General features: G+C 38.3%; 1 protein-coding gene, 1 long non-coding RNA gene and 1 other non-coding gene across 4 annotated transcripts in view; 2 read left to right on the plus strand and 1 right to left on the minus strand.

Moving 5' to 3' along the window:
- Positions 1-9,237: 9,237 nt before the first annotated feature.
- On the minus strand, positions 9,238-54,614 carry LOC149068468 (uncharacterized). Of its 2 annotated transcripts, none has more exons than XM_089251943.1 (2): positions 54,480-54,614; positions 9,238-11,111 (listed from the first exon to the last, which is right to left on the minus strand). In XM_089251943.1, exons 1-2 carry the CDS (start codon positions 54,549-54,551, stop codon positions 10,959-10,961), a joined length of 225 nt encoding a protein of 74 aa, XP_089108069.1. In that variant the 5' UTR covers positions 54,552-54,614; the 3' UTR covers positions 9,238-10,958. The 2 variants fall into 2 exon arrangements, with proteins under 2 accessions (XP_089108069.1, XP_089108068.1); XM_089251942.1 differs by lacking the exon at positions 9,238-11,111 and adding an exon at positions 31,052-35,303.
- TRNAT-GGU (transfer RNA threonine (anticodon GGU)) lies at positions 24,876-24,947 on the plus strand. Its single transcript has one exon. It is a non-coding gene; the product is annotated as a tRNA-Thr (tRNA).
- A 9,378-nt stretch (positions 54,615-63,992) lies between the features above and the next one.
- LOC149068470 (uncharacterized) overlaps positions 63,993-72,089 on the plus strand; it is a 17,177-nt gene continuing 9,080 nt past the window's right edge. Inside the window, exons 1-2 of the long non-coding RNA XR_016195197.1 lie at positions 63,993-64,199; positions 66,826-66,950. This is a non-coding gene — a long non-coding RNA (uncharacterized LOC149068470). The remainder of the gene's footprint in view (positions 64,200-66,825; positions 66,951-72,089) is intronic.

Consider the following 72,089-nt stretch of genomic DNA (forward strand, 5'->3'; position numbering starts at 1 on the left):
CGACAACGATGAGGCACGACCTGACCCGAATCAATGCTCAAGAAAAGGACGAGATTTACAAGTCGAATGTGATTGTATATTATAACGCGGGTCCAAGATGGAAGCTGGAACCGGAGCAGCGTTTGTGAAGACGAGAGGAAGGGAGGGACATTCTGGAAACATAGTCTGTCATACTAAAGAACACGAACTCTGAATTTCAAGCTGAACTGTTTGCCATATACAAAGCCGTCTCTGCAGAGCCGGTGCAAAAAAAAACTTTTCGGTCTGCGGTCCCTCTAAGAAAATTTATATAAATGCTAGCTGTTACCTCGGCTTCGCTCGAGGGGATTTGGTAATCTGAAAATTACTCGGTGATGCGCTAACCCCATATAACATTTGAACACCTCATGACTCCCTTGGGAGGGGTGGGAAACGCACGTTCAGAAATCCCGTCTTGGTGGGTATCAACGAACTTTGAGTGGGAACAGAAATATTTTGGAAGTCTTGGTTATACGTACAGCATGTAACGAAAATAGTGCAAAAGCAGAATGTTGAAGGGATAATAATGTTCTGAAAAAAAAAAAAGTCATTTTATTATATTCATTTTTCATAGTCGCAATGTGTATTGGAAATATTAGAAGAGTTCAAAAATATTGGGGGGGGGGGGAGGACTCAAACCCCTATTAGCACTAAAAATATTAGGGGGGGGGGAGAGTTGAGCCCAATACAAGTTCACGTCTCGCTCATGTTTTTTTTTTTTCGTTGCTTCAGGAACACGTTGATAGGTTGGTTCGTAATCAAACACAATGCTTAATGATAAAAATATATTTTAGTATTAATTTCGAATAATTCAAGCTCGTCTGTGGACAAGCTAGAGATCGGCGTTTGGGACATGCTCAGATTCAGGCTAGTTGTCACATTTTTTCAGAGTTGTCTGGCAACTCGGAAGACTGGTCACCCATTCGGAAGTCCGTAGGCTTCGTTCATGAGTTCCCATTGGTTCTTTCGCTGTCGTTGGACATTTTTTTGTCGGCGTTACGATTCGAATTTTTCTGGACTTGTTTTTCACGCACGCTTCTGGGGACAAATGTCTCGTTGGTGTCGAATTTGTCGCGCGCTACGAGTAACTTTTTTCCCTGTAGACGTACCGTCATGGGGTTTTCGGCACTAATTATTTTGAGTTCCGCTTTGAACGCACTGCATTTTTTATACGACGCTGGGTGCGATAGGTTGCAATTAACGCACGTTGGGGGGAGGGGGGGGGTCCTTACCGTGGATGTTTGGGCACCTTTCTCCCGGATGGGAGGCAGTACATTTGATGCACCTTTCCGGGAAGTTGCACTCGGTTTTCTTATATGCGACCACCGCTGGCATCTTCTACACCTGGTTGGCATCAGCTGGACAGGGCGTCTCTTGAAAAATTCGACTGTTACAATCACATGATGCAGTGTGCGAATATCAAGCTGACAATTTTCCGAAAACCTAAGCCGCCCATCAAGGAGAATTCCCGAATCGGTGACCCTAGTTGCATCCGGAATACTGACACCATTCAACTCGTAAGAGCAACGTGGGTTGTTCGAACCAAAATGAGTGACCACGCACTTATCAACGCTAAACGCCATGCTCCATTGAATTGCCCATGCTGCTACCTATTTAAGTTGGTCTGTATTCGACTCCGTATCACTTTGATTCCCGACTATCCCATTAGCTTCATGTCATCTGCGAATTCGCTATCATTCCCATAGATAACCTGATCGAGTATGGGATCAAGGACACTTCCTTGAGGAACTTCACTTGTGACGCCTGTCCAACCACAGAATTCCCCGTTCACCATAACTCGTTGTGAGCTATCTCTCAACCACAATTCTATCCAATTCAACAAGTTGCCCCCAATCTCGTGTAAACTCTTAAATAATTTACCCCGTCGGACCCGATCGAATGTCTTCTCGAAATCAAGGTATACATCTCTATTTTTTGCCCCAACCCAAAGCCTTAGTCACGTGATCATTGATGAAAAGGAGGTTCTGGTACACACATGAAAGTCATGTGGGTACCAGAACCTCCTTTGTTAATAATTTCCAAAATTTTCGAGAGGGAACTCGTCAAACTCACTGGACTATATATTTGGGCACAGCTTTTCTACTACCCTTTTGAAAAATCGGAACAACATTAGCAAGCTTCCAATCCCTTGGGTCGATACCCTCAGCAATACTACTCCTGTAAATCTGTGCGACTGGCCCCAACAATTCATTAGCACACTTCCTGAGGACCCTGGGATAGATATCATCTGGTCCTGGTGCTTTACTAGCACATACATTTTTTAGAAGATTTAGGACCTCCACATCTTCCACTTGAATATCGTTGAGGAATTTAATTGCCCATGAAACATTCGTACACTGAATATAATTTTCTCTATTAAAAAACGACGCGAAAAGTCATTGAAAGTACTACACATGCCTACATTGCTCTCTACTCTAGACCCTCCTTTCGAGGGCGGGGGCAACTGCCCCCTTACATCCATCATTGACGTTCCTAAACAATGATTTTGGGTCAGAGCCAATGTTATCTGCCAACTTCCTTTTTTACTATCCCTTATCCCTTTCTTCTCAACGCCCTTTTTTTATCAGGTAACAATGGCAGGTCACCTCAATCCCTTTTACACCCTCTGAATGTCCTTTTTCAAGATAAAGGTTACGCACGCTATCAGTGAACCATAGGGGACGCAATGGAAAACCACGTTTTTTTCGAACAAAGGTTATTACGTCATGCAAAACAGAGGACAGCTTCGTACTAAATTCTCCTCATGCCTTACCACCCCAACTGATTCCAACCGGTCTTTGAAAACTTCCGCTAACCGTTCTTTCAAAACATCAAAGTTCTCCGAGAACAAGGAATCAGTCTTTTGTTATCAACCTTACTCGAAGAAAAGTTAGAGAAAAAAAATTAACGACACGATGATCACTGGAAAAAAACTCCTTCCCCATCGAAATATGTTCAACAAGATCCTTGGAACTATTGAGAACTTAATCCAAAATTGCAGTAACCCTAGTGGCTTCTCATACATGCTGATACAAAAAACTATCAAGTACCAACTTAAGAAAGTCTCTTTCATATTGATCTCTAGCGGAAAGGTTCTCACAATTGATACCCAGGAAATTGAAATCCCCTAATATGACAACCATCTTATGCTTACACGTGTAGGAAATTTCATCATCAAGTTTGGCGATGTAGTTTAGATCACTATTCGGTGGATTGTAACAAACTCCTACAATGAGTTTATGACACCTTTTGTTTTCAAGCTCAACCCATATACTCTTTCTAGCCTTCAAACATGATTTCACGTATATCAACACTCCACACCCCCCCCCCCTTTTCTATCCGATCTATTTCTTAAAAAAGTATTGTATCCCGAGAGTTGCAAGAAAGATTCATCCCCGTCTCGTTTGCCCAAGATTCTGTAATGGCTATAAGATGTAGGCCCTCCGCAGCTATCAGTTTCTGAAAAATATTTCTTATTACCCAAGCTTCTGGCATTTATCAGCACACATCTTAATTTGCCCGGTGATTGTCAATCGAGAAGCCATTCAAGTCGGAGGTGGGTAGTTCCCTGTCCATACTGTTAATATTAAAAACAGCTAACCCTTTCCCGTTTTCATGGTCTGGGGATATAAAACCTTACCTGAGCCTATCGTAATTCTCTCAGACCCCACTCCTATTCAGATGTATCCCATCCCAACGAAGCCACCTGTCGGTAAATCCGAGAAGCTCGAAGAACGTGACCCCAATTGAGGAGCAAAATTTCCTTTAAGCCTAAATTGAATTGGCGGATCCTACTCTTATACCCCTTACTACCTCTTGGCAGTACTGGAAACACAGCCACATCTGAACCCCCTCCCGAGCGGATAAGGTACTCTGAAGGAAGAGACTCACTAATATTCGTTCGCACCCCAGAATTACTCGCAAAGGCAACTTCTGACGATGAAAAAAGTATCGAACGTTGCTAATCTCTCCCCCCCCCCAGGAAGACAACAGCGCTCGAAACCCCGAAAATCCCTATACACTGTTCCCCCAGTTCCTTAGCCATAGAATCGCCGATGATTAAACCCCTATCAGAATTCCCCTCTACCTCATTCCCGACCACCCGTTTTGTTCGTGGAGATTGCTTCTTCATCGACAGGTGGCTCTAAAACTTTTTCTCTTAACGCCTCGACCTCGAGTTCCAACCTTGCCTAATCCAAACACCCCTCACACTTGAAACTATCAGCTACTATCCCCCTAAATCAGAGAAACCTCCCGTTGCAAGCTCTACACAACACTAGTCGAGGTCGAAGCATACTATATAACACTATTGCAAAAAACTAGATACTAACTGAATCGTTAAATGGGAAAAGGGGTCATGTCACATTTTTTAAATTTTCATGGATAGAACATGTAATAGAAACGCCAACGCATCGTTTTGTGGTAAAATGAGTCGTCTCGCCCCAAGACTCTGAAAAAAGAAAAACAAACGTTAAAAGTAAAAAGGTGTCTATAGTCCGTTTCAGGTTAACTTTGCAGTGAAGGGGAAGCTACGAGGGAACCGCATCACTCGTTGCTATGGGAACGAAAGCCTCTTAACCAATGTATCGATGCGCGGCCTCGGTAAGGTATGGCCGATTCTCGCCAATCTCACTGAGAAAAATATTTTTTACGTGTAACGTAATTGCACAGTTAAATTAGTAATAATTATAGAATTAAAAGAAAACCATTGCCGATACTTTCAGAAAATTAAAGTGAGGTTTTTGAAATCATTTGTTTTGTTTTTTGATTAGAAAGTGTTTTAAAATTCAGAAAAAATAATTATCTTCTGTCAGCGTGTCACTTACTCTTCATTGATGTGCCGTAAGTAACACTAAAAATTTCAAAAAACAGGCATATGTTTCTGCAATGTTTCCCTTCCCTCATTTTTTTACAAAAAAAAAAAATCCAAACAATATTATGAAAGCAACGTATAATTTTAAAATACTGTATATTAACCATGACTCTCAAAAACTTGGAGATTTTTAATTTTTTCTTCAATTTAAATGGAAAAAATTAATATTAAATAAAATTGAGAAGAAGCAGATTAACTCTGTTTTCACGTGTAAATGCAGGAATAGCACCAAATAATGATAATGATACGGAAAAGTTTAGAATTTTTCTACTCACTTTTCTCGCCGAAATTTCCGTCGCTTGACCTCCCCCCTTCCCCGAACGGTATACGTCGATTCCACTTGTTTACACGACAGTTTTTGTCTTTTATTACGGTTGATGTGCGGCTGCTCATGGTTATTACGAATGATTCTTATCGAGTTTTGTTTACAGCGAGTATTCAAAAACCAAAAATATAGTATTTAGGAATGGAAGAGCAGAGAACTTTAGCGTGTCTATCTGTGGTGAAAATAAAGACACAACTGTCACATAAAAGATGAAAGCCCAGACCACTGTGGACCCCCCCCCCCCTCATTTATTTTATCTGAAGAGACACTAAAGGCAAGGGGCATCGGGAGAAACAGGTGGGTGGAAGATCGCGTCCGTTCGTGTGAGTCGCGACTCTGTCAACACTCTCTGTGATCGGAAACTAAAACTATCCCATAAACATGGCAAAAAATAAATAATTAAAAAAAAAGGAAAACCTAACCAAAACTTCTGCACCCATAAACAGCCTCTCACAATAGTATCGGCACTCTCGTGGAAGAGAAACACTTCCAGTAATCTATGAGTGAATATCTGAACTCACTGAAGCCTATTATTGGGAGAAAATAAAACTGATTGAATATTGGTTTTTATGTAAGCCTATAACTGCATGTAAAACAATGAAAAATTGTATCGTTATAGAAAATTCAACCAAATAACGAATATATATATATATTACAGTATACAATTGTGTAACGGAAAAAACACGACAGTGATATTGGCGGGGAAAATTTGTAGGATATCGCGCCAGAGTGTCGTTGCCGTTGCTATGGATTTTTGATAATGGTAACCATTCTTTTTTACAATTTAAAAATTTTAAACAAGTAAACATCGGTTTAAAACGATGTTTTTTTCAGTATTTTTTCAAAATCATAGTCTTCAAAATCGAAATATTCTGTATAAAGGTTTATCTTAAACCTCCGATATATGAGACCTATATTTTGCGGCGAAGGAATACACTCTCTACCTTTCTCTTCACTGCAAAGTTAACCTGAAACAGACTATAGTCCAGGACACAAACGACCCCTTTTTACATTTAGTTCTCAAGAACGCTAACAGGTGGCAGCAGGGTTTCCTTCATAAGTCGGTTTTTTCGTTTACGTTGCTTTTGTTTTGTTGACCAAGGGTTGTTGTTATTTGACATTATTAATAAAACGTAGTTGTTAGTGAATCATGGAAGTAACATCAGACTGTTCAGACTCTTCATGTCAGGAGGGAAACGTCTCGACTAAGCAAAGGAAACGAGGAGTGAGAAATACATTATCTTACAAACAGAATTCGATTAAGGATGCCTGGCTCAAAGGGAAAGCCCATATTAACCATGCTGGAAAAGAAATTGCCAAAAAACTTGGCCCACCGTTAAGTGACAATACGTAAGTATCAAATTCTCATAACTTGTATAGGAACTATTTCACTTGCAGTAAATTAAGGTGGTTTATTCGAGTTTTGTAAATCAGTGTTATTTTTTTTAAAACTTTAAACCACTTTAAATTACTTTTTTCTAGTTGCTGTCCTGTCTCAAGCTCTTTGATGAAAGCGAATTGACAGTTTTGTTTACTCACCTCTATGCGAAAAGGGCAAAAAATGAGCAAGATGGTTTCCTACAAGGCTTGATGGAGATAGTTTCAGTGTGTAGAAAAAGACCCAGAGTGAACGTGCCAGAGGAGGAAAGAAAAGCCAAAGGTTGTACAATGCCCTATATTCATTCTCCTGAAATCTGGTCTTCGTCAAAAAGTATGTAAGCAAGCCTTCATGAAAACCTTTTCAAGTGACCAAAAAAAGAGTTCAGAGAATCAGGGACCTTTTGGGATTGGCAAAAGTTCACTCCCACATCGCATCATTTCCGATCAAGGTTGCTCGTTATACTGGGAAAGAAGTGATCTACTTGAATTCAGATCTCAATGTTAAACTATGCATAATCTGTTCAAAGAAATTCACCCTGACGAGAAGATTTCTTACCAGTTTCATTGGCAGTACTTCAAGGAAAACTTTTCTCTGAGATTTGGAAGGTCAGCAAAGGACACATGCGAAGAGTTGAACATTAAAATAAAGTCCTGTCCTTTGTGAATCATCTAAGCGAACTGCTGTGGCAGAATTATTAGTACATAAAAGGAGGAGCAAACAATTTTACGATGCAATCAAAGAAGTTGAAAAGCTTTGCCAAGAAAACAGTGATATTCTCTGTCCGTGTATTGACTATATGGCTACTGCATCCTTACCTCGGATTCCAGTGGAAGATATCTACTATTTTAGGCAGCTGAGTGTTGGTATTCATAACCTAAGAGATGGTAAAATGAAATGTTTCGTTTATGACGAAACAAATGGAGGCAAAGGGCCTAATGAAGTTACGCTCTTTTTGAAAAAATGTATCGATGCAGCTGAAGACGGGAAGATCTTGTACCTTTCTATGGACAACTGTGGAGGGCAGAATAAAAATCACACATTGATGAGGTTTTTGATGTTCTTAGTGGAGTCTGAATGTTTTGAGTAAATTAAACTTCATTTCCCGATCAGCATACTTTTTAGCATTCTTTTTTACCCCGTGATAGGGATTTCGCCCTTATAAAAAGGCTTATCACGAAGAATGAGAGATTGTACACAGTGGACCAATATGTGGATTTGATAAGTTAGAATGCAATGTTTACTGTAGTAAAACTTGAAAGTATGGACATTATCGATTTCAAGACATGGTGGCCTAATCTGTACAAGAGGAAAGTCTTAAATTTGGAAAACAGGGGAAAGAATGTCCCAAAAGAACAAAAGGTTTCTTTTTCTATTCACACTTTTCTATTTCTTTCTTTTTCTATTAATTCTTCACAAAGATTCATCCCATACAGTGATATGTACACAATACATCAATGGTATTAGCTCACAAATCTTCCCACTAAGAAAATCTGGTGTACCACTAAAAATACCCCAAAGCAAGGCTTATTCATCGACAAAACTTCCAATAACCAAAGAAAAAATGGACGACTTGAAGGAAACAAAAAAATACATCCCAATGGAGTATAACGATTTTTGGGACCAGATTTTTAATGCGCCAACCATTAACTCATTAGAAAGGCAACTGGAAGAGGAGTACTTTTGATCCCTGTCTAATAGAAAGTTTGTATAGTATAAATAGGTAAATAAAGTTTGTATATCATTGCGTACATTTGCTTATTTATGTGTTTTAATGAGACTTTTCATTGGGGAATTGGGACTCTAAAATGCTTAGTTTTAAAAGGGGTCATGTCCGTATCAGACTTGACTCTCTCGTGGCTATTCTTATGTAATAAAAATTTAAAATCCTCTCTCAGGGCTTCATTAAATGTATTTCACGGACACAATAATGAAATTTTTTACTAAAAAAAAATTATTGGGAAGATATAAGTTTTTTGCTTCTCCTGAAAACTTGAGAAAATGTGACATGACACCTTTTTACATTAAGAGATTCATCTAACACTTGAAAAAAAAAAAAATTCGAACTTGCCCACCTGCTAAGGCCTCCTCCCCCCGTAAATACACCAATTACTGATCGTGATACAAATCTCTCCATAATAATAAAACCTGATTTTCTTTTTTTAATATTAGCGCACACACACACACACACAAAGACATACTAAAACCACGGTTGTTGGCAATGACTTCTGCAAATAGAAATGTTATCTAAAAATTTTCACACAACAGTTGTTCTTGTTGCAAATTATCTTCAGATGTATTTGAATTGATCCTTTAATTTTCCCTTGCCATTCGACACAAAGATTATGGTGATCCAATGAAGAAAAGATCTTAATTTATTTATCATGGAAATATCTGTTATTAATACATTCATTAAGAGACGTTTTATATATCAATATGGAATACTTGAAAAAAAAAAACCACATCGATGTAGTTAGCAGTATACAATGACAAAGTTTTCTGATCATTCAGTTACCACGTCAAGTTAATAAAAGATTCACGGAAAACTACTTAACTTCAACGAGAGGCAAAAACCCATGAAAACCTCTCAAAGAACAAAAAAAAAAAACCTACTTTTTTCTTAAAATAAATTTTTTGGACAAGTTTTTATAGCATTTTTACATTTATTTATTCTTTCCTACTAACGCCCTCTCTATGGCTTTGAAGATGAGCAGGTTTTTCTAGTGAGATACAAGGTAACACTCTCCATGTGTTGTTAAGTCATTTGCTTGACGCTATCAATTTCATTTGATCTCCCTTTAGAATGAATCAACTTGTGCTTCTTCAGATAAGAAATGGTTGAAAACTTCCGGTAACAAAAATCACATTGGTGTGGCTTCTCTCCCGTGTGTAAAATTTTGTGTACTTTCAGACTGGTACTTTGAGAAAATGTTTTATGACAGATATCACACTTGTATGGTTTCTCTCCCGTGTGCACTCTTCTGTGAGTGTTCAAATTGTTGCTTCTAGAAAATGTTTTACTACAGATATCACACTTGTGTAAATTCCCTGTGTGCACTATTCTGTGTAGGTTTAAATTACTTACTGTAGAAAACGTTTCGCTACAGATATCACACTTGTGTGGCCTTTCTGTACTATGGATCCTGTTGTGTAATTTCAAATTGATTACTTGAGTAAATGTTTTGCCACAGATATCACATTCATGTGGCTTCTCCCCAGTGTGGACTCTTTTGTGTTTATTAAAACTGCTGGGGTCCGAAAATACTTTACTACAGATATTACATTCAAGTGGTTTTTCCCCAGTATGGACTCTTTTGTGTCGGCTAAAACTGCTGCTGCTAGTAAATGTTTTATCACAGATTTCACACTTATGTGGCTTCTCCCCAGTGTGAACTCTTTTGTGCACATTCAAATTACTGCGGCAGGAAAAGGTTTTGCTACAAATATCACACTCGTGTGGCTTGTCTCCAGTATGGACCCTACAATGTAATTTCAAATAGACCAGTCGAGAAAAAGTTTTACCACAAATTTCACACTTATGTGACTTCTCTTCCATGTGGACTTTTTCATGCATGTTTAAATCAAGTACTTAAGAGAATGTTTTATCACAGATATTGCACTCGTGACTTCTCTCTACTATATAAACCCTGTTTTATTATTTTAAATTGCTTACTCAAAAAAATACTCTATGGCAGATATATTTTTCTCAAAATACTGCTCTTCTGTGTTCACTCTTTTCCATGGGTTCAAAATGCTGCTATCAGAAATATCTTTTTACACCTCATAAGGCTTCTCTCACATGCAGGATATTTTGTGTGTATGCTTAAATTTCTACAAAAGCAATTCTTTCCACAGAATTCATACTGATGTGGTTCTTCCTCAGTGTGAATTTTTGTGCACCTATTTAAAGTGGCAATGAACAAAACATCGTTTTACAGAAGTGGCTTCTTTCCGTGTATGTTTTTTTTGCATTCAAATTGCTAATTTGAGGAAAATTGTTTTACCAAAGATATTTCACGTATATCACACTGTTTGTTTTTTACAGCGTAGAGATTTTAGTTTAATACCTTTACGGACACTAGTCGAAATCCTTCCCTTTCATCAATGTTCTTCTGAAGCACTGACACTTATATAAGTTTTCTTTACAAAGAAATCTATCAGAAGCTATAGATTTTGTCTAAGTTGAAACAAAACTGGCATTGCCTTCATCCACATTACCCTCGTTATGTGATCTTGCAGACAATTCATCCATACTCTTGAAGATGTGTTTGAATAAAGAGCAGACAGCAGATTTGTTATATACCAAGGGGAATATGTTTTATCTGGATATACACCACTGGAGGCACGGCCTTGGCTTCCTTATTTCAAGCACTGTGGCGCGAGACACTAAATAAACAATCTGCTGTAGTTTCTACAATTCTCGTGAAGCGATGTTTTTCAGAAACTTTCCTCTGCATATCCTCTTCTACAGATTCTGATGTTTTATCCTGCAGATTATGAGGGGAATCTTTGACTATCTGCAAAAGAGAACAAGTATCATTATCAAAAAGTCTAAATATATTTTAAACAACATTGGCAATGTTTTGGGCAATACAGTGAAAGTCATGGTATTTACCTCACTGCCCAAAACATCAGCCTAAAAAACCCATACACGAAAATTTAAGTAAAGACAAAGTCTATGACCAAATAAAAGAAAAAAAAAAAGACTTAATGTAAACAATTAGTACATGTGACTGATAATAATTTATTATATACAGACTTTATCAGCTTAAAATCCATCAGCTTCACATAATGGCTAACAAAATACTAAGGGTAAAATCAAATGACAGTCAGACAATGATCAGACAATTTAAGATCTTTTGCAGATTTTAGATTTAGACAGGTTTTTTTTAATCTGCCCAGCACTCTTGACTATCCGACTTCGTTTGGAAAACAATAATAAGTTAATGAATTACAATATTACCCTTTCACATTTATGTAATCATTTATATCAATGAACAGTAAAATAAGTTTAAATAAATTTTGTAAGAATTTGGCCCCTATGTTATACGTTTTGTTCATTTTGAAAGTGTGTGTATTTGTATTGTATAGCAGTGTTTCCCAACCTGTTTGATAAAAACAGTGGATCCCCTTTACTCCAGGTCAAGGCAACATGAACTCCCAGAAGAGAAAGGTCGATTTCCATGCTGCTTCCCAATGAAATAAAAAAATTGTTGCTTTTTATAATTTGCATACCACAAAAAATTGAAGTAAATTTCAATTTCATAATATGGTAAAACCCCTCTTTTGTGGACACCCACAGGACAAAAAAATTCATTTATAAAAGACTGCATCACAGGGAAATTCCCATTGAAACTGTAAAATACAGTATTAACAATAACTTAAAAAGTCAAAAAGTCTAAATCTAGTTTAATCAATGTTGGCGAAGTTTTAGGCAATATGGTGAAAGTCATGGGATTCACCTTACTGTCTTAAACATCTGCCAAATGTAAATGGTTCGTTGTTTGCAAATGAATGAAATTCTGACAATATAAGATGCGCGTGAAGTCATGCAATTACATTATTGCTCAGATACTCAATGAATGTTACAAAAAAAATATTGCACAAAGTTCATATACTGAATTTACATGTTTTGGAAAAAATGATGTTTGGTTGGGTATATTGCAGAGTATTCAAATTACTTCTCAGACATTAGTCACATGCAGTTCATTGGTCAGCTGTTGGCTACCCAGATACATAGCATTGGCTGAATATTCCTGAATAATTTTTGGCAGTTTTTTACTCCATTCTTTGTACATTTCACCGTTCACATCAGCAAATTCATCGCACAATTTCTCAAATACAATTTTGTTGCACACACGAAAACTATCCAACCAAGCATTTGCAGGGCCGTCTTAAGAGCATCATGGGCCCCCGGGCCAAGTGATTTTTCTGAGGCCCTATATGGTAAATTCTTGAAAATTTGAAGTGGTTCTCATTTTTGTGAGGCCCCCTCTTTTCTTGAGGCCCGGGTGAGCCCATGCGTTAAGACGGCACTGAGCATTTGAAGTTTTGAAGTTGATGAGTCAGAATTCTTCGACAGCTTCTCAAGCTCTTGTAGAATCTGGTCAAAAATAAGTAAATTCTCGTTTTTACTGAAATGAACCAATCCTCAGAAATAACCTACAGTAAGGCACATATACGGAAAATAAAGTAGTTTTATGGTTTTTGCATACTTGTCTTATTCTTTGGAGATTCTTGGGTATTTTTGGACAAGTTCATCTACTCTGCCAATAAACCAATCACAGACATAGTTGCGTCTAAGGCAAGCTCGTCTCTGTCTTCGGAAATTTGTTTTCCCTAGATTTTTTTATCTATTCTTCTTGCCAATGTTCCTCTTGCTTCAAAATAGAATATATATCTGTCTCTCTTCTTGTATGAATTCCCATTTCATGTTTTCCCAATGTATTCAATAACATAAATTTTTTCTCTCTTCAGAATCTCTCCTCTTATTGGTAGAGATCAACGATTAGTAGAGCTGGCCATAACAAGCAGCGTGAAATCTCATAAAATATATGGCAAAATATAAATCACAGAACGATAGTTTTCTATTTAATAATACTACATTTGTCATACAAATATATATATATATATATAACATTCAGGTAAAAGAAAAACTGTACAGATACATCAATAGGGATATGTAACCAGTACCCCCTTATTGCGTGGGCCCACCTGGGCCTTCATGAAAATGAGATCTGGTTGACATTTTTGAAAATAACATGTCTCGATGAGTGTGGGGGGGGGGGGCGCTCAGAAAAATCATTCTGCTTGGGCTCCAGAATGCTTTTAAGTGACCCTTTCTGCAACATGTCCAAAACTATCCACAGCCCCCAAGTGCTAAAACACTACATGATATACTAATGATATAAACTGGTATTTGACCTCACATGCACATCGTTCACATCCCTCTACGGAAATCCTATAATGAATTGGTACATGCATTTATACCATGCGCACAACACGTTCCTGCATGTGCCTAACATATTCCGTTTTTAGAGTTGCGCTTGTTTTGTTGGATTGGATTGGATTTTGAATTTTTTTGGCGCAAGGACCAATTTGGCCAAACTGCGCCAAAACATGACACAAAAATAAGAAAAATGTCCTTTTGTTGTGTCAAAAAACTAAAACATATAAAAAGGAAAACAAACGTAAAAAAATGACATGAATTGTAAAAATCTATAATTTGTTATAAAAACCAATGGCTTTGATGAATTTAAAAATGCGAGATGCATCGCAATGGTCAGATAAAATGTCACGAAGTGAAAGATGATTCTGACCAAAAGCGGTGGTAAAATGATGACGATGGTGCGAACAAGTAAAAGCATGGGCAATGGTAAATGGACTTTGACAATGAGGGCACTGCGGTTGACTCTCTCGTAGTAAAAGATATGATTGTGTGATGCGACTGTGTCCTATGCGTAACCGGGCAAGCAGAACTTCCTCCTTTCGGTTGGTCCTGCAGCTCGAACGCCAGTGGCCAAGTGTGGGCTTGATGGCATGAAGTTTATTATTAGTTTGATTGTTCCAATGATCCTGCCAGCGGCGATGCATCACTTCCCGGAGGATTGAGAAGTGGTCACTGGCAGGAACCAAAAGGCTATTGTCAATGTTAGTTGTTGTTCGAGCTGCGTTGTCTGCTTTTTCGTTGCCCGGTATTTCTACATGACTTGGTACCCAGTAAAATTTTACTGTGGTACCGTGATGAATGAGGTGATGCAGTTCATGAAAAATGGCATGAATGAATGGATGAGTGTGAAAAGTGAAGGAACACAGTGCTTGCAATGCGCTGAGAGAGTCGCTATAAATGATGCATCGTCGGTGGCGTTTGCGTCGTATATGACGTAGAGCCTGAAGGATTGCGTACAGTTCTGCCGAATAAATAGAGAATGTGTCGTGAAGTTTGAAAGATGTCTCCTCACAGCAGATGTAGGCACAACCGACATGCCCAGGGCTCTTGGAGCCATCGGTATATATGGGGAAGTACCTGTTGTACATACCCCTGTGCCTGAAGAATATCTGTCGATATATAACATCTGCTGTGGTGGCTCTAGAGTATAACGATAATGAAAGAGAGACATCTGGCAGAGACTGCTCCCATGGTGCCAGTTGCAAAGCAACTGGGGCCACACGACTGATGTCTATTTGTTTTTCTTCTACAAGTGCCCTCATACGAAGACCGTACGATGGAACACATGAAGGTCGAGCAGCAAAAAGTCTATGAAATGACGGATTGAAAATGACATTATGAAGTGGATGACCTGGTAAAGACTTCATCTTGATATAATATTTCAAAGAAAGTTGTTGGCGTCTTGATGTCAGTGATGGCTCGTTGCATTCGACATAGAGGCTTTCCATGGGAGAAGTTCGGAAAGCTCCAGAGCAAATGCGGAGAGCGAGATGATGAATTGGGTCGAGCACACTCAGATAACTCCGAGGTGCTGACCCGTATACAATGGAACTGTAGTCGAGCTTTGATCGTATTAGAGCTTTATATAAGTGGAGGAGCGACTTACGGTCTGCTCCCCATGATATAGAAGAGATGACCTTCAAGAGGTTCATCGTCTTCATGCAACGAGCTCTCAACTGTGAAATATGAGGTTTAAATGTAAGTTTCTTGTCAAATGTAATGCCGAGGAATTTTGTATTCTCTACAATAGGTATTTGACTATTATTTAAAAATAATTGTGGGTCATCATGAAGCTCACGACGCCGGCAAAAATGCACAGCGACGGTTTTGTCAGCGGAGAAAGAGAAGCCGTTATTATGAGCCCACTTGCTGATCTTGTTGAGTGCGGTTTGTAATTGTCTCTCGGCTGACCTCATATTCACTGATTGATATGATATCAACAGATCATCCACGTATAGTGCGCCAGTGACTGACAACGGGAGTTGGTTCAACACCCCGTTGAGTCTTAAAATAAAAAGTGTTACACTTAAAATGCTACCTTGAGGTACACCTTGTTCTTGGATTTGGGGAGCTGATAATGTACTTCCGATCCGTACCTGGAAGATGCGGCGAGCAAGAAAGTTCTTAATGAAGATGGGCAAGTTGCCCCGCAAGCCGCAATTATAGAGGTCGGAAAGAATTCCGTGCCTCCAAGTACGATCGTAGGCCTTTTCTATGTCGAAAAATATGGCTAGCATATGCTCCCTCTTTACGAATGCTTGTCTTATTGATGTCTCAAGGTGTAATAGATTGCATGTTGTGGACCTGAACCGTCTAAAGCCGCTTTGATGTTTAGATAAAATATTGTTAACCTCAAGGTAGTGCATAAGGCGATAGTTGACCATGCGTTCCATGAGCTTACATAAACAACTGGTCAAAGCAATAGGTCTGTAACTGTTCGGTTGTTGAGGATTTTTGCCAGGCTTCGGGAATGCAAGAACTATGGCTGCTCGCCAGGTGTCAGGAAATGAATTACTGACCCAGATCCGATTAAATAAAATGAGTAAATGCGACAGTGATTCTGGTGAGAGATGCCGAATCATGGAATAATGAATAGCATCGGGCCCTACAGCTGAGTCAGGACTTCGCTGCAAGGCCGTCGTCAGTTCATGAAGGGTGAACAATGAATTGTACCCCTCCAGTGTAAAAGGCCGGAAGGTGTATGATGTACGTTCGGCTGATGATTTAATGGGATGAAACGATGGGGGATAGTTCGCATCACTGGAAACAGCGGCGAAATGGGCACCGATGGTGTCCGCAATATCCCTCACATCGCTGATGATAGTGCCATTGGTATTTAAAATGGTGATGGGATGAGACTGATAATGACCACTGATTTTTCGGATCCGGTCCCAAATGATTTTGGATGAAGTTGATGAATTGATTCCCGTCGTAAACTTTTGCCAGGACTCACGTTGAGCCTGGCGCCTGGTTCTTCTTGCTATCGCCTTTGCTTTTAAAAATGCCAACTTATTATCATGGGTAGGATACCGCCGGAACCTACTCCATGCTTTCTTTTGTGTTTTAATCGTAAGACTACATTCGTGGTTCCACCAAGGTTTAGGAAGTTTCGAGGAGACTTTCGGTATTGTTTCATTGGCTGCTGAGATCATACAACTGGTCACAAGGTCGACACAATGGTCGACGTCGGGTTGCGAGACCATATCCTCCGTGATTTCTGCCTTGACCGTGAAGTCTGCCCATCGGGCGGCCACAAGCTTCCACCGAGGAGGACCCTCAGGTATGCTATGGCTTCGATCAAGGCACTTAACCACTAGAGGGAAATGATTGCTCCCGTGGAGGTCTGGATCAACCGACCAGGACCAGTTCGGCAAGAGTGAAGGTGAGCATAATGATAAATCTATTGCAGTGAAACTATTGTTTGGGGCATGGAAATGAGTGAAACTGCCATCATTCATGATGGTAAGGTCCATGTCATCTAACAATCGTTCAACCATTTCCCCACGAGGGGTGTTGCTGTTAGAACCCCATATTATGTTATGTGCATTGAAGTCTCCAAGAAGAAAAAATGGTGGTGGTAATTGATCAATCAGTTGTTCTAGATCTCTCTGTAAGAATGTGTCATTTGGTGGCAAATAAATGGAACAGATGGTAACTCTTAGGCCTGTAGAGATTTCCACCGCGATGGCTTGCAGGTTCGTGCGCAGCGTTAGAACGCGCGACGACACATGATGTGGAACCAGCAGAGCAACACCGCGGCAGGCTCTACTCCCGTCATCGTAGTCAATACGAAACAGGGAATGTCGCCTAATGTTCCATGTCTCCGAGGGCTTCGTGAAAGTTTCCTGGAGTGCCACGCAAACAGGATGATAGCGATTGATTAAATCCTTTAGATCTTCGTAATTGGATCTAAGACCACGAATGTTCCATTGAATAATGTTGGCCATAAATTTTAAATGGATGTAGACGGTTCAAGGTCCTTGAACTTATTTCGGTCTAATTTCCGGCGAGTACCACCGGATTCTGGCGGATTATCGAGATCCATGTCACCAATTGATTTGTCATCAAGCAGTGACATGTTTTGTACTGTAGGGTTCTTCTTTGCTCTCTGAATGGCTTTTCTTGAATATCCGGTCTTGAATAGTTTTATTTTAGATTTATTTCCACTATTGATTTTTGGCTTAGTAGCTGTAGTTACTTTGAATGTGTTCGCTGTTGCTTTTCCTGCTTCTTCGGAGGTGGTGGACTCCTTCCGTATTCCAGCAGAGCAACAGCAGCCACAACTATTACATGGTTGGTTAGATGATGTTTGAGTGGATGTATCAGCTATGGGTTCGGTCTGAGTTGTCACAGATGCTTTGGTGACATTGTTAGTCTTATTAGCTGTTGGTGGATTTGTTACCATATTAGAGTATGATGTACTAGCTATTGGAGTTTGGTTAGGGGTTAGACGGCGGCGTGCTTCAATATATGAGATGTTATTAAGGACCTTGATCTTCTGGATCTCTTTTTCTTCATTCCATTTCGGACACTTTCTGTCAAATGCGGGGTGGTCGCCACCGCAATTGACGCACTTGAATGGTGAATTAGTGCAGTTGTCCGAAATGTGGTCCCTCTCGCCGCACTTTGCGCAGGTGGGTTGACCACGGCACGCCATTCGTGAGTGACCGAATTTTTGGCAGTTGAAACATCTTACAGGGTTAGGTATGTATGGCCGGATATGGAGGTTATAGTAACCGATTTTGACATCTTTCGGCAATGTTGGGGATGAAAATGTCAGGATTATATTACGTGATGGAGCTAGATTGCCATCTTTGCGGCTCATGATATGTTTGGCAGATGTTACGCCTTGAGACGCTAGCTCCTGGGTTAGTTCATCTTCATCCATGTTAATTAAGTTAGGGTCTGAGATAACGCCACGTGAATAATTCAGCGTGGGGTGGATTTTGATTGTTATGGGAATGTCCCCGAGAGATGTGAGCTTTTGAATGAGTTCGGCTTGTTTGGGAGTGTTAGTTTCGACGAGAAGGTCTCCTGAACGGAGAGCCTTCACTGATTTCAGAGTTCCAACTGCGCCATAGAGAGCTTTATCAATCAAGAATGGTGATACTTTTGACAGCTGTTTATTGGTATCAGAGCTATGCAAGAAGAAGAATGAGACAGATGATAGATTTGAAGAAGCGGTTTCTGTGACAATAGTTTCACTTAAAGTAGTTCTTTGACGTTTTGGTGCATTTTTTGTTTTTCCCATATTTGAATGGGTATTGTTCCACTCCCACCCACCATGCCCACCATGGAGCCCTACGAGGGGACGCGCACACGTAACCGGTGAAGGTTAGTAGCAACGTCAGGTTAGGTGGGAGCTATACACCACCAAAGCAGGCGAGCAGACGCGTTCAAGATCCAAGATCGTCGTGAAGCAGCACCAACAAACCTCAACGACGTCCGGCAGGCCCGGCCCCTCTACCTGCCCAGTAGTGTAACCCCTTCAGTCACCGAGGCGACCACAGCCGATTGACCTGGACGGGGCTAATCCAAGCCTCCCGTTTCGGCTGAATCCGAGGCCAAAGCTAGCGCATCAGGCTAACCAGGATCCCCATCTCCAACCTTACGGGTCTCCACGCACGGCAAACACGCAGGTAGACAGCGTCCCGGATGGAGCATACGCTAGAAGCAATGCCCCATCCGGGAGGACCCCTCCCCGCCGGAGCGGGGCCCACAATGAGGGGTTGGACACAGAAGACAAACATGTACAGGACAAAACGAGACGCAAGACATGTACTGCAAGATGTGTAGAAATAAACGTGTAATTTGGGCTATTGAAGGTGAAGTATATGAGCACAAAAAGCGATGACAATGACGTGTGATAGATTTGGCGTTACCCAGAGTGCACCACGAGGAGGCCTATCACATTACACCCCCGCTTATTTTGTACCCTTGCTAGTTAAGGCCCCTTTCACATGGAGCGGATGTGGGTCCGCATACCCTTTCAAACGAGCGCTGAAGATGCGGACGAATCGCCCGCATCTTTAGTTCGAAATTCGTGCATATAAACTGTTTTTTCGCAATTTTTGTAATTATTTTTCTCCTTCACCCCTGATTCAGTAGCCATAGGCAGCCTAGAGGCATTCTTTGGTGGTTTAATCTAGAGCCACATAGAATATGGGAATAAAGATGTCTTCATTTCGATCCTCACAAGAAGTCGATGGGAGAAAATGTCTTCAAATATTTTCAAAATATTTTGAAAAAAAAAATCTGTCTTTTCGGAAAAATATGGAAGAAAAATTCCAAAAACATCCAATGTTCGAAAAATCAAATCCAAAAACATCCAAAACTTTCGATGTTCCAAAAAAAAGAAAAAAAAATCAGGAGATATCAAAGAATTTGCGAGTAGTAAAAAAGGGAAGGGGTAGAGACTTTCAAAATGCCTGTGCTTAGAAATATTCACATCACAATTCTGTCTTAGGCCGGGATTACACTATAAAAGTTTGTTTATAAAACTTGAAAAATGCAACCAATAGGCGGATCAGTTAAGTTCTCTCGAATGTAACAGATGTGTTTATTGGTTACATTTTTCAAGTTTTATAAAATAACTTTCATAAACCTTTTAGAGTGAAATCCCATCCTTAGATTAGTCTCACTTCTGAAATATAAAATTTCATTTTTTTCAGTTTATAGACTGAATATCGAGTAAAATAAACTTGTAGGTATCGGGGGAACCACCAAAAATATTCAAGTGCTAGGGTCTTCAAACGTCTTAATCCGGCCCTGAGCGAACACCGTAAGTGGATAACGTTGCTTAATAAAAGTATTTTTTTTAAGTTTAAAAAAATTAAAAGATTAAAAATTTAAAAAATTAACAAATATAAATATTTGAAATATTATTTTAAATATTTTTAAATAATTTTAAAAATTTAAAAAGAAAAAAATTAAAATTTTTAAATTAAATTTAAAAGTTATTAAAGTATGTAGTCAATTAAATATTCGTAATGAACAGAACGGCTTATAATTTTGGTCCCATCAGTGGGCGTTGTTGACAGGTTTTATTATATAAAATTGTGAAATATGGACAAAAGGCAGTTAAAGTTGCTATATCTCAATCTCAGAAGGAAACGGAGGGATAGACGTATGTAGGTACATTATATTAATGAGCAGGGACCATCATATGGTGTTTTTAAGGGTATTTATGGTAAATAATTAAAAAAATTCCGTGAAAAATCACCTTCAAAAAGTAGCCAAAGATGCGGACGAATTCGCTCCGCATCCGCATCGTGTGAATAGCTCCGAATAAACATATTGTCACAACTTCTATGTGCGGATGCGGAGCCCGCACTTAGGTTTTGACACATGCGGACGACGTCCGGACCCGCATGAACATTTCCTAGGTGCGGAGATTTTTCGGCTCGTCTGAAAGCCGCAGTATATTCCAATTGTTAAACTTCTTCCGGACCCGCATCCGCTCCGTGTGAAAGGGCCCTAATGATATAAACTACATATGATGTAGTACATAAGATAAATGATACAAGAACTTAAAAACACACACACACACATCCCCAAAACCTGTCTAAAAGTATAATTTGACATTTACCTCTTGTCTTAAGCCCCCTTAACTGATGTGATTGGGTCATTTCATACCCCTATGCATTGCTCATCTTGCCACCTCTTGAGAAAGAGATACATCTGGGTCCATCCTCTGTTATCAGTACTATTTAAGTTGGTTGTTTACACATGTTTGACAAATTTATTCATTCTTTATGACATTCGTCTACTTTTTCCAAGGCTCCCACTCAAAAAATTAGAAAAGTACGAAAAAGCAGTAAGCACTAAAAAGTAGGATGGGGGGGGGGGTATCCCTCTTAAAAAACATAACATAATAAAATTTTACTAAAAAAAATGTAATTCTTTTTTTTTTTTCATAGCACTATTTCAGTATCCTATATGATTGACTCAAGCCAAAGCGAAATGATACGACAATATACTGTATACAGTGAAACCTGTCTGAGACGAACACTGTATGAGATGGAAACCTGTGTTAAACGGCATCAAAATAGTCTGTTAAATGATTAGTGCTTTGATTTGCACCTGTATAAAACAGAAATCTGTGTAAAACGGAATATTATTTCAGTCCCTTGCCATTATGTCTCGTACAGGTTTCACTGCATTACATTCTTTTTTTTTGGAGTCTTCTAAAGTGCAGAGTCTGTCAACTCTCTTCAACAATGCACAGCAAATTATGAAGACATGTACATTTATTAAGAATAACGCCCCTCCAAGATATATATCAGGTTGTTCGGAAAGTAAGTTAGTTTTTTTAATGAAAATGAAAGACGATTTTCTTATAGTGAATAAATATTTTATTGAATTATATATTGTCCATTCTGGTCCAATACCTTTTGCCATCTTTCTGGTAGTAGCATGATTCCACGCTCATAAAAGTTTTGTTCTTTGCTGGAAAAAAACTGATCCAGGTGATTTTTGACCTCATTTGAAGTAAATGTTTTACCGTTTTGTAGAGAACGGAACAAATAATAATCAGAAGGTGCCAGATCTGGAGAATATGGTGGATGTGGAAGTACGTCCCATCCAAGCTGTAAAAGCTTTTGGCGAGTTACCACACTTGTACGAGGTCTCGTATTATCTTGGTGGAACACAACACCTTTTCTATTGATCAATTCTGGCCTTTTCTGTTTAAGTGAATCATTCAATCTGTCCAGCTGATGACAGTACACTTCAGAATTGATTGTTGTGTTATCCAGTAGAAGTTAAAAAAAAAAACACGATTCCTTTGAAATCCCACCAAACAGATTTTTTACTCCATGATCTCTTGCGTTCAACATTGTTGTAGACAACCCATTTTTCGTCCCATTTCTCGTGCGACAGCACAAATTTCTTTCTGTAAGAACATGAGGAACCCATATGTCAAGCTTTGAGATTAAACCCTAGGCATTTCAAATGATCATGAACGGTCGAATTCGATAAATTTAATCTCTCAGCGATCTCACGAGTTGTTATTCGCTGGTTTTCATCAATTAATGCCTTATACAAGGCTGATGTCGCTCTCTGCTACCATACGAAGGTTTTTTAACAACTGGCTGTTGCGAAGATATATTTTGGAAAGAGAGAAAAATCAACTGCCCCTGCAGGGAATCGAACCCATGTCCTTTCATTTTCCGGGTGAACACTTTAGACCACTAGACTACAGAGGCACTGAATCTCTCAATCTTTCTAGTGGTCTAGGGCGTTCACCCAAAAAGTGTCAGGACGTGGATTTGATTCTGCGGAGGGGCACTTGAATTTTCTCTCTTTCCAAAATATATCTTTGCAACAGCCAGTTGTTAAAAAAACCTTCATGTGGTAGCGGAGAATGACGTCATCCTTGTATAAGTCGCCATCTGGTGGCAACGTCAGCAGTTGTGAGCTTGGCCCAAGTCTGGTCCGGCCGTCCATGTACGGTCCCTTTCAGTGTACATGAGCTCCAAGGAAATATTGAGAGATTCAGTGCCTCTGTAGTCTAGTGATCTAGGGCGTTCACCCGGAAAGTGAAAAGACGTGGGTTTGATTCCCCGCAGGGGCAGTTGAATTTTCTCTTTCCAAAATATATCTTCGCAACAGCCAGTTGTTAAAAAACCTTCGTATGGTAGCAGAGAGTGACGTCATCCTTGTACATACAGAGGGTAGAAATTTTAAAATTTATACGGATCAAAAACCATTAATTTATGCTTTCAAGCAAAATCCTCATAAATGTTCCCCTCGACAATTATGTCATTTAGATTTTATTTCACAATACTCAACTGACGTCAGACATGTGCAAGGTTCCGAAAATGTAGTCGCGGATACTCTGTCTAGGATTGAAATTAATTCCATTACAAAATCTCCAATTTTGCGATTTAATAAATTTTCGGAAGCGCAGAAAAACGATCCCGAAGTACAAAAATATCTCAAAAATGATACCTCATCCATCAAGTTGGAATGGAAACCCAATCAGATCTCCGATTCCGAGATTTTACGTGACTTTTCAACAGAAATATTTCGTCCATTCGTACCAAACTCGTTTCGAAGACATATTCAATCATTTGCATAACATCTCGCATCCCGGAATAATAGCTACCACAAAGCTCATCTGTTCCAGATACATATGGTCGGACATGAGACGTCAAATCAAAGACTGGGTTCGATCACGTGAGTCGTGTCAACGATCTAAAATACAGAGGCATACTAAAGCTCCTCTAGGCGCGTTCTCCGTCCCAGATGCACATTTCTCACATATCCACATCGATATCGTGGGTCCTTTGCCACCATCGGATGGTCACATCTACATTTTGACTATCATCAACGGCTTTTCCCGATTTCCGGAAGCAATTCCCATTCCGAACGTGCGAACAGAAACCATTTGCAAAGCTATATTTAACACCGGGATCTCACGTTTTGGTTATCCTTCGGTGATAACTACGGACCAAGGGTCGCAAATGCGATCATGTATGCACAAAAAATTCACGAAAATGCTAGGAACTGACCGAATTAAAACGACAGCATACCATCCCATCTCCAATGGACTTTTTGAGCGTTTTCATCGCCATTTGAAGTCGTCTATCAAAGCCCATGAGAACAATAGATGGTCTGACGTACTCCCAATGGTTCTTCTCGGCTTCCGTACGGCTGTCAAAGAGGATTTACAAACGTCCTGTGCTGAACTTGTTTATGGCACATCCTTAAAACTACCATGTGACATGTTAGATTCAGCACTTATTCCACCTTGTGAAGGTGACTTTGTTACTCATCTTCGGAGCAAAATGCGGCACTTGAATCCTGTTTCAACATCTTCTCATTGCACCGTAAAATACTATGTCAACACTGATTTGTCGTCCTGTTCGCATATATTTTTGCGAGGGGATCGCGTGCAACCACCACTAAGCCAACCTTATAAAATTTTGCAACGAGTGAACAAAACTGTCACTATCGAAATCCATGGTCGAAAGTCAACTGTCTCAAATGATCGTGCGAAGACAGCGTATTTACTTCCGAACACTGAACAACCACAGACTGTCAGCTTAAAAATTCAGCATAACAAGCCTGCTAATGAAGATTCAACGAGAAAATGCACCGTTACCCGTTCAGGAAGACGTGTTCATTTTTGTATATCTTTTATATGACAAGAATGTCGCTCTCCACTTGTTAATACAAGATACACAGAAGACTGGATGTTGAGAAGATATTTATTATTTGAGATGTTAATTTCTTAAGGAAGGAAAAAACTCATCTCTGCCTCTACCGGGAGTCGAACCCGGGTCCCTCGATTACCGGACGAGTGCTCTAGCGAAGGAAAATCTCTATCTCCTCTGTAGCTTAGTGGTCAGAGCACTCGTCCGGTAATCGAGGGACCCGGGTTCGACTCCCGGTAGAGGCAGAGATGAGTTTTTTTCCTTCCTTAAAAAATTAACATCTCAAATAATAAATATCTTCACAACATCCAGTCTTCTGTATATCTTATATCTTTTATGTTGCCTTCCACACACACACACACGCGTTATTTTCTCCTTACAGTATTACATATACACATAGTAATTAACTCATCGAAATTTACATATTTTTCCACATGAATGAAATTTTTTATTGTGCTCAACATAATGTGTGTGTATATAATGTATGTTTTACGTATATGCCGTTCCTTCGTTTACCCTCCCTCATTGGAAGATACTCCGTGGTGAATCGCCACAGAAGACGCACCACCACGCCAGTCTCGACAAAAAGTTGCTTTGGCAACCCTAAGGAGAAAGGGAGAATCTTTTCTCTTTGCGTGGGTGGGAGTCAGAGCGAGGTGAACAACCCCACTAGAAGCATGTAAAGATGTCCTTTACGAATATGTAATTGTTGTCAATTAATTATCCCAACACTGATTTAATTATAATGAATTAAAGTGCTTGTTTACTATTGAAATGATGAATGTTCGATTGAGAAGGCAATAACCATGAAGGGGCTAATATATCACTTCGGTATACACTCCCCCTAAAATGCTTTGAACAGTCAAGAAATTCTGCAGTGATGCTGATTCCAGAACAATAGAATAATGTAGCAGTTAAGACCAATAATATTATCCTACGTAAATATTGTTCGGGATAATTTTTCACAAGACTTCGATGTTGCAAAACAAGAAGCGGTTCGACGGACAAACACAGATTTATTTACAGAACAGCGATTTACACGTATTTACAAGCTAATCAGAGAGCTAACAACTTTCTCGTGAAGTTTAAACGCAACTGACTTCAGCAATAGAGTCTGTCTATTCGAGTCTCTTTTAGCCTGTCTAGCCTCTCTCAGTCTGCCATCTTATGAGCGCCACGGTATTTATAACCCGGATAGAAACTTCGAGAAAAAGAACATTCCACAACATTCTATTTCACAGTTTCCTAGTCGGCGGCGCTACCGTATGGAGGGGCGGGACTTTCTAGATTTTTCTCTACACGCCCCGCCAGTTCTCCACCAATCGCATGTCGCTGCGCTTAGACCGAAACCGGTATCATCTGATTTCGACATTTTGAGATCCATCGAACGGATCGCGCCATCTATCGTCGATAGTTCGTAACAATATTGATGATTACGTTGCAATTTGTAGTCGTTTTAGAAATCCAGGGGTATTCCATTTGTTGATTCTAATTTTGGATAATTCAAACTTTTTTACAGTGACTTTGAACTTCGAGTTAACCAAGTTCGACTGTATGAAAACCTGTCTGCATAGGTACTGTAGTTCGCCTCTGACGACAGGAGCCAGCCCTGGTCCATCGAGCGGGATGGCACCCCAAGTCCCCATCTTCGGTTCTCTTCGTGCCCCGCCAACGAGAGGGAGAGAGTGGTTTGGTTGTACCCTCTCGTGCCAAGAGCCCTCTAGGCTCTCGTCGAGAACCCAAAGTTACTTCCCATGAAGTCTGGAGTTTGGGACACACTTCTTTCCGCAAACCCTCATCCTCTCGCAGAAGATGTCGATCCAGTCTCTGGCGATTCGATGCACGTCCTCAAGGTGCTCCTGGAATTCCTCGAGGCATTCTTCCATACGAAGAGGAGCATCTGGCGGTTGCCCACAAAGCAGGTCACTCGATAGCCGAAGATTCCGTCCCATCAGCATCTGTGATGGTGAGAATCAAGCTCTCTCTTGACGGCACTCCTGTAGGCCAGCAATAGCAACAGTAAATTCGAGTCCCAATCTTGTTGGTACTTCTACACGAACAGCGAGAGATGATTCCGGATGGTTCTGTTAAATACCTCCACCATCCCATCAGATTCCGGATGAATCGGAGTAGAACGCGTCTTTTCTATGCCCGGAAGTTTGCAAATCCCGAGCAACATCGTTGACATGAAGTTTCTTCCCTGATCGGAATAGATCAGCATGGGGACTCCGTATCAAGGCACCCAATTTAGCACCAACACTTGTTCCAGCGTACCAGCCTTCTCATCGGGAACTGGAAATGCCTCTGGCCACTTGATGAAATAGTCCATCACCACAAGAATGTACTTGTTATCATCGTGGGTTTCAGGAAACGGTCCTAGAATGTCCAGGGCGATTCTCTCGAACGGTGTACCAAACTTGTAGCGTTGAAGTCAGGCACGAGTTCACTTTGAAGGCCCTTTTCGGGCAGCATAGGTGTCACAGTTCTAACACCACTTCTCCACATTGGTCCTGAGCTTGTCCCAATAGAATCCCGCACGAATCCTCTGTAGAGTTCTAATGGAGTCGAAATATCCATCAGTCGTGCTTTCGTGTAACTCTTTGAAAAATTTCTTCCACACGGCCTCCGATGAGTAGCCATCTCAAAGTCTTTCCTGTCTCTGACTCCCAACGGTAGAGCATGTCGTTCCTCATCTCCAAGAAGTCCTAGCGGGCCCAATATCTCTTCGTGGTCGGACTAGAAGAAACGACGTCTTGCCACGCTGGTCAGTTCCCAGTGGATTCCTTCGTGGGGACGATCACACGTACGTAGGGATCGGGTGTTCTCGTCGCTCCAAGGATCGTCAATGAAGTCCTGAGATGTTAGCTGTCTCACTGTAGGGCTCGCACACCCGTATTTCCTTTCTACCTTGAGACAACGACGGCAGTTCCATGGGAATGGTCTCCTCAATAAAGAGCAGGAATTTCTCCGCAATGCTCTCTTACGATGCTGGATCCATCTCTTACGGCTTCCCGGCCTTCTCAAGAGAACGGTTCCGATCCCGCCATCGTCCACGTGGGGATTCCTGCTTCTGGAACAGCCACCACTTTCCGCTGAAGGACTTCGTTGTGACAACCTCCAAGTAGGACGACGTTTTGTTTCTTCATTGTACATTGTACGCAACTGGTCACTCCGAATGTCCAAAGTGTGTCCATGGTTCTTCAGCAAGTCCAGCCCGACGATGCATGCGTCCTGGATGTCGGCTGCGAAGTCGGCATGACGATAGGCGACACACACCGACCACGCTGAGACTTCCAACTTTCCACATACAGTCGCCTTCTCTCCCGTGTGTGTCTGTAGGTCAACGACGGTGGCACGTAGAGAAGTCGCTGGAATCTTCGATCCAGGTCTCTCCAAACGATCCTAACGTTTGCTCCAGGGTCGATGCCCATCCACTATGGAAACCAGTCAAGTTCGCCTTATACGTACAGTCCACGTTACCCACCATGCCGCTTGAGGCGGATCTCCCCAGGGTTCTTCGCCGAGGATTTGAGGATAGGTAGACACTCACAGGAACGAGGGTTCGAGAACAAATAAACAGTTTTAATCACATAAACTAAAAGTACTGCTAAAATTAGAGCAAGCTTCCAATGTACTTCTTGCCACCAGGAATTCTCCAGTCCATTCCATTTAGAATCTCGTTCTTCTATTCTAACAATCGCATGCCTCGCGAAGCTTGCACGAGTTTCTCAAGCCTCTTTAAATTCTATCCTTATTAACATTATACTGTTCTTGTTTTGACCAGACTATTGTCATTTGACAGCCCAAAATATCAGCAGAAACGTCGACACTATATTAGTGCCAAGTTTGTCTGAAAGAACACATTAAATTTTCGAGTTATTTATTTTCTGTGTCTTTTCTATGCCATAGCTGTCAACTTTTGAAAATGAAAATTCGGGAGATTTTCGCGCACACCCGTATTTTATGCTAAAACCACTCCCTAATAAATACAATAGGGATTTTTCCAAATAAAATAGGGATTTTCCAAACATAAAAGTTAAAGCGTAGGGAATAAAATCCCTACTCAAAAACTGAAGTCAAATTAAAATATGGATTTTACACACATGGAAGTTAAACCCTTGGGAATAAAATTCCTAGCCAAAAACAAGTGAAATTAGAGGCCAAAACTTCAATGATGTAAAAATAAATATTGTGTTCAATCAGGAATGCTGTGAACAAATATTCTGCGCGAATGACCCCAAAATCATCGGAAGATGAAGGAAAACACCGTCAATTTTTGAAGAACACTGACTTTTTGTGACACTTGCTTGATGTTTTTTTTTCACTTCACGACTGATGATGGCAGTCTTTCCATGACCGATGTTTATGTCCGTAACACAACTTGTACAAAAAGGAAAAGTCAGCCCTCTTCTGGAACGTTTGATGAAAGGAAATTCATCGGAATAAGTATCTTTAAAATTGATTAAATATGTTTTTGCTTATCATTATTCATGCTTTGTTATATCGCACGTACGTAACTTCAACAAAAGAAATTTTGACCACATGTGCATCACCATAATCTTCAATTATTATCCAGGACTATTGGCTGCTAAGCCATTTCCCTGCACGATAAGACAAACAACTTTCTTGTTACCATCAGAGGGTTTGTAAAACTTCCTTAAAAAGGGAATTTCCCCATTTACGACGTGTGACGTCATTTCGAAAGGGAAAAAAAAGAGGCTTCATGCCCCACAAGAAATTCCTTAGGATTGTTTTCATAAGCGGGGATTTTTTTAATGAAGTAGGGAATTTTTAGGGACAATTAGGGATTTTTGTGATTTTCGTAAAAATTCGGGAGATTTAAGAACATTTCGGGAGATCGAGCGATGAAGATAAAATTCGGGAGATTCCCGAAAAATTCGGGAGACTTGGCAGCTATGCTATGGGATTAGAGCAGTGTTTCTCAAAGTATGCGCCGCTGCTGCTAGGGGCGTTGCCAACCATTGTCATCGACAGGCTGTTGACATTGATGATTGCTTATTTAGGTGCTTTGACTACTAGGATATTTTTTAAGACTTTTGTTGAGCCACTGATAAACGTTGTCACGGCAAGGGAACCACGGGTGGTAAAAGTTTGAGAACCCCTGCTTTAAATCATCAGTGTAATCCGTCCCTTCCCCTCCAAAAGTTCGCGACTCATACAGATAGCCGTATCCAAGGGACGGAAAAATGTCTAGAACCTACCCTGCCTACTACACTGTACTGTACTGAGTATTTTTCTATACATTACAGTTTGGTACTGATAACAGCTGCCCATAACGCCCTGGGGGTCTATTACACTGATGTCATTATGCCTGCGTTCCAAACGTGTTTGGGGTTTGCGGTGCAATGTGGATTAGATTTGCGTCATCATTGCTAAAGATTGATTTTTCTCACATCGTTACTAGCGATTGAACCAAAGACCACTTGTTAAGCTCGCGTTACGGAAATAAACATGGCCGCTCGCGCGTACATTTTTCGATGAGAGTGAGAGCAACGGAGACAAATTAGTTAAATTAATAATGAACGAATAATTTTCAATTCTATCAAGTTGTTGATTATACTGAATAATAATTCTCTGAATTACGTTACTTAATTTAGTAACACGATTCAGAGACAGCATTTATCGTTTAAAATGTTATCTGTGCACATACTGATTGGAAAAATTATTCATAGTGATAAATCGTTATAAATTATTATACTCGGTACAAAGATAAATCACTCTACAACGTTATTTTTTTTTTTTTTTCAAATCTTGCATGGAAATGCCTTTATTCTAATCTTAAACTCATCTCAATATAAGAATATTATTTAACTGGTAAATCTCTCTCTCTATATCGCGATATGTTTTCAAGATGTAAAAAAAATATTGTAACGAATATCAAAACATCTCGTTCAAAATCGACGTCAAAATATATTTTTAAACGTCTCCAGATTTTTCCCTTCTAAATTCGTTTAATAACATCGATATTTTTTAATATCATTGATAGTGTTAAATAATTGTATTGCTAATTTCTGTGCAGTACACAGAAATGTAATGCAGTAACAACCCTTTTACACACACATACACTATACTCTGCGCACCAAAAAAGTACACTATAAAAAATCGAAGTAAATTTTATTAATCAATAAATAATTTTTTTCTAATCCTTGAGTGCATTTTCTGATCGGAGTATAAAAGATATGTCAACAACAGTGTAAATTTGGTGGCACTTCATTTTCATGTGTGACACAAGGAAACCATTGTCTAATTCATGATGTAAATAAAAGGTTACTTGTTCTTGTCTTAATATCAAGACGGTAAATAAATATGTAAAAACATGGGAATATATGATGGTGATATTTTTGCTAGTGGTTTTTTGAAAATTCATATATTATCGAACTTCAATAGAACATCATTTTTTAAACGTAATAATTTAGAAAATTTCCCCGTGCCAGTTTCATGTGCGTGCATAGCCTACCCTTTTCTCAAATATTTGATGAAAATAAAAGGAATCCGGATGAATTAAAACAAAATGTAGCTTACGAAAATTAGGGACAATCAACGGGGACACAAACAAAAACACAATAGTAATAACGCCTGTGTTTTTCAGCACTCGTTGATAGTGATGATGATTATCAGCAGCGGAGAAAATTATCTGATTAGTCCATCCCTTTCGGACCTAACTCTTGGGCCAGGCAGTTTTTCGTAAAATCAATAACGATATACCGCCGGCTGCTGAAAAACATCAAGTTTTTAACGATGGCCGTTGAGATTTGCGTTATGGGGCTCGTTGAGAATATGCGTTAAGGGTGTGACGTCACTAACGACCTCGTTGTATAACGACGTGAGCGTAATAGACCCCCTGAAGCTTGGGAGATTTCATAAAAGAAAAAAAAAAGGTTTGCAAAAAAAACTTTTTCCTCCCTTCTACATTGTTCGGTAGTTATGAGGACGCATACCCCTCCTCCTAACCTATAGCGTCAAGATACGAGCAGGCGCACCAAGCGATAATGCTTACATCACAGTGCTCGGTGATAGCGGATATAATGGCCACGCAAGGGCTGTTGTTATGCATAAGCTATTTTAAACCATTTTTTTCTTTGCAAAAGGTTTTGATTTATCATTTTGCGTTTTTAAAATTGGGACGTGGACGGCTAACGGATTGACGGCCATTACCCCCGAACCAGATCGTGGCCCACCACTTTCTCTCAAGGAAGAGATCTAAGCAGATTGTCGAAGACGACTTTGGGAATGCTAGGCAATGCGCGTGTATGTGTTGTCAACCTTACGTGAAGTTTTTTTTCTGTGTAATGTTTGTTAAAGTGCTGCCACGTACCGTAAATTTTGCAAACTGCGAATGAAGTGTAATGATTGAATAATTGTACCGTTCCAGGCTTGTTGCTCTCTGTGGTGAGATATTTTAATCGTCCATTATATACTGGACTCACAAGGGTTGCCAGGCTTATTGATGAGCTCACTAGAATTTCTAGCCCATAGAGGTCTAACTCATACAGTTCCTGTATAAGGAACAATGAGAAAGTCAGGTATACGGAAGATGGGGAGAAGACATTGAATTTCTGGAGAAAATGGGAAATTCTGTGGACCCTTCTGTGTATATTGAAATCAGAAACTCTTGTAAGAAACTTTCACCACAAACATCTCACTAATTCGGTTTCTCTCCAGTGTGGATCATTTTGTGTATATTCAAGGCAGAGAGACTTGTAAGAACCGTTTACCTAGGGTGAGCATACGTCCCGTTTTTGCTGCGACACAATCCCGGTTTTTTTAGTTTTTTTGCAGTTGTCCCGAATTTTTAGCAAAAATGCCTCGATTTTTCAGGTATATTCAACGAAGCCAACTTGACTTATACTCTTCAAATCAACTATCAAAATTTTCTTCCCCCAGCCCAGAAATTACATTACGATAATTACGACTACATATAATATTTATTTCACATGTGATTTTATTAATTCACTGCAATCAGAGAGAGAGAGAGAAGTGGTGCTTCATTTTCCTCGATTAGCGAATTTATCACGAGTTACAAATTTTGCTTACTTTGGGCATCGTTTTTCGTTACAATTGGCAATAAACCATATTTCGAAGCCCAATTTCACGCATTTTTTCGAGCAAATGTGGTCAGCCTACTTTTATCAAAAAGATCGCACTGATATGGTTTCGCTCCTGTGAGGATCCTTCTGTGTGTATCGAAGCCAGAGACTTGTGAAAACATTTTGCAACAAAGATAGCACTGATGTGGTTTATATCCACTGTGGATCCTTCTGTGTCTACTCAAATAAGAGTTTTCGGAAAATTTTTTACCAAAATCATCACACTCTTTTGGTATATGCGCCGTGTGGAAACTTTTGTGTTTTTAAGTGAGACAATCACGAGAACTATTTATCACAAACATCACACTGTTGCGGTTTCTCTCCATTGTGGACCTTTTTGTGTTTCTTACAGGAAGAGCTGTCTGTAAACTTTTTACCACAAACATCACACTCATACGGTTTCTCCCCAGTGTGAACTCTTTTGTGTCTTTGTAAGCTAGACAAATGTGAGAACTTTTCACCACAAACATCACACTCATACGGTTTCTCTCCAGTGTGAATTCTTTTGTGTGTTTGCAAGCTAGACAAATGCGACAACTTTTTACCACAAACATCACACTCATACGGTTTCTTCCCAGTGTGAACTCTTTTGTGTGTTTGCAAGTGAGAGAATTGCGAAAACTTTTTACCACAAACATCACACTCATACGGTTTCTCTCTACTGTGAACTCTTTTGTGTATTTGTAAGCTATACAAATGTGAGAACTTTTTACCACAAACATCACACTCATACGGTTTCTCCCCAGTGTGGACTCTTTTATGCATTTCTAAGCTATGCAAATGTGATAACTTTTTACCACAAACATCACACTCATATGATTTCTCTCCAGTGTGGATCTTTTGGTGTCTCTTAAAGAAAGAGCTGTCTGTAATTTTTTTACCACAAACATCACACTCATACGGTTTCTCCCCAGTGTGAACTCTCTTGTGTCTTTGTAAGCTAGACAAATGCGAGAACTTTTCACCACAAACATCACACTTATACGGTTTCTCTCCAGTGTGGACTCTCTTGTGTTTTTGTAAGTGAGACGATTGTGAAAACTTTTTACCACAAACATCACACTCATATGGTTTCTCCCCAGTGTGGACTCTTTTATGCGTTTCTAAGCTAGGCAAATGCGCTAACTTTTTACCACAAACATCACACTCATACGGTTTCTCTTCAGTGTGGACCCTTTTGTGTTTCTTAAAGGAAGAGCTGTCTGTAAACTTTTTACCACAAACAACACACTCATACGGTTTCTCTCCAGTGTGAATTCTCTGGTGTCTTTGTAAGCTAGACAAATGCGAGAACTTTTTTTCACCACAAACATCACACTCATATGGTTTCTCTCCGGTGTGGACTCTATTGTGCGTTTGTAAACCAGACAATTTCGGAAACTTTTTACCACAAACATCACACTCATATGGTTTCTCCCCAGTATGGACTCTTTTGCGTCTTTGTAAATGAGAAAATTGTGAAAACTTTTTACCAAAAACATCACTTTCATATGGTATCTTGCCGATATGGACTTTTGATGTACCCAAGGAAGAGCCTCCCAAAAACGTTTTGACATGACCATCGCAATCATATTGTCTCTCTCTTGCAAGGACCGTTTTATGTGTACAGTGTGTAGCGATTTCGGTTAATTTTATATTTAGAGCATCACGCTTATATAGTGTTTCATCACAGTGGGCTTTTTCAGGCGGCTTCATTGATTGCATCTCTGCGGGAATGCCCAAATCCGTTTGTTGAGGGTTTTCTTCCAAATGTATATCATTTTGCAGATCAAAATCCGAATGGTATGAAAGTCTTTCACAGCAATTATTACTTTCGGATTGTTCTTTTTCAGAATGAACGATCTTGTGCTGCTTGAATACAGTAGGTGATGAAAAATTTTCATTGCAAACTATACACACGGACGTATCTTTGCCATTGTGATTCAGATTACAGTCAACCATGTCGAACAAGCAAACATCTTTTTCACGTTGTTTTTGCAGTTCGTTCCGTCTGCTATGCCTTTGTATGGATGACGATGCAGATTTTCGCCTGGAATTATCATTTTTACTCATTTTATCTACAGTATGTCCCTCTGAAAGGGATTGTGGGAGAACATTCTCGTAGCGTAGATCATGGTGTTCATTCGGTTTTTCATTAGTATGGATCCGACAAGAAATGAAATCGGAGCGCATACCATTCGTTTTTTGTTCTTCAGAAGGAGATTCTTCTAATGAAATCCATGCTGTCATTACATCACTAGAATCGCTATCATAGACTTTATCTACATTTTGTATCAGCATTGAAGACATGCCATCCATCTTAGGATTTTTTTTATTTGAAATTATAAGGTGATCTGGAAGATGTAAACTTTACTCTGTTCCTTCAATTCTAATTGTAGCCTGGTATTTCTGATGAAATTCTTGCGGTGTGCTTTATTCATTTTGAAAAGGTTGTGGAGATATATTTCTACATTCTTTTCCTCGAAGAAATCGATTTGTCAGATGTTCAAGTACCTACCAATGGGAAATAATGAAGTCAACATATTGATAAATATTTCACGGCTTATGAGAGTATGACAAAATTTTGAAATTATAATCTACATCAAAGACGAATGGTGTGAATGTATATGATGGTCAAGAAGTTTGGACCTGTTATGTTTTTTTTTCTCAAAAGGCTTTTGAAAATAGAGCCAAACGGCTTTTAAAGTATTTGAAAGAGAATGTTTAGCAAAAAATATAAACGACCGGAAATTGCGCATCGTACAAGAAATGTCGCTTGTTATCATGTCCGTGTTACTAAGAACATGGCAATAAATGCTATGTATAGGATTGACATCCTTCGCGTAACTAAAAGTGTGCATGTAGAAATTTTGTAGCAAGCAATAAAAGCTTGAAATCTTTTTCAAATGCTTTAAGCTGTTTGTCTCTACACAGCTTCTTTTTTTTTTTTTTTTTGTTAAACAGATCCAGTATTCTTGACTACCGTACTTTTAAAAATGTGAGATACTTTGCAAGGTTCTTACAGTATTTCATCAAGTAAATTATGACAGTGACCAAAGAGACCGGAAAATCAAAATCAAATGAGAAAAGGGAAAAGTACGTGGAATGGTTCACGGAATTCAACGAAAGGAAAGCATTCGGAAAGCAGTATGAAGTTACGGACTCGTAATAGTCACTGAGATATTTGAATTCAAAAATCGGAGGAAATTTTAGAAGGAAGAAACACATGAACTAACGGGCAAAGCTTCTTCTCATTTATGCTATTCTTTTCGCTGTTCTCGTTCTTTTCTCAGTTTTTGCGTTGAAATATTTCAGCGAATATTGCACTGAGAAACGTTCAATGTTTTTTATTGGGCTTAGGCGAGACATTGCAATAACTTTTTAATTAGGTATTTGGTGATGGGGACTGTATAAACCCTTAAAAAATTCATGGCATTTTAAGAAATCGTATATCATTTAAAAAATTTTTGAAACTGAAAGCATACAGTAAACTTACAACCGAATTGTTTGTTTCGAAAATTTTTAGATATATTATGGCCGAGGGATCATCATCGGCACGAAGCGAAAATCGCTTTCTCCGGCACTGTCAGACTTTGTACAATGTAGGAAAGCAAGTCGGAACAACAAAAACGTATTTGGAGACTCCGATCTGCTCAATTGGGGGGGGGGGGGATTTTGATACGCGAGTCGCACTTCGCTACCTGGTTGAGGCAGAATATGAGACCAAGCCCCTATTGAGTAAAATGCTTCATGATCATTTCACAACTTGGTTGCAAAATGTGGAAGATTGTTTCTTCGAACTTGTGGCGACAGTGTACACCACTGGATGGCGCTGTCCACGTAATAGGGAAAAGAGCGCGCCTGCGCGATGGAAAAACGGGACGCGTTTAGCGGCTCAAACCAGAGTCACGCGGTCCGCTCGTTCTTGTAGGTTCTTTGCATGTTTCGGTAGGTTAATTATGTAATAAATGTTTAATTATATCTTTGAATTGTAGAAGGAAGTGTGTCTCCAACTGCCACATTCCTCCTACAAACTGGAATCGTGTGTTGATAAACTGGAAAAAAAAAATCATTTGTCGCTGAGGGAGACAGTGAACGAGCCGATCCAACCCTCGCTTCCGATCTTAGCGATTTTAAGAACAAGACTGAAAATTCTATAGCTGAACTGTCGAGAAAACTAGATGATCTAGAAAACCGCCACGGAAAAATCAACCTGATTTTCTCCAGTTTGAAGGAATCGGTTTCGGATCCACTCGAAGATCTACGGACGGTGATCTCCGCAGGGAAAAGCTGTGGTTGTCCGATATCAAAATTGAGAGAGTACGTCGCTTGAATACGAAAAAGCCAGACCGTCACCGCCCAATTAATCTGTAAAAAAAACTAGACTTCAACTCCTCCACGGAAATACTGGCAAATTCAAAGAAGCTGAAGGGCACCGATATTTGCATCAAACGACTATTCCTGGAGAGTACGATTTTGCGAAGGGCCACTCCTCTGGAGGAAATAGTAATTTTCGTCTAAGATTGAACAAACTTTTCCTAGATGACTCCTGTTTTATATATAACGGGACTGACGACTAAGTGTTCGAGTGCTCACCTTGCTGATACAATAGCCGAAGCCCGAATAAATTCTTTCGTGGAATGTCACGCGGGAATTTGTTCTATTGACATTCATAGCTGGAATATTCATTTGAGAAATATTGTTTTCATGTGTGAAACCCGCTCTCTCGTACTCTCCCTGCAAAGAGTACTTGTAAGTACTCTTTCTGATTTAAAATTTGTACTCTCCGCAGCAACTAGAAACGCTAGCATCGGCCGTTTTAAAAATAGGTGGTTGCTATGTATTAGGAAATGTATAGCATATAAAACCTTTTACAGGGATGATTTTTTGACCCGATCGAATGCAACCTTACAGGATTTTTATTTCAATTTTATTTTTCTATATATTAATCTGTCCGAATATGCAATTTTTAACAATATTTTTTTATCATGTTCGAGTCGTAAATTCTTCTTGCTCTGTGATTTTAATTCTAGAGAATAGGCTTTTCTAATATTTTCATGGATCGGGATATCTTCCCCAATTTTTGGAAATCTGGGAGATACTACGACCAACATCAGGGGCCGTATGCTTATAGATCAATGTAAGCTCAATGATTTAACTGTTCGAAATGGTCGAGATAGTGTCACGAGTACACCAACACATGATAAATCCCTTACCGAGTCACTTCAGCGACCTCTAAATGTTTCCCGGATCCTTCAAGTGCTCAGGAAATGTGTCCGGGTCGCTTAAGTGATCTGGAACTGTGCAACCCATCACTCAAGTGATCCGTAATTATGTCACGGATCACTTAAGTAATCTGGGAATGTTCCGCGGGTAACTTGTGATGTAGAAATGCACTGAGGGGGGCTTTTCGCCGGATTATTTAAGCACTCTAAAACTGGTCACTCAAGGGATCTCTAAATGTGCCAAGGATCGTTAAAGTGATCTTTGAATGTGTCACGGGCCACTTAAATGTTCTGGAATTGTGCCACGGGTCATTTAAGCAATCTGTAAAAAGGTGCCGCTAAGTTCATTTTTACAAAATTGGGTTTGAGGGGTGTCGGGTTCGTTTTCAATGACTGATTGCCACAATCTTAAGCACTCTCTGCCACTTTTGTATATAACACTTGGTTTAATCATAATTTTTCACAATAAACATTATACTACACTGGTGAAATAAATTAAGAGAATTTGCATATTTTATCGAATTTCATGAAAAGAACTGAACTGAATGTAAAACCACTGCTTCTAGACAAAAATGCAAATCTTGTACGTCAAATACGTAAGCGTACACGTGTGTGTAGGCGGAGCCAGTAGAGAAACAGGCTTTATAAGCATGCGTAAGTTAAGAAGCATTTCGTTCGCTAGCACAACTCAGCGAATTTTTTGGTGTTATTTTGTAGCAATCGGTTAATTTAAAATTGTAACAGTAAAAATGAGTAACCACCAACGCTTAGATGATGGAATGAGGTGGCGAATTGTGGGGAGGCTAGAAGCAGGCCAATCTCAAGTCCAGATTTGTAGAGAGTTCAATTTAACGCCCAGTGTCGTGTGTAACTTATGGAAACAGTTGCAGGATACCGGATCCATCGAGAGAAAGCCTGGGCAAGGTCGTCCAAGAGCCACGACGGCCAGAGAAGATCGCCATTTGTCGATTATAGCGAGGTGTAACAGGAGTGCTACAGCTTCTCAGCTCTCTCGTGACTTGTATGCAGCCACAGGAATCCGTGTATCAAGGGTGACTGTTTCCAAAAGACTTCATGAGAGAGGGTTGTTTGCAAGAAGACTTGCTGTTTGCATCCAGCTCACTTCTACGGACAGGAGAATCCGTTTATCATGGTGCAGAGAGCATAGAGATTGGAGTATGGATCAATGGGCGACCGTTCTCTTCACTGATGAGTCCCAGTTCAGCCTAAGCACCGATTCTCGCCGTACGTTCATATGGAGAGAACCAGGGACCCGCTACCTACCCTCCAATGTCCGCGTGTAACGTGCCGATGGTTCCCCCGACGTAAAAGTCCGAAGTCGCCGTCACGTAAATCTGCTGTTGTCATAAATTTCGTTGCTATTCATCGGCAGCGGTGATCGTATGGTGACGATCAAGGCCGATCGGGATGATGTCCGCCTGCGATCGCATGCAAATGAGGTGGCCTTGAAGCCGATTGGCTTGGTTAGACACGTGCGGTCGTAAGTTTTTCCTTTAAATACCGGCCGTACGTTGTAACAAGTCTCTCTCACTTGCGCTCTTCCTTTGTTTTGTTCATTCAACTGAAGCCCTCTAGTTGCACGGTTCTCCGTCTTGCTACCGTATCATTTGGCCTTAGGCTGGGAAAATGATCCAATAGTTATTCAAAATGAAATAGTTTATAGTATCTGAATTTGTTTCCCGGCAAGTCCGGAATCGAAAGCATTAATTTATCTTCATAGTCGAAAATACTTCATTGCTGATGATAGACGGAAAATAACGTAGCGGCTGGTCTTGTCAAGGCTACGTGCAGTAAAGTAACATCTTGGAGATCCGGCTCTCAACCGAGAGGCCCCCCTGCAGCTGATCGAGGTGGTCCGAGAGGACCCTGCTGAAATAGATCCGGCCCTCAACCGAGAGGCCCCTGCTGAAATAGATACGGCCCTCAACCGAGAGACCTCCGCTACGCCGAAGTGACTATCAACGTCGGACGTCCGACCGCCATAGAAAATTGACTATTGATGACCATAAACCGGTGAGACCGTATCTTTCTGTCAATGTCGAATAGAAGGTTTTATGTTGAATTAATCTAGTGTAAAAATTGTCTAACTTATACATTCGAACCTAATAAATAATATTTTCATGCGAAAGTTTATTTGTAACAATTTTCCACTAGTCGTTTGCTACTACAATTACTGGATACTTCGAACCGGGCAAACAACTCCCATAAGGGACGTTGCAATTTTGGGGGCTCGACCGGGATTCAGTGGCAAACCGCGGGTGGAAAGTACTTTCGCTTAAAATTTTTTTTTTGAAAAATTTAACATTGATTATTTGGATGCATTTCTAAAATCATAGTACGATGTAAAATTGGGGCGATCATCTGATCAAGGTCAAATCTAGGTTTTGCGAAAATGTGATTTAATGTTCTAGTCATTTTCAATGTTTAAATGTTTGAGACTAAGGACTTTTCCTCCAGTTGCACGATCCTGTAGGAGGGGGCTGTCGAAATTAGTGTGTATAATGTGTATTTTGGAGGGATATGTAATAAATGTAATAAACATGAAATCTACAATTCAATAATTAAACCCGCATGAAATACACTTTAACTATAAATATACACTCAAAAAAAACTTCAAATCCCGCATGAAATCGCAACACCAAAATACAATATCATGTTTTCATTAGGTTTCTCTTTTTCCTCGGGTAGTGGATTGTTAGGAAAACCGGGCTTCAGAAAAATTCTTGGGAAGTTTTCTTTCTGGTGGCAGGGGGAATGTAACGTGCCGATGGTCCCCCGGCGTAAAAGTCCGAAGTCGCCGTCACATAAACGTCTGTTGTTGTCATAAATTTTGTTGCGATAATAAAAAAATGATAAACTGCCTTATTTCAAGTATGAAATCACGCTGCGAGACCTGTATATCTGTAAGAGGGGACCATACCCCCTATTAACCCATTTTTTTGTTTATTCTGCAACCGCTGTTTCATACCTTCCGACTCCAACGAGTGTTACGCACGATCATGCGTATGTATCACAATTATTGAATGGTTATTTATTTTGTATTGTATCAATGTATGTACATATCAAATTTCATTAAAATCGGTAAAATAGTTCTAGAGATAATCGACCAGGTCTGCAAATTCTCTTAATTTCTTACACCAGTGTATTTACACATCCTCCTCGCTTACAGCGAGCCCTTTGAAATTACCTCGTGAGTCCACAGGAGCAACTCTCTAACACACACCAAGCTTCTTTCCTCTTCGCGTTGAGGGCCTTTCTCCCCCACCCACGCTTTCTAATCCCATCATGCTCCTTCCCGATGGGGGCAAGCCACATCCGATAACCTTGAGGGCCATATTTGGTCCGCGGGTCAAGGGTTTACTATATATGGCTTAAAGGGTGGGTCGCAATGAATTTCTTAAAGAGAAATTTTGAGTTCTCGCTCTTCAAATAGCATTGAAATTAACAGAAACTGATTATAATAACATATGAAGGTATTTTCTTTCGAAATTTTATTTTTTCTTAAAATGTTTTTTACATTAAAAAAAATATTTTTCCGTCTGGGAGGGAGACGCATGAGCCTCCCTATGCCCCCTCCCGCGTACGTTTCTGAACCCACCCATATGCGTTAGGAGACAGAAATTTTGCTGACAGGGGGAATCAAAGTTTTACTGACTTTTGCTGACGGGGAGGGGGGGTCAAAAATGGCTAAACATTTGCTGACGTAATACTTGAACGGCCCCATTCTGGTGGTTCTGTAAAGCACGTTGGAGGCAACGGTTGCTCTGTTGTGGACTATGCCTTTTGCTCGCCGGATTATTTAACTTTGATAAGTCATTTTGAAGTTCTAAATCTTTGCGACTCTGATCACTTTCCTATTCAAATACTTCAAAATTTTCAAAAATTTTAGTGCCCCCCATTATGTTTAAAATTAGCTTTAAGCGCAAAAAAAATTTTTTTGGATTCCCGAGAAGTGTAAAATTTTTAGATTCAACGTAGACATACTTCTTTCCCAAATCGATGTCTCCCACGCGGATTGCGATTCGCTACATCTCGCGATCACTTCCGCAGCTAGAGGTGCCGATATGATGGGATCTAGACCCTGTGTTTCTCATTCTTGGTTTGATGACGACTGTAGGGAAGCTATTGCGTCTCGAAATCAGGCCCTATATTGATTTCGTAGGTCTGGATCTGGGGAGATCGAGCAAGATTTGTGAAATGAAGAAACACAGCACGTTCACTCTGTCACTATAAAAAAACTAATGTATTTTAAATCAATTGAGGATCCCGATCTGTATAAAAATAGCTCCAAATTCTGGAATTGTTTGAAAATTCATGAATGAAGGAAAGGACATGATGATATCGACTGGTCCGGATATTTTTCTACTGTTTTCTCAGAGACCATCAACTCCGCCCCTCTCGGACCGTTTAATCTCTGCACAAATTGGAGCGACGTTTTTCTGGATGCCCCAATTACCCTCGACGACATCTCCACGGCATTAAGGGCCACCAAGTCTGGCAAAACCCCAGGTTTGGATGGAATCCCAATCGAGTTTTTCAGAGTGGGCAAAGTAAGACCGTTCTTAGTAAACCTCTTTAACAAATTTTTTGATGATCACGATATTCCTGATTCCTGGAAAACAAGTCTCATTTTCCCTTTACAATTTTAAAGCTTTCCCTTTACAAAAAAAAAAAAAGATCCTATATCCAACCCCTGAGAATTACACCCCACCCGATCTCACTTCTATGTACGATTTCTAAATCATAAGTTTCCGTGTTGTACCATCCGCTTGAAAGAATGGCTCTCTGTCAATGATATTGTATCCCCTTTTTAGGCCGGTGTTAGAGAAGCGGGCATTCAGTTTTAGATAACATTCTTATTTTGGACACCCTGATTCAAAAGTCCCTTTCACGATAACGTCAAACTACTTTCTTTGTGGATTTCAGGGCCGCCTCTAACTCAATAAATAGAAACTTACTCTTTATTAAACTTTTTTTGTCTGAGTTACAAATTTGTTAATGCTATAGTGTTGGTCTGTATAATTCAAACTATTGCGCAGTCCTCACTCACGCTGGTCTATCAGAGAAATTTCGTATTCTAAGGGGGTAAAAACAGGAATGCGGCCTCAGCCCTCCCCTTTTTAAGATCTTCATCAATGACTTTCTTGTAAACCTCTGATGGCAGATTCCAGGAGTGAACTGCAGAGGTTGGTAAACAAATTCGAGAGTTTTGTTCATGAATCCTTCCTTCAGGTGAACCTATTTGATTCTAGGATTGTGTGGTCATTAGGGGAAGTTTCAGCTCCCCGACACTTTTAGGTGGTCTTTTCTTGGCGAAGAAATAGAATTGGTCAATCACTATAAGTATTTGGGGATTAATTCCCATTATAACGGATCTTTCTCAAGGCATACAAATCAAGCATACTCCTTTTCCAAACACTGCGTGCTTAATAAACTCTTGCACACTTCCCCATTGAGACATTTGCCAAATTTTAGAGACTAAATCAGAGTTTCTGATTCTACTATTCTCCCATCCTCCCTCTTCAGTCAGAATTTGCGATTTTATACGTAAATTCCGTAAATACACGCATTGGCAACTCTTATATGTAAATTTGATTTCTTTTTATTCCCAGAAATGCATATTGATAATTTTATTAATTTTTTCAATGTTTTTGACGATTAGATGTTCTTCTCACCGGTGTTCAAAAACCTAATTCACCGGTGTGAATTATCTCAACTCGCCCCTTTTTTTGACGACCCCCCCCTTTTGCTGTCTAATGTAATCTTGTGTTTATTTCGCCATGGGCTTCGGCCTAAGCAGTTATAATTACATATTTCATATACAGTAAAACCTCCCTTTTGCGGACACCGTTGGGACAAAAATAATTCGCCCGTAAAAGAGAGATGACCGTTCATCAGAGGTTTGAAATGCATATTTCCTATTATACAAGAAATTATTATTTGGGAAAAACCAAGAAAATTTTGCAAACATAGAAAAAAAATCTATCAGTGGAAAAGAATTCTAGGAGAGAAGAAAGGAAAAAAATGCAGAGATACAGGCCTCCAGGGATTTTCAGAAACCTGAAAAAACATTGAACAGGAAAGCTAATGAAGGTGTTAAACACAACTTCCATAGTGAAAAGGAAGAAAAAAACTTAACTGTACCATTGAAAAAATTTCTACCGTAGCCATAAAAATAAAATACATCTGGAAATTCTTGACTGCACAAAACCATGATACAAAAAAGCAAATCTTAAAATAAGCATTCAATCAAATTACAGAGGTACTTCTTCAATGTGAATAACGAGAACAGACCTTTAGAATTTATTCACTGGAATGCCGATGGATTAATAAATAAAATTGCAGAATTAAAAGAATTACTAATTGAACGTAAAACGGATATTTGCTGTATAAGTGAAACACATCTGAAACCAAGATGGCAAGCAAATATCCTAAATTACAACTGTGTAAGAAAAGAGACTAGATGGAAGGAAAGTGGGAGTGGCAATATACATAAAAAATAATTTTAATTATGGCATAGTGAACATACCTGATTCCGTAAATACGGAAACAATAACAACTGATATAGAGTATAGCATTAAAAAATCATTAAGAATTACTGTAAACCACCAGGCAATCCAGTAGATTTAATTGACTTAAAAAGAATTTTTGACTGCAATCACACATGCATCATAATGGGTGATTTCAACTGCAGAGACATATCATTTGGGTGTAAAAAACATAACAGACAAGGAAAGATATTAAAAAGATTTTGTGAATAAGAAAGAATAAGAGTTCATGCATCAAAAGAGCCAACATTTTTTATCCAAAGAATTTTGTAAATCAACCATTCTAGACATTATGTTGTCTAAAAGACTCCATATCTATGTTGAACCCAAGATCCTGAATGAACTAGATTCAGACCATATGCCTGTGGAAATTATAATGGACTTTTCTATACTCCACAAAATGGTCAAAAACAAAATTACAAACTGGAAAAAAATTGCAAGAGAAATTACAAGATTCTCCAGTTTTAACACCAAGCCAATTCACAAAAAGAAGCAGAAAATATCACAGGTAAAATAACCACAAGTCGATATTGTAAATTTGCTTACAAGAGAAAAAATTGCTCATCCAAACCCCTAGGTCTTCCAATGGGGGTAAAAGAAAAAAATCAGAATAAAAAATAGACTACGAAAAATCTGACAAAAGGATTTGGGGTCCAAAATGATAAACGGTAATATAACAGAAATGCCAGAAGTAAAAAAAGATATTAGTGAACACACAAATGGATAGAAAATGAATTACCTTGAGTTAGATAATACAACTGAACGACCGACGTTATGTGAACCCAAAATTGTAGAAGAATCACGGCTACACGCGTTACGGAACTATATGAAGTTCCTTCATCAGTAGCAGAAACAAAGAAAAATATCGAAAATACTCCTTATAGACCTCCTCCTCTGCTCTTGTTGCCGGTTCATTTTAAATTCGACTTTTTTGTCTGCAACAGCAAGTAACTCCCGCTATAAGGAGTATTTTCGATATTTTTCTTTGTTTCTGCTACTGATGAAAGAACTTCGTGTAGTTCCGAAACACGTATAGCCTTTTGAAATTTTGGGTTCAAATAACATCGGTCGTTCAATTGTACACAAACGGATGTTTTGCACAATGGCTTGAAGAAGCAACTCCTGAAGATGGGTCGCTCTACTAAATCTATCACAAAATGAAAAATAAAAAGGATAAAATGCCTCCCATTAAAACTCAAAAGGTAATCTGATTTATAGCAATGTAGAGAAAACAAATGAATTCGTTAAGGTCAGTGAAAAACAATTTTCACCCAGCAAAGCTATATCTCAGCGTTTTGTCAACAATACTGAAATTGAAGTGCATGATTTTCTTGAAAATAACATTCCATTTGACATCAGTACTCAGACCCATCTCAATAAATGAAATTGAGGAAAACATGGCCAGTATCAAGGCAAGAAAATCACCTGGATATGATGGCATAACTTCAAAAGCCATGAAATTGCATACACCAAATGTTATAATATAAATAGTAAACACGTTTAATCATGGAACTTGAATGGAATTTTCCTACAATGTGGAAGAAGGCAATCATAAAAGTAATACAGTCGGCCCCCCGTATTCGCGAGGGTTACGTTCCGGGGGTGACCGCGGATAACCGAAACCATAGGTTTTTTTATATATATCTTGTTTATTGAACACCATGAGAAACAGCAGGGTGACACAGAGGTAGAAGGTAATGTAAAAGAGGGTGCCGCAATTTTGTTGGCGATGTTTTGTGAAAGAACAATGTGATTTCTGTTTGCCATTTCTTCTTCCCATATCATCAAGTATTTAGGACATTCTCAAATCTCTCCCGCTTCAACATGCCGACTACTTCTTACTTATCCCACAAGTCTTTTCCATACTTCTTTTGAAATCTCAGGCTGCGGCCTCCGGCCCTTATGTGCCACTGGGCACATGTGCAATTCTTTTATCTAGTCATTGGGTTCAGCTATACATTTTAGTCAAATGGCTTGTACATTACATCGAGTTAATAGCTGTCTTTATGGGGAGAACGACATGAGATTCGATACTTGCAAACACGGGGCAAAGGGGCCCACTGCTATAAATCTTTGCTAACTTTTTCCGACACAACCCTGCCTCTTTTCGAGGTAACAGAAGTAAATTGCATTGCATCAGTCCAGGGTTGTGAGCGGTACTATCTATCTACCTATGAAACCATCGTTTATGTGCATAAAATTCTGATGAAATAGACATTTCACCAGACCTTTCCTTTATGGAAGTAATTTTTTGCCTTTTCCGTTATAATATTACAATCAATTAAATTGAATAAATTTTTTGTAGCAATCTTGTACCCGAACCCCCCCCCCCCCCAGCATTATCTATACGAGAAACACATAGATCCCGTAGGCGATGCAAAGTTTTCGAAGACAAAAGTGACCACGGTTGCTCAAAGTTAAAATTCCCCTTTCTTGAAATATCTTACCATAGATAAGTTGATTCCATAATGGCGGGCCGCAGCAGCAATTGACTTACTTTCGCCAAGCATAGTCAATATATCCAATTTTTCTTGTAAAGTTCACTTTTTTTTGCCTTTTCGAAGCATTATCAGTAGCACTAGAAAAATGAGCCATCCTAAACACGCACAACTCAAATTTTGTAAACAAAACTCGTGAATGAGGATTGCTGAGTGTTTAAAAAAAATTGTCCAACATAAAGGAAAAAACCGCGAATACGGGGAGCCGACTGTACCAAAGGCAGGGAAACCAAAAGAAGATGCAAAGTCGTACAGACTACAATTATTGTACAGAGGGCTGCCATGCACTTGCATTACCACATCTGTAAAAGCTTTTCGAGAAATCCATAACCACTAGCAGATATAATATAGGAAGAGTGGAGCAATATGGATTCAAAACAAAGCATGGCACTTGTCATCAGTTCTTAAGGATGAGAGATTATGTCCAGAAAGCAAAAATAAATACAGAATGTACTGTGGCAGTAGCACTTGACTATAGCAAGGCCTTCGATTGTATATGGAGAGAAGGTTTGTTGCACAAAATGATAACTAGAAGATATCCAATGATTATCGTCAAATTCCTGAATTCATATTTCTCAAACCGAACTTTCCAAGTTCAAATAGGTGAAGAAAAAGGATTGTAAAAATAAGTACTGGAATTAATCAGGGATCTAACTTAGGACCATAACATATTTATGGATCATTTTCCAGCATTTAATCAAGGACTTCTCGGAATGTATGCAGATGATGTGATGGTATTCAAATCTGATATAATGACCCTCAAATAGCACTCACAAATGTTTAAAACGAAATATATAAAATTGAACGATGGAATTATTTCCACAGAGCAAAACTCAACCCAGAAAAGTGTGAAATGGTATGGTTCACAACGAGAAAATTACCAATAAATACATTTATCAACATGATGGGTCACGCAACAAATCTGTCAGATGATGTCAAGTACCTGGGAGTATATATGGACAACAGATTTTGTTAAAAAAAACACCTCAAACAGAATTAAAAGTGCCAGGATAAACATTGACCAAATGGTGAGATTTTGCAATCCAAGAATCAAATTGAGTTTAGGAAACAAAATATTGATGTACACCCAGGTAATTCGTCCATTATTCAATCATTACACTTCACCCACAGTTGGAAAAAATTGGTGGCAGATGGCAGCACTACACATAACAAGCATTACCAAAGTAAACCAGAGATGACATTGACATGCTATAATGCGTCATATACCCAGAATTTTGGAAAAAGATGCATAAAATTTTTTTTCACTAGTTCTAAGAAAAAAGAAAGAAAAACCTCTCCAACTTTTTTCCTTTCTTTTTTTTTTCTTCTTTTTACTATGTATCATGATCACGCGACCTTGAAAAACTGGTTTTACTACTTTGTACACTACTGTATACACGTGGGTTGTTGAAGAATAAGTTAAGTACTTATGCGACCCATCCCAGGGATATACGCTTTTATCATGAAGGATCAGGCGACGCCACAGCAATCCCACCCAGCCAAGAGGCCAGAAGGCGCTGCTTGCATCTTTATGGGTAAAATTAAAACTTAGGTTGACTTAATATCCCCAAACACCTTTACTACATTTAAGTTTAACAGGAATTTACAGAAAATCTACAAAATTACATTACATTATGGAGGGGTATGTTAGTAACATGCATACATTGAGTTAGTATACAGTTAACGTATTTACACTATTTACAAGTCTGTCATCCATCCCCTTATACTTCATAGTTAATGTTTGCTCTTAGTCTTCTTAGTTCACGTAAGAGCACACCACACCTGTTAGAGTTGTTCCTATGACCTGTCTGCAGATTCAGCTTTTTTGACACGTTGAGAGCATGGCAGTTACTACACTTTGTTTTTTCCTTACAAGAGACTTCATTATGGTCCTCACCTCCACATTTTCTACAAGTCTCCTTATGAGAACACTTTTTTGCCATATGTCCCTACCCGCCACATCCGAAGTACTGTAACGGCTTCAAATATTCACGAACATTGCTCTGTTTCTATCCAAAACTAAGATTCCCCTTTTGCAATGCCTCATTGAATGTCCTAGGGTCAACTTCAACTACCCAGTTCATTCCTCTTCTTGATCAAAACCTTGTCACAATCTTTCTTCTACCTTCATATCCCTTTCCCGTCAAAACTGTCTTTGTCTCCTCCTCCCCGATTTCCTCTGGAACATCGAATAAGACCAAACTCGGGTCTCTTCTACGAGTTTCAACCAAATTAAATTGGTGCTCAAGGTTTTCCCTATCTTTAAAGTAACGTCTGAACTTGTCCGCATCCTCATCCTTCACTTCTACAAGGATCGATCCTTTCCTTGTTTCCCAGCACTCTAAGATCTTGACACCGACACTACCTGGATCATACGCTTTCTTAAGGGCTTCCAGGGTATTATCGCCACTATCTCCCTTAGCTTCTATCTTCAGGATGTTTCTGGTTTTCATTTTTCTCTTATTGACTTTTATATCCCTTTTGTCCGAGACAATCGTAGCAAACGTAACCTGTTCACCCTTAGACACCTCCGAGGACTTGTCAGTCCTTTCTTTTGCCAACAGTCTTGAACATGCTTCTAACATTAAGTCATGAACTCTTCTTCTGCCGTCTGACACATTGTCAAATTTTGGGGTTTTTTATTCCCCTGCAGATTTTCTCCCTTCCGGTTACATACCGCAAATTACGGTACTTTCGCAGCTATCTGCCGGCATTCGAAGACAGTGTCTATACGGTGTAAATCCGCCTTGTTCCTAGAATATTGCGAATGCTCTTTTTTTTTAATCGTAAAGGATTGAAATGCCCGTTCAAATTGTAAAACCTTCCCGAGATAGTGGGAAAAAAAACTAATCCGTAAAAAATCTACCTTGAATACCCAGTTTTGTCATCTAGCTGCTATGTAGTCACTGTTTCGCATCGCGAAAATCACGGGCGTGTATGCAGAATCTACTTTTGGAGGGGCATAAGGATGCGATTCTTCACAGAAAGTTTGGGTCTCTAACACTCGAAAATAATTTAAAATGAACAGATAGTATAAAAGAAATTATTTTATTCCAATATTTTAATTCTCTACCATGGGGGAGATAGACTTGCAAGTCTGGGGAGGGGGGGGGGGCACGATGATGATGTCAATTCATATATATTACCGCTTAAAGCGCAGAAATCAGTTATTCTACAGATTATCTAGGTATCGCATCAGTTAATCTGCAGATTAGCTAGGTAATGTGCACATTAACGGTTTCAAGCTTTAGCGGTAACATATACATTAGATCAGTCGACTCCACCTTTGAAGCTGTGGGGGGGGGGGGGGGGCATGTTCTCTACAAAAATATTTTTAATTTTTTTATCTTCGTGGAGGGGAAAAGAAACTTCTTATAAACACACCCCCCCCCCCCCAATTTTTGCTTTTGGTAAAATCCGGGTTTGGACCCGCGATTGCACAATGGTAATCGGCTAAAAATGTGATTTTCTAAGGTTTTCAAATTTTCAGTTGGCTATTCCTTTGAAAAAACTTTTGGTGTTGCCACGGCGATCACACAGACATACATAAAAATGTTGTAAATAGGAAAACACTTTAAACGGGAAATCTTAATAAGAATTACTTATTGTTAGGATCATGAAAATAAGTTGTACTAAGTGGGAAAACATTCTAAATGGGATCAACTGTATATTTGTTTTAGATTTGTTACATGTACGGAATTCCATACATTCAATTCTCAGTGCTAATGAGCTTCTTTGCAAGCTTTTCCTACTAGTAGACAATGAAAGTAAATGAACCTTTGGATAGAACATGTTTTTAGAAATGAATTTTATACTTGATTCACACACAGATACTTTCTCTTACTCAGAACGTGACCCACCACTCCGTCTCAACGAAGAAAATATAAGTGAGTGATCAAAGACCTGGGGCATGTTGGAAGAAAATTCATAGAGATACCAATGAATTATGGGGGGGGCATAATTTTTTTTCAAGATAATTTTTTTTTTTTTTGAGAGGGACCCACTTTCACTCACAAAGGACCCGGATTTTTTGAATAACCTGGGTCCCCAGGTAAATTAGAGTATAGCGGCATCTCTGGTAACTGATCTACATGAAGAACTCAACATGGAATCTGTATACAGATATGTGAAAAGAACATCAGAAAAATTCTACGAAAAACTTTAGAGTTTGGACATTAATCGTTTCCACAAGAATTAGTAGCATACAATCATAACAAGAGGCTGACACATCTAAGGCCGAAAAATGTACTCATGATTCAATACAGGAACAAATTTTAAAGGGAAAAAACAACAGCAAGACCTCTTACAGGTAGGTATGAGGCAGATTTAAGTCTTAATACTTTAATTTTACTGTTAAAAGTTTACAGGGGTAATATGATAAACACATTCTTTCGTTCTTATATATAAATTGCATAAATACTATCGCATAATCACATTTACTCTTATAATTGCATATTATTTTGTAAATAAATTCTTAAGCAAATAATTCTGTAAGAATTTAGACCTTCATAAAGGTATTACGATTAGGTATTTTATAATGTTTTACAGAGTATTATAATTGTGTAAGAAAACTGGAATTCATGATATCATGATTTACATGCCTGATATTTAGTAACAAATGAAACATCCTATGGATGAATATTTGATAAGTATTGTAAATAATAAGTATTGTCAAATTATAATGCCTTTTGCATTAGAGTAAAATTTAAGAAAAAAGAGAGAGAGAATGAGATACCATGATATTTAGAAAAACAACTGAAATGATAGAAATTGTTAATCGATTGACCGATCTTGTGTGTAATGGGGTTAAACAGATTAATAGCTGATACAAATTAACCATACACAGAGCTGTCCTTGGGGAAACTGCACATTGCAATAGTAATTAATTCAGAAAAAAAATGTGGGGGGAAAGAGATAAATTAATCATTCCGAAGTTCTTGTAGCAATCACGCCAATAGTGGTCACCATGATGAAAGAGATGTCGACCATTTAAAAGAAAACGTGTCTGGCACTCTACATAACTGATTCATGGTCACAACAGTGCCCAAGTGTTAGATGCTCGTCTTCCTCTAATGACGGTTACGTTGAGGGGTTTGAATCCAGGCATACAACGTCAGAAGCAAGTTATTTACCTACCGAGACTGGGGCGACCACCAATGGATGGAGAATTCATTTCCCAACCAGCTGGTCAATGGCTGGAAATTGCAGTATGGCGATATATGACCGGAGTTGGTGTGTGGTAAAGTAGTAGACAGTACAATAACATCTGAGGTGTCCAAACTCATTATTTTATCCCCTCAATTAAAAAGATGCTGAAAATGTTTAAAAAAGTCACCCTGCACCAATTTTGAGAGTGAAAATTCAGTTTGAATAAAAAACACAAAATGTTTATATGGGCGCCCTGTCCTAAAAACCTATTGCCAAAGTTGCTGTCCTTTGTCTCCTACTAAGCAAAAAAAAAAAAAAATCATGGTTCCAAGCGATATATTTGAATTTGAAAAGTAGAGAAGTTGGAGAAAAACAGCATAAGGTAACAGGCAATGCTTTTTTATCCTCATTTATGTTGTTCTTTGCGAACTTTTCTCTAATTTTTTAATTGAAATGTCACAGCAAACATGGAAACTTTTTTCTCTTTTTTTTTTGCCGCTGAAGAGACACAAGCAACCATTTTCTAATTGGGTTTCTTAACACCGGCGCTTAAGATTACTTTATATTTCGACATACTGTATTTTCACTCTCAAGACTCATACATGGTGATTTCTGAACACGTTTTGAGCATTTTTTAAACCAAGACCATACCTCAGCGACAAACAATTGACGAGATACAGGTTGAGTTAGGACTTAACGGGACACCCTGTATCAGGACCGCAACTAAATGCATGGTAAGCCGGAGAAAGCAAGGATTTTGACGTCCCCCTTGTACTTATTAAAGAAGAGGTTACTCCCTCTGGTCAAGCACCCAACTGCAACACCCTCCCCCCCATCTGCAGTTGCAGCCCTGCCGGTATAGATATTTGTTTGGCACTAGATTAAATTTTCTGACATATTTCCTGTGTCATGCTAAGGACAATATCATATCTAAGCTCAGCACGCTACTAACACGAGGTACAATACTGTTAATAAACCGTAATATTCTGGGTATTAATGGTGTTTTTTCTCAATCGAAAACAAAAGTACGAACGCTAATCGAAAAACAAACCTTTTCGACGTGAATTTCATGAGATACATTTTTCTACAAGCCAAAGTTAAACGATGCCAAAGGTGTAAAAAAATGCCTGAAAAATTCCATGTTCTTTAAGAATCAAAAAATTCAATTTTCCTGAATAATCATTGAACATGTAATTTTTTTTTTATTTCTATTTCTCACCCCCAAAAACACTCTTCAGACACCGTTGGTTAAGAGAGAGAGAGAACCACTGATTTATAGTGTTAAAATAAAAATATAAAGATATCATCCAGGGCTCCCTTTCAGCCCCTCCGCCTAGTGTAGGCCATGATGAAAGAAACGATGTAACCAGTCAAGTGGTTACGACGGCGTTTGCCGTCGCTGCCATACGTAATGTTGGTGCCTACGACAGCATTTGCGGACAAGCAGACTTTTTTCTGTCTTTTTCACCAGTCAAGTGGTTAAGACGGCATTTGCCGTCACTGATATACATAATGGTGTTGCCTACGATGCCATTTGCCGACACGCAGACTTTTCAGTCTTTTTCACATAGATATGACAAAATAATTTGTCATACATGTATTGCCATCTCTGCACAGCCATCCTTCTACTTTATTATCTCATCACTAGATGGAGTTGACATATTTCAAGGTCTGAAATTATTATTACTATTATCTGCATCATGTTTTGCAAAGCTGCATCCCCATCACTTTTTTTTTTTTTTTTTTCTATTTCAGATCTTTTAGCAAAGGTTCAACTACTATGGTTCCACATAAATCCATCAACAGCATTTCTTTTAGTCACAGGACATTATGACCTCCCCCACTTTGGGGTGACATATTACATCTCCACACATTTGAGCTATAAAAAAATATTTTAATATTTCAAATTTCCAAGAAGAGGAAAAAAAAAGGGGAAAAGCACGCGCATCTTCAAAAAAAAGTGGGCACTGCGGGTAACGCTCTGAGAAATTAATTGGACAGTTCACTGGTTAAGGAACAATCTTGGCCAGAATCAATGAAAGAAATTACCCGCAAAGGAAGGTCGAACTGTGAATTCTTTTTTTTTTTTCTATCGATTTTGAAAACATGTGAGTATATCTTTTTAATAACAGATGGCAGCACGTTATGATCCAATGCATCTGAGTTAGCTTTTAAAACTTGCTTCTGCAGGGAGGGGAATTTTACAATAACCAACGTCCTCTTTAGAAGCAAATGAAATAAATGGCTTACCTCTAAATGTACGAAGTTGGCAACCTTCCCAACCAACAACAGACACGCTGGTCGATCGATGATGACTTTCATTTCAATTCCATGGATGTTTAATGAGAATCCAATATGTTAAAATGAACGTAAAAGCAAAGAATCTTGGTCTTGGTCTTGGTCTTGGTCTTGGTCTTATTTTTCAGGGCTCTATGCTGCCAAGGCTAATCCCTGAAGTGAAAGGGGGGAGAGAGGGAGAAAAGAAAAGAAAAAAAAAAAAAAAACCACAGGTAAGGCATATGAAAAATACAAAGTAATACAACCATCAAGGAAACACAAAAATTTGACAAAAAAAAAAAAAAAAAAAAAAACACGAAAATGGTGATGAGCGGGAAGGAGAGTATGATTTCTTCAAACCAAGGGGACGATCTTGGTTACAAACAAAATGCTAATGATATGTAGTCCCTTGATGAGTGTGTGTAGAGAAAAAATGGAACCCAAAAAACCGAAAAAACAAAATTACCAGCGATTACATAGAGTAAGGAATTCTTCTAACCTCTGAATCGCAACTTTAGGAGAAGTAGAAAGAAATTTATTCCAATTGTTTATTTGAGGATGGCAAATATTAAGTGTCTGATTCCGAATATGAGAGAACTTAGAACAGTGAAAAAGAAAATGCTCAGAAGTTTCCAACTCACCACAGTGTGAACAGTTTGGACTATCCAGTTCGTGTATAAAATGTAAATAAGTGTTAAGAGGAGCCCTATTAACAATGAGTTTGAAAAACAAAATTTCCAACTTCCGAGAAGAAAAGAGATGGGAATACTTTTCACAGGACTTATAGAAGCCAGAAAATTCTGGAAGTAAACTTCTCTGAGAGACTGAATTTGAGTTTTTAAATTTCTGGTGAAAAATTGCACGAAGGTCCTCAGGGTATATGTGCGTAGGAGAAGGAGCCTGTACAGAAGAAGCCATAAGACGAACACTTCTATCTATTATTTCATTTAAAATGATGCCTGAATGACTAGGAACCCAGATAAGTGAAATATGTTCTGAGAAAGAACTGGCCCAGTTTAAATGTGAATGAAGAAGATGAATGACAGTGTGAGAACGGAAAGAGAATGATTTCAATGCCAACAAAACTGATTTGCTATCCGAAAAGATCATCATACATTGTTTGTTATTAGGAAGAAATGTTTTTAAACACATTGAAATGGCCAAGGCTTCCCCTGAGAAAATTGAAGAGTCAGGATGAGCAAACCAAGTTCTAATAGTATTTTGTGCAGGATAGTAAGCACCACAAGAAACATATTGTTTCTTTGAAGCATCTGTTGCTAGTATTATTGTATTTGGATCAATAGAATCCAGAAAACTTTGAAAGAGATGTTGAACACCTGGAATTTTGGGGAATTGTTGAAATAAAATTGAATCTGTGATAATAGAGATATTGTCAGGCCGCCAAGGCTCATTTGGAAATACTGGTTGAATAACAGGCAGTGGAAAGAACTGACAGTGTGCCAAAAATTGGTCCATTTTGTTTGACAAAGGAGGAGCAAGTTTGTTAAAACCAGTATTCAAAAGGTTGGATGGACCCTGAGTAGGAGAAGCAGTTGAGTTAATGCAAAAATTGGTGATCCTTAAGAGTAAGAGATCCTGAAATTTAGGAAAATCAAGAATCATTTTCATTTTGTTGATTCTAGTGGACCTTGGCAGGCAGAGAATTGAGCGCATGACTGAATTATAAATTGTGTTAAGTTTAAGAAGAGAAGACTCAGCTGCATTGAGCCAAATGACTGATCCATACCCAAGAATACCTGTAATAATGTTTCTGAACACCGGTTTGATAAAACTACATGGAATATTCCTCGAGGCATGATTAATGGATTTGCAAATGTTTAGACTATAGGTACCCTTAGAATGAAGATGATGAATGTGTTTTTTCCAACGTAAAGTGCGCTCGAAGTAAATACCTAAAATTTTAATAAAAGGGTCATAAGGAATGGGAATATTGTCAATGACAAAAGAAGGAAAGTGAACATTTCGTTTTCTCGAGAAGATGGAGAATTTGGATTTCGTTACTGAGATATCTAAAGAGCTATTTCTGGCCCAACAAAGAGTTTGCGAAATGGATTCTTTCATATTTAATTCTGCTGTAGTACCATCATCTGAACTCGTATAAAGGAAAATATCATCAGCAAAAATAAAAATACTTGTATGATTTGGAATATATGTGACTATGTCAAGTGTAAAAAGAGCAAAAAGGATGGGAGATAATGAGGAGCCCTGTAATAGACCACAGGACGGAGAAAATATTTGGGATTTATCTCCTCTCCAATCAATGTAATGAGATCTATGAGTCAAGTATTAAGCAAAGAATCAAAAGCCAGGAAGAACTGCGGACGATGTGCAAGTGTTGCCAACGGTAAAAAAAAAATTCTAAACTAGATTCTCTTTACATAGTAGCCGAGAGCCCTGTATAATTATTATTGTATTGTAAACTAGATTCTCCAGCTAAAGAAAGCTGACCATATTTCATCGATCGAGTAAAATACGGTATATCAGTTCGCTGAACACGAGCTAATCTCTGTTCGTTCTAACTTGGGTCCTGATGTAAATAAAAGCACGTGTGCGATGCCCAAAATTATTGGTTGAAGAACATTTCACCTTTTCTTACAACACCGCCAAAAATATAGTTCTTTGTCGTTTGCCCCTCATACCATAAAATACCTCATAATTTTTATTTTTTTTAAATATTTATTCCATATTTCATGGTCAAAGTGTTTTTGCTGCTAAGTCTTCAGGGTGGGTGTTGACAGGATACGCCTTTCTCACTCTAACATTACCGTTTCCTTTTTAAACGGAAGTTTCATTTTATTATTATTATTCATATTCACAAACGGATTTGATATACATTTGTATACGCTTCTTCAAGAGGTCTTGCACGAAAAAGAGCTTTCTTATTTATCATTTGATGACATAAATGAAATATGCGTGTCTATCTTGTTTGGCAGAGAAAATTTGAAAATGCATTTCTTTGCAACTGCTCTGGACTCCTATAAACAAAGTTGCTGTCAACAAGATTTTTTTTCTCACCCACACGCTTTGACGTACACTGGATACGGGTGGAGGTGAGGGGGTCACTTATCATTCGTGGTGAATATACGCATTTCAAAAGAATTCGCACTTCTGCTTGAGCAGCTTGTTGGGAGGAAGTAATATTTTTTTCGTCGAAGGCAGCAAGCCGAAAAAAGTCTGAGGATTATCACGAAGACATGAAGGTAAAGTTTTGAAAATCTGGTTTGAAAGAGTAATGCTCAGTTTTGATTCAGTTAGCCTCATTATGGCAGACACTATAGCTCCCGTGAGAAAGCCTGTCCTGGGGGCCCATTAAAGATCCCAGTCCAGGGGCTCCTGCTGCTGGATGGTGGGGTCATGGCTCGCAACCTACGCATGGATAAAAAATCGAAATTGTCTTGACGAAAAACAGGATATCAACAACAGGTTGAAGTAAAGAAATGAAATAATGTGGATGACTCTCTCGTCAAATTGGAACTGGTACAGCAGCCCGTGGATTATTATGAAATATTTAATTATACAGACCTGCAAGCAAAATAAAATACGGCAACACAACGGTAAGTTGTTCATAATTTGTTTCACGTTATAATTGGTAGCATATCCAGCCCAGGAAAATCATACGGCGTAAATTAGCTCGGAAATAACATTGTAAAATTCTGAAGACAAAAAAAGTAATAAGAAAAAATGAGGATTTTTTTTTTTCAACACGCACAAGCTTTTGTAACGACCCTGGTCACCAGTGGCGGATTACCGCACAGGCGCATGAGGCCTCGGCAGAGCGCGGGGGGGGGGGGCCTCCAAATAGTTGTGTGCTTCATCCTACATATGAATTTACATGCGTATCAACAAATCTCTTGAACAAAGTACAGTATCTGCTCTCCCTTTTTTTTTTTTAACCGCAATTTTTTTTTTTTTTAATGTATACTGTACGTATAAGAGTTATGGAAGAAAAACGGGAACTGAAAGAAAAGAACAATTTACAAGACGCAGTTCTCAAGGGCCAGTTCTTCCCCGACAAAGAAAGAAGAGACATTGTAAAGCGATCATTCAGGGAGGGTCATTTTCAAACAGTATTTCCCTAAGGGCACAAGCAGGAGGAGGGGTGAGAACAGCAGGTCCTAATGTCTGTCCGAAATGAAAATTGGAGTGAAGGCATAAACAGATGTCTCATTCCACAGTATTAAATGCTTTTATGGGCGCCGATAATACGACAGCTTTGGTGTAAGCTTTTGTATACAGTATAATTGATGGCAAGATGGCTATCGGCAAGCGGCGACATCGACAGGAAGAGACACTCGTACTAATTAAAATGAATGTAGTAGAACTCTTATTGTGATTTTGTCTCCCACTTGTTTGAATGAAATACTATAAGCTGGTTCAAACAACATATACATTTGCAATCTATGACTGGAACCATACGACCATATGACAAAAAAAAAGTGGGGTTTGAAATGAATGCTGAATGACATGCATTCTGAATCACGTGATTTTTCTGTTTCTCTTTTAACACTCCCTCCCCGGCTGAAAAAAATCAAGGGGGTTTCTTTTCCTTCTTTCTAAAAAAAAGAGCTACATTTTTGGATTGATCAAGGAGGCTTGGGTAGACAACATCTTTGTGTCAGACCGAAAAGTGTTTATTGTTAATGTAATTGTAATGTGTGTTATTGTAATGAAAAAAAAATTTCATGCCGATCCTCAAGATTTCCTTTAGGATTTAGATTGCAGAATCTCCAAAAATAACGGTAAGCAAAACTAAAAATATATAAATTATCTGATAAATTTTTATTTGAGCATTTCAATTCAACTACAGTAGTCTCTCGAGAATTCGGTCGTGCTCTAATCCAGCACGTCCAGTAGTCCAGGATATTTAGGTGGTGTGGTGTCACTTTTCTCCTGATGCCCTAACCCCTTAACACGTTCTAATATTTCTTAATTGCTGATCAAGTCCTGACTATGTCTTTGCACGAAATTTCATATATTATTTCAATGGGTTTCTTCAAAGTTAATCCAGCAATTTCGGTAAAATCTGGCACACCGTGGTCTAATACGTACCGGATTAGCGAGAGTCTACTGCAGTGGTCTTCAACCTTTGAGGCATAGCAGGCCATATTGAAACATTTTATAAAGTACGCGGGCCACAATGTTATACTGTGGCATTTTTCGTTATTAAACGAAACGGGGGGGGGGCATAATATAGAAGATTTTTATTCGCTCTGAATACAAATAATACAAAGGCAAAGGCCACAACAGGCAGAGTGCCCAACGAGGTGGCTGAAAGAAAAAATAATAATAATTCATATAATAATAGTAAAAATAAAATAGAATAAACAAATAAAAAATAATAATTTCTAAAAAAAAATTTTTAAATAATTTCTTTCATTGACAATAATTTTAATTCATTATGAAATAATTTCTTTCATTAAATATTATTCATTCTGAAATAATTTCTTTCATTAAATTATATTCATTCTGACCTAATTTCTTCCATTAAAAATATAATTCTTATATTTACTCTGATATAATTTCTTCCCTCTATTGAAGAAATGTTTTTCTATTAAATATTATCAGTATCTTTATATCAAATCAAATATATTATATTTGAGATATTATCAAATCTTTATTAATCAGTAATATTAAATTACTAAAACTATGACGGATCTCCATTTTTGCCGTGTGGCTGAAGGCACCAGGGCGGACATCTTAGATTACTAAAAATATGATGCAGAATTTTACTGTGATTTTTTTTTTTTTAATGGGAGTGTGATTATTTTTCATCTAGTACCAGAGAATATCATTATATTTCCTTATCTTATTTTTGTGTTTATGGTTTTGGTGATGCAAAAATAAAAAAAAAGTTATGATTTTCATAATATTGACCCAAAATCATTTTTTCGATACGTCAATAATGGATGTAAGGGGACAGTTGGCCCCCTCTCGATAGGAGGCTCAAAAGTAGAGAGCAATGTAGGCATGTGTAGTGCTTTCAATGACTTTTTCGCGTCGGTTTTTACCGTACGCGGTTTTACACCGTATATCGAATAATGATATTCGATATACGGGTGTTGCATGGGGTAATAAAACGCTCAACGATATTCAAGTGGAAGACGTGGAGGTCCTAAATCTGCTAAGAAATGTATGTGCAAGCAAAGCACCAGGACCAGATGATATCTATCCCAGGGTTCTCAGGGAAGGTGCTAATGAATTGTTGGGGCCAGTCGCACAGATATACAGGAGTAGTGTTGCTGAGGGTATCGTCCCGAGAGATTGGAAACTGGCTAACGTTGTTCCGATATTTAAGAAGGGTAGTAGAGAAGTGGTGTCTAATTATCGTCCAGTGAGTTTGACGAGCTCCCTCTCGAAAATTTTGGAAATTATCATCAAAAGGCAGTTTGTGAAGTGGATAGACGAGAATAATGTATTGTCGGATAATCAGCATGGGTTCAGGAAGGGGAAGTCATGTGTAACTAACCTCCTTTGCTTCTATGATTACGTGACTAAGGCTTCGGGTAAGAGCAAAAATGTCGACGTTGTTTACCTTGATTTCCAGAAGGCATTCGATCGGGTCCAACATGGCAAACTCTTGAAGCGTTTACACGAGATTGGAATAGGGGGCAACTTGCTGAATTGGATAGAATCGTGGTTAAGAGATAGGTCGCAACGAGTTATGGTGAACGGGGAATTCTCTGGTTGGACAGACGTCACAAGTGGAGTTCCTCAGGGAAGTGTCCTTGGCCCCATACTTTTTTCACTTTTTATCGACAAACTCGATCAGGGTATCGATGGAATTACTAGCAAATTCGCAGATGATGTGAAGCTAATGGGGGTAATCGGAAATGAAAGCGATAGGGAGTTGCTCCAGACCAACTTAAACAAGATTGCAGCATGGGCAAATGAATGGAGCATGACGTTTAGCGTAGATAAGTGCATGGTCGCTCATTTTGGTTCGAACAACCCACGGTTCTCTTACGAGTTGAATGGTGTCACTATCCCGGATGCAACTAGAGTCACCGATTTGGGAATTCTCATTGACGAGCGACTTAAGTTTTCTGAACATTGTTCAGCGGTTGTCAAAAAAGCGAATAGAATGCTTGGTCTCATTTTCAAAAAGGTCTCTTCGCGTTCTCCTAAAGTCATTCTTCCGCTTTTTCGAGGCTTAGTTCGTCCTGGACTGGAGTATGCTGTAAGGTTTTGGAGACCATACCTACAGAGGGACATAGACTTGGTTGAAGGGGTGCAGAGAAGAGCTACGCGTGTCCTTATTGGCACACAGGGCTTGAGTTATGAAGAAAGACTTCATTTTTTGAATATGTTTACATTGGATGAACGCAGGTGTCGAGGAGATATGATCGAAGTGTTCAAAATTTTCAATGGGATGGATAGGATGGACCATGAACTTTTAGTACACCGCCAATCGACTGCTTTTACAAGGGGACACCAGTATCGATTGGTGAGGGACAATGCAAGGTTATGGTGTCGCAGGGAATTTTTCTCCAATAGGGTTGTTAATAAATGGAATAGCTTACCCCCGGAGGTAGTAAATTGTAACACAATTGACACGTTTAAAAAGAAATACGATAAACATGTTGGGGTAAATCGAGAAGCTATCCATTCTTAGAATAAGACAACCATAAGTATTCTTTATGGGCATTGTATAATATTTTATCATGTGTATATATGGTTTGTAATTTGTGTTAATTGCATTTTTAATTGGGTTGCTGTATTTTTGAAACATATGACATCCATATTTTTATGGGCATCTTTTTATCAGCCACCTCGTTGGGCATTTTGCCTGTTGTGGCGTTGTATTTGTATTTGTATTGTTCATTTTAGTGAACCATCTCGTTCTTATTAGGGCCAAAAGGGTGCAGTGGTGGATAAACGCAAATTTGTGGTTGTGACAATTTGTGGTGGTTGTGACAATTTGTGGTGGTTGTGACAATTTGTGGTGGTTGTGACAATTTGTGGTGGTTGTGACAATGTGTTCAATTTTTCAGGACGGTTCTGATTTTTTTTGGAAGAAATTCTGAATTTTCCCCCTTTTTTAAGCAAATTTATCTTCTTGGTTTGTTATTCAGTCAAAAACGTAGAAAACATCTTTTTTTTCCCCATTTAATTTTTCTGCTCGGGGGGGGGGGTGACAGCCCCTACCTTTAATCCGCCCCTGATAGGGGGGCCTCCAGATCAGGTTGCGCCTGGGGCCTCCCAAAATCATGATCCGCCACTGCTGGTCACACATCCGGCCGCAAGACCCCCGGACTGTGATCTTTGGCGGGCACTCAGAGCAACCTTACAACAGCCCTTCTATATAGTAAACTTTTAGCGTAAAAAAATAAAAAAACGACAAGAATTGTCGCAAGCAATGTCCGGGCTGGAGCCCTGCATCCCAACTCTTGAGGAGTGTGCCATGATAACGACAGAATACCTTATCGAATTTTTTTTTTTGGGAGATATATACCTCTTTTTATTTTAATTAGTGTTATCAACAGTTTTTATTTCAACAAAATTTGGAGAACAGTGAAAAAAAAATTTCCAGGAAAATTCTTCATAACGAATTGACAATCTCACGTTTGAGGAAAAAAAGCGAGTGTTCGGAACACGTAATGAAGGGGGCCGGGTAAAATTACAACCAATAGAGATAAAGGTTGCGGAGTGATATCAAAAATTGGTACAGCGGTTTATTTACATCAGGACCAAGTTAGAGCGAGTAGAGTATATAAGTAAAGTTTACTTATAGCTCAGTGTGTATAGCCACGATACAGTCGTCTTAGCTCAAGCCGGGTTTTCCTAGGAATATGTTTTTTGCGCCGACAGAAACGTATTACATAATCACGCTATGCGTTTTCCTAGCGAGGCGCATCAGATGAGGGTGGCTATATAAAATATATGACTTTGGCATCAGCTACTCTGTCGTCTGCATGCTCCGGTTTGAAGGGGGAGGAAAAGAAAACACAGAAGAGTGTGAAGAGAATATCGGCAAAACCGCGGCGCACGACGCATTTGACTCCTCCAGAAGCAGCCAGCCAATCACGCCCGACGTAAAGCGCTGTCGTCAGGCGTATTGCGCTCTGTAGGAAAACAGTCATGCTGCTTTTCTTAAGCCGGGTTTTCTACGGTGCGTGCAGTGTGAAATCGCTGATTGGTTAAAAACATGAAATTCACGTTTTTTAAACAATCGGTGTTTTCACGGCACAAGAAACCTGCTCCTAGGAAAATCAGGCTTTAGTGGGGTATCAAAACAAGAGGGTGACGTCAGAAGTCGAGTGCAGAAACAATACAATAATAATTATACAGGGCCATACCTCCATGTACAGCTTAGAGGAGAAATAATTATATTTCTGCTTATATTTCTTCTCAATGATGTACAGGGCTTTTGGCACGTGGAGAAAATTAGATACCAACAACAACTACGAACTCCGTTCTCTGTTTATTTCCGGAGTTGATATCGTGGTTAAGACCGACAATGTTTTTTCCGCAGGCATTGCTGTTGAGATCGTGCTCTCTCTGATAGAGGACGTTAATCTATCTGTATCTGTATCTCTCTCTGATTTTGAACGTTTGATGATCATAATCGGGTCATCCAGAGGGGATATAATTAGTATCCCTTCATGCTTGGATTCACTAATTTCTTGTTGGATTGATTGATTCATTCGTGGTCAAGTTCACATTCAATTACAGGTCAGTAGATGCATATGAGCCCATTTCCATGTTACCTAGCTCGGGGACCCCAAGCATTTTGTACTCAGAAAATAAAATTTACAGATTAAGATATTTACTATATTCTCACAAGCAGCAAAATTGGTCTTATTCCAAGTTGCTAACACAGCACTTGTGGAAAACACCATTACATGTAGATCACGCATATCTTGCATACAATTCACTAACAACACTATCCTCACGCTCATCTCAGATATCCGATGCTTCACGACTAATTTGAAACTGTTATCGAGGAAACTGGTGCTCTTACAATACTTCATTTCAATCTGAACACACTTGCCATTGCCATAAGATAAAAAAAACACGCAAGTGGTGAGGTGGGGTATTTTAACCCCACGGAAACTTTTGTCAATGATATAGAGGGGAGAAGAAGTAGAATAACATCATAATTTTGTCGGACACATGTAAACAACTAGCTTGAAAAGTACCGAAAATAAGATGATCCAGATGCATCTCTTTCTCAAGGGGTGGCACGATGAAGAATGCGTAGGGTCATTTTGACCCCCACTACGCCAGTTATGGGTTAAATAGTTTCTCTTCTGGAGCAAGAAAAAGGTGCAAAGTTTTCGAAAATATTGGGACGGCCTCAAACCAAATATTTCTGTAAGTATTATAGTCACAAATATTTTGGGGAGAGTGAAGGAACTTAGAACCCCCATGGTTCAGACACAAGTTTAAGCTCATTTCTAGAAATATAAACTGTCGCCTCCACATCTGTGATGGGGGACTCTCCCTTTACAAATATCTGAAAGTTATTTTTTTTCGCAAACAAATTAAAATAATTACCCTTTCCAAAACAGCTGCAGTATAATCCATATCCCTTGGCAATTTTTTGTTTACTTCTGACGGCTTAATGAAAAGTCGCCAAGGTCATAACTGACACTACAGACGGGAACAAAAATCACTAGCATAGAAAACATAAAAGATGAAACTAACAATCTTATATTATAAATAATAGTATAAATAAATATTCTCTGTGTAAAAAAAAACAACCTGGACACCCTTTTGAATTATAAACAAATATGACAATAAATAATAATCAATAATATATCACAGCCACATTTGATACAACACATTTGCGACTTAAGGAAAATTTCAAATCAAGGTCATTAGAAATAAAATCCTGATGTCTCTTCACCTCATTAAAAACAGAAGGCATGACAAAAAAAGGGCAGAAGGAAACAAAATAATAAGAATATATAGGAACAATACAATGTGATGTAAAAATAATCCTAGTGATGCGTTAGACAACAAACAAGGAAATGACGGCTGTTTCAAATATTACACAAGGGAGAACATCATTTTAAAAGCCTGTGGTACTAGTGCCACCTACAATCAATGATTCTAGAAGCCAGAGAAGGGTAGAAAAATCTGGAAAAGATACGGCAACCCAGCGTCATTATGCTCGCCTTGGTAATGTGGATTATACTACAGCTGTTTCAAATTACGTTTTATGAAAACCAAAGAGAAAAAGAAGTTTAAATACAGCTAAGCTGAAGCATTTAAAGGAGTTTAATCCATTTTGGTGATGTGTTGGCAATTTATTTCTTTGGCGAGAAACTGGCAAGGAACAGCTTTAGTTTAAGAGGCCATGGCAAGTCTGCTACTTTTTTTCCGATGATAAGTCGCCAACAACCAACATAATTGTGCTCTCTGGATTGTCGTTGTTCTATAAATCTTACCCAGATAGTGCTAGTTGTTGTTTCTTCTATGCTTTCTCATATGTTCAATGCCAGGTGGCACTAGTTGAACAGTGTTTTCTTCTTTGTTACCACAGTGTGTCTTTTATAATTCCAAACAGCCATTTTGTTCAAAGTACGAAAGCCAGGATAACTAAGCGGAGATCGAGATGTAGTTTGGAAAAAAAATTCACATTCTTCTGTGGGTGAATCGAACCACCAATCTCTCACTGTCCGGGCGAGTGTTCAAACCATTGAACTACAGAGGACAGCATTTACATTCCTTATTGCATATGCATGAATTCTGAACAGAACTGTGCATGGACAGCCTCCTAGCTCAGCTAATAGCTCTTACGATGTTAGCCCCCAGATGGCGACATATAGAGAGAAACGATGTCACCCTCCGCTGTTCATATGAAGTACGAAAGCCTGGATAACCTACAGAGGACAGACAGACTTTCAATGGTTAGAACACTCGCCAGCGAGAGATTGGTGTGGTTCCATTCCCCACAGAGGAATGTGAATTTTCTTTCTGAACTACATCTCTATCTCCGCTTGGTTATCCAGGCTTTCGTACTTCATATGAACAGCAGAGAGTGACATCGTTTCTCTCTATAGCCATTTTGTTGTTTCATTTACCATTGTGCCGTTATACTATGCTTTCCCGTTTAGTGGATATAAGCCTACAGTTGATCCCGATTATAACGTTCCCACTTATAATGTTTTCCTGCTTAGTACAACTAATTTTTACAAATTTAACATTCTTCATATATTGGTAATGTTAATTTTTCATGGATACACACAAAGTTTGAATTTTTTTCTATTCTCGCTTACACCATTTGAAAAATTCACACCAGGCTTTTCCCCCACCCCTTAAAAACAGCATATTTTTTTTGTCTTTTTCACAGATAAAGAAATGAAAATGGTGTTTGTGTGCCAGGGATTAACTATTATGTGAAAACTAGAGGTGGGGCTTTTTCTTATGGATCTTCGGAAGCCGGTTATATTTTTGGCATAAAGAATTGACTGAAAAGTATGTTTTTCGCTCTTTTTCAAGGGTTTTACTTGCAATAATTTGATTTTTTTCTTTTTCTCTCACTTTGTCCAACAATAGTGGGAGCATGAACTGCCCTTACCACTGCATATAGAAACGTCCTCTCCACTTGTCAATACAAGATTCATTGGAAGACTGGTTATTTGTGGAGATGAAAATTACAAGGAAGAAAATTCATCAATGCCCCCACGGGGATTCAAACCCCGGTCTCTCGCTTGCCGGACGAGTGCGCTCTACCATCTAAGCTATAGAAGCAGATAGAATATTTCAACCTTGGAGCGTATATATATGTTGGAAGGCACTGTACATGGACGGCGTCAACAATCAACTAACAACTCGTGAATGACATAGGCCAACCAGATGCATATAGAAACGTAACCAAAATTTTAAAAATATTATTTATGTAGGATTTTTAGTTATAGTTCTTTTTAATACCAGTAGATGGTACTGCAGCACACAGGGGAATAAATAGTATTATAAGGATGAAGAGATTAGTCTTGGTAACACTGAGTTTGCTGGGAGAAGTTGGCAGGAAAGGCCACATTTTAAGGCACAAAATACTTAGTGCCCTTAAAAAAGGGAAAAAAATATATTCGCTTCTACGTTTCTTTAAATCTGGATTTGTTTCTTTCATGAGTCGCGTTGGAAGTCATCGTATTGGTTAACTTAGACACGGTTTGCATGTCCCTCAAAGCAAGAGGGAGATATCGCATGAGGGTCATTCCATTTCAAATCACCCGGCAAAATGCCAAAATGACACCCATAGTCTCAGATTTCAATGATTTTTTTTTTATTTGTTGCATTTACCATCCTTATTAACTGTGTGAAATATTATTTGCATATCTCTAAAACTTTTTGAGAAAAAAAATGTTGAAATTTATCAAAAACTGATGCAGATGACTTTTCCGAGGCTCAATTTTTAAGCGGCATTGTTTGAGAAAATAAATCATAACTTTTTCAATTTTCAATATATTCATGTGAAATTTTCACTAAAGTGTTCACAAAAGCATACAGAATACGAATAAAAATAATTCATACACTTACATTTGAAATTTACATGCAAAAAAATTATGTAAACTTTGTTTTTGTGGAATTTTTCGTTAGAAAAAATACAATTTTTCAAGCGTATTTTTAGACCAGAGGCACAGCAGTTACCAAAACAACTTTTATTTTAAATTTCTCCTAAATATATGAAGTAAAATACTGGAGAAAAAAAATAATGGTTTTTTGACCGTTAATATGTTTATTCTGGCTCGCAACGCAAAATTCATCGAAATAAGACTGGATCGTTCCGATTTCAAATCATTCAACTAGATACTGAAATGCAACCCATCATCCCGGATTCCAATTATTATTTTTTATTAATTGCTTCTACCATGCTTGTTGACCATGCAAAGTTTCATGTACATATCTCAATAACTTTTTGAGAAAAAAAAATGTTTTCTAACCTCACGAATGACGTCTCTTAGGCTAACCCCATTCAAGCAATATTATTTGTGAAAATATATCATAACTTTGCAGATTTTCAATATATTCAAATGAAATTTCCACTAAAACGCTCACAAAAAATGTAGATTATGACTAGGAAAGAAAATTTAAACCTTTGCATTAAAAAATTAGATTGCAAAAAAATCGGTGAAATTTAATTTTTGATTCTTTTTATAATAAAAACACAATGGCTCCCCTTTGCTTTTTCATTTACAAAAGCTCTCCTGCACAGCATATTCAGTGGCATTGAACTCTTCAGATTTTTTTTTCCTTGTTCCCCTTTCTTAAAGCAAGGGCCAGAGTTAAAAATTGCAGTTTTCCCCTTGTGATGGTTAAATTGAGTCTTATTTCTAATTAACTTTATCAAAATAATCATATTGGCTTTCTGTTTAATATCTTCATTAAGTGTGCTTTGAGATTCATTTTCTGGTAATTCTTCTAAAACTTTACAAACATTTGATTTTAATGTGTTGCAAGCAGATTCAACTTTTCTTTTGGCATTGTTTGACTGGCACTGTGGAGCTACTCTATGAAGTTTAATTGGTGACTCTTCTATGTTCTGTAGAGATGAATTTATTTCTTCAAGTGCTTCTTGTTTAATAATTGGCCTTTTTTCAAGTTACTTCTCTACATTACTATCACTGTTCATCTCTTCACAGTATTCAGTTTCTTCACCTAATTTATTGTTGTTTATATTCACTGTTCCTACAGGCATGGCATATTTTTAGTCCTGGAATTGATTTTGTACAACCATTTATTTCATTTATACATGAAAAATACAAGTTTACTATCCTTAAACCTTTTTTTATTTTTTCTTATGACATTTTAAAGGATTAAAGCATGCTTTCGGATACATTTCATACTTTGAGAAAAAAGCTCTATGACACACAGTAGATAAATGTTCAGAACTTGCTCCACTCCTCAATATTGATGTCTGATGGGTCCAATGATGCAGTGGGTAACAGATTTTACACTTTTGCATAACACTTTTTATGACAGTCAGATCCAGTTTTTTTCCCAACTCTATAAATTTCAGTGTCTTTTCTGACATTTTACTTTGAATTCCAAAATGATCATATAAAATATTTAGCTCAAATGGAAATTGTGTTATAAGAAAAATTTGCTAACCCCCCTGGAGTAGGCTACTTTATGGAGCACATTTTCTGTCTTCAGCAAGATCATAATTGAGACTTGCATCATTTGATCCAGGGGGGGGGGGGCAGGCAGTTTAGTTCTAACACTTTTGTTTTAGTCTTCCCAATGAAGCAGCAGCAATTACTCTATCACCTGCTGGGATGATAAAGTCTTATAATTAAATAAGACATCAGCTGCCCTCTGAAGGACAAAAACCATTGTGCCATAGTTTATATCTTCACAGAAGCTATTATTTTTTACAATCGTCATCACAACAAGAAACATCACATCTTATACATCACCACCAGGCATTACATACATTAGGTTTTCAATTCTACTCTCTTCCATCTGCCTCAGCTACAGCAATTAGGTTGTAGCTGATAATTATTTCATTCTTTGTGATTTAATGCCTCATATTCTGGCTTTTTATCAGCAATTTTAAATTATTTCTTGGGAAAAATATATATAGACTTGTGTTAAATATTATAATGTAGATTTTTTTTCACACAAGTATAACCATTTCATATTTATCATATACATTAAATATATGTTTATTAAAATATATGCTGTAAAAATCAAAGTAATTAAAAAAAATTTAACACTGTTGTGGTAAAATAACTTTATAATTAAGCATGTTGAAAAACTTCAAAAATACATCTATATATACGATTAATATTATCTGGGTTTATCAAATACAAAATAATTCTTTATGCAAAAATATATCAGATTGCAAAAGTTCATCTTTGTTGCATCATAAGAAATATTTATACATCAATTAAAAGTGAAATTAATTATTTGGAATTTGAACACTTCTAAGAATCTGAACATGAAGGTTTAAATTGAAAAATTATTTTATTCACCCAAAACCTTTTTTTTTCACCAACTCTCATTTGACACATTACATTAACATTTCTAATTATTTCATGAATTCATTTAATCCTAGAATTTTAAAATTTATTAATTGTTTTGAATTATTGCATTAACTACTCATGAAACTTAATTTAGTGAATACTGTAATAAATGTATAAGCGTACATGAAAAATAAAATATAAATTTCTTTTTACTAAGCATGAATCATATTAAGTCAAAATGTACAAATATAATTAATGTAGGCATATAAGTACATTGTGTTTTGTTACTCAAATGTATTAACTGTCAAAATAATGTTTACTTTTCTACAGTCTTCTTAATATATTAATAGGATTAAATTTAAAAAAAAATTGAAAATTCATGCTGTGCATCCAAAAAAAAGTGTTTAAAAAATTGTGTTAAAAATAAAAAAAATTAAAAAATTAAATTTAAATGACTTTTTTCCTCTAAGGTTTACATTTTGTCTATTCATAATCTGCATTTTTTTGTGAGCATTTTAGTGGAAATTTCATTTGAATATATTGAAAATCTGCAAAGTTATGATATATTTTCACAAATAATATTGCTTGAATGGGGTTAGCCTAAGAGACGTCATTCGTGAGGTTAGAAAACATTTTTTTTCTCAAAAAGTTTTTGAGATATGTACATGAAACTTTGCATGGTCAACAAGCATGGTAGAAGCAATTAATAAAAAATAATAATTGGAATCCGGGATGATGGGTTGCATTTCAGTATCTAGTTGAATGATTTGAAATCGGAACGATCCAGTCTTATTTCGATGAATTTTGCGTTGCGAGCCAGAATAAACATATTAACGGTCAAAAAACCATTATTTTTTTTCTCCAGTATTTTACTTCATATATTTAGGAGAAATTTAAAATAAAAGTTGTTTTGGTAACTGCTGTGCCTCTGGTCTAAAAATACGTTTGAAAAATTCCACAAAAACAAAGTTTACATAATTTTTTTGCATGTAAATTTCAAATGTAAGTGTATGAATTATTTTTATTCGTATTCTGTATGCTTTTGTGAACACTTTAGTGAAAATTTCGCTTGAATATATTGAAAATTGAAAAAGTTATGATTTATTTTCTCAAACAATGCCGCTTAAAAATTGAGCCTCGGAAAAGTCATCTGCATCAGTTTTTGATAAATTTCAACATTTTTTTTCTCAAAAAGTTTTAGAGATATGCAAATAATATTTCACACAGTTAATAAGGATGGTAAATGCAACAAATAAAAAAAAAATCATTGAAATCTGAGACTATGGGTGTCATGGCTGGGTGATTTGACATGGAATGACCCATGATTCAAAAAGCCTCATTGAAGAAAACCCGTGCAGCGCCGGGTATTATAGCAAGTATAATATATTAATATTAACAATGGGGGTGGACAGTGTGTTTTTAGAATTTGCTCATGGGGTGGAAGTTTTTCAAAGGTTATAGAGGATTCTCTGGGTCACCTATCACATTTTGTACAGTTGAATCCCGTTACAATGAACTCCAAGAGACTGGAGAAATCACTTCGTTGAAACAAAATTTTGTTATAAAGGAATTCCAGGTGTTTTCATTGTTCCTATGCAAACTTATCTGGGGAGATTAGAAAAGTGTTTTTCTAAAATGGTATTCT

The sequence above is a fragment of the Pholcus phalangioides genome, unplaced genomic scaffold (assembly GCF_987345545.1).
Source record: "Pholcus phalangioides strain wild (caught in Gottingen) unplaced genomic scaffold, Ppha-v1.0 ptg000027l_1, whole genome shotgun sequence".
Taxonomy (NCBI): domain Eukaryota; kingdom Metazoa; phylum Arthropoda; class Arachnida; order Araneae; family Pholcidae; genus Pholcus; species Pholcus phalangioides.

Coding starts and splice junctions, on each gene's coding strand:
- LOC149068468 (XM_089251942.1), bottom strand. CDS start 35,108: ATGGATGGCATGTCTTCAATGCTGATACAAAATGTAGATAAAGTCTAT.